The sequence below is a fragment of the Rattus norvegicus genome, chromosome 6 (assembly GCF_036323735.1).
Source record: "Rattus norvegicus strain BN/NHsdMcwi chromosome 6, GRCr8, whole genome shotgun sequence".
NCBI classification, from domain to species: Eukaryota; Metazoa; Chordata; class Mammalia; order Rodentia; family Muridae; genus Rattus; species Rattus norvegicus.
The window spans coordinates 129,115,575-129,184,052 of record NC_086024.1 but is presented as its reverse complement, the minus strand read 5'-3'; the positions used below and the strand labels follow the sequence as shown (position 1 = coordinate 129,184,052).

The following is a 68,478-nucleotide window of genomic DNA, read 5'->3' as shown; positions in this document are numbered from 1 at the left end:
GTGGGCTGGCTCAGTTGGTAAAGGTTTGCAAAATCCTGCAGAAGGAGAGAATGACCGGCAGAAGGACAGAGTGACTCTTGCTGTCCTCTGACCTCTGAACATGCACACTGTGGCACATGCACAATATAATTAGTTAATTAAACAATGTAAAAAGTCAAAAAGAAAGGGGAAGAGGGAGGGAGGGAGGAAGCCCAGAAAGAGCGCATAGAGGAGCAGTAACCCTACTCTGCACCTGTTCCCAGGCTCCATTGCAGGAGTGGGATTTCTCTGTCTGAGCTGTGGACTTGGTGGAGGAAGTCACAGGAGGCCTCTTGAGAGTGCAGTCTCCTCTGGAAACATTGTATCCTGCTGTCTTAGTTGGGGTTTCTATTCCTGCATAAATATCATGACCAAGAAGCAAGTTGGGGAGGAAAGGGTTTATTCAGCTCACACTTCCACATTGCTGTTCATCACCAAAAGAAGTCAGGACTGGAACTCAAGCAGGTCAGGAAGCAGGAGCTGATACAGAGGCCATGGAGGGATGTTTCTTACTGGCTTTCTTGAGTTCTAGTCCTAACTGACTTTGGTGATGAACAGCAATGTAGAAGTGTAAGCTGAATAAACCCTTTCCTCCCCGACTTGCTTCTTGTTCGTGTTTGTGCAGAAATAGAAACCCTGACTAAGACAAATTGGTACCAGCATAGTGGGGTATTCCTGTGACAACCTGACTGTGTTTTTGGGAGGACTGTGGAAGGACTTTGGAACTTCGAGCTAGAAAAGTTACTGGAATGTTCGGAGCTTCTAAGATAATGTTGAGAATAGTGTAGAAGATGGAGGCCTGGCTTGAGACATTTCAGAGGGAAGATTAAAGACTCTTGTCAGGGCTGTTGCTATTTTGATTGTGAAGATTCTGTGGTTTTGCTTAGCTGGGGCTGAAGAATCAGCTGTGATTAACAAGACACCAGAACTGCTAAAGTGAACCTTTGTGTTACTGGGACTATTGATGCTGGTCAGCTGGAGCTAAGAAATTAGTGCTGATTAAGAAGAGACCAGCGTCATTGAGGTGAAATCTTCTGGGAAGTGTTTTCTGAGAGCACAAAGAGGCTGTGTTCCAGAGAAAGTCAAGGTTGTACCTCGTGCTGTGGCTGAATTGGTAATGTGTAAGAGTCACCCAGGTGGTACAGGTTTTGAAGGCATGAAGGGGTGATGAAGAGCAGCTGAGGCTGGGCCCTGTGAGAGGCCATGGAAGGCCATTGGTGAAGGTGCAGCCTCAGTTTTAATTGATGGCTCAGGACTAAAGAACTCATACAAAGGAGTTGAGGCTTGGCACCATGAAGAGAGCCTGTGAGAGGCTGTTGGTGAAGCCTAGTTGCAGTGGAAGACAGCAGGGTTTTGGAGATGCCAGTACCATGAGATGACCACCAAGAACAGCAGCAGCAGCAGTGGAGAACAGGCAGCTGGAGCCTAGAAGACAAGGCGTGTGTTACAAAGGGCAGAGCTGGAGAAGTGACCCAAGCCCTTGGAGAAGCCTAGAAGATGGTTGGTGGATCCCAAACATTGAAGAGTTAAGAGTTTGATTTTGCTTTTGATTGTGACTGTGCCCTGATATTTTTCCCTCTTGAAGGAAGAAAGTATTTTAGTGGAGTCCATAGTTAAGAGACTTTGAATTTTAAAACATCTTTGAATTATAAAAGATATTAGATATTTTAAAGGGATTGAACTTTTAATAAGTAAAGACTGTGGGACTCTCAAGGTTATTTAGACCTTGGGGATGAATTAGAAAGTAAGGGTTGAAGCTTACTAGTGATGTGTTTGTGTGTCAAGTTGACAAGGGGTCAATTGTACTGGCTAGTTTTGTGTGTCAACTTGACACAAGTTGGAGTTATCACAGAAAAGGAGCCTCCATTGTGGAAATGCCCTCATGAGACCCAGCTGTAAGGCATTTTATTAACTAGTGGTCAAGGTGGGAGGACCCAGACATTGTGGGTGGTGCTGTCCCTTGGCTAGTGGTCTTGGGTTCTATAAGAAAGCAAGGTGAGCAAGCCAGGGGGAGCAAGCCAGTAAGTAACATCCCTCCATGGCCTCTGCCTCAGCTCCTGCTTCCTGACCTGCTTGAGTTCCAGTCCTGACTTCCTTGGGTGATGAACAGCAATGTGGAAGTGTAAGCTGAATAAACCCTTCCCTTCCCAGCTTGCTTCTTGGTCATGATGTTTGTGCAGGAATAGAGACCCTGACTATGACACCAGCCTAGGCCATCTCTGCCATCACTGGTTTGTCCCCATAGCATAGTATGGCCCCTATCTGTTGTACAGGCAGATTGGCTAGGTATGAATGAAGAATCTAGAAGTCCACCCCTACTCCTGAGGCCCCTGTGCCCTTGATCCTAATATTCAGGCCACCCTTGAAGAATGTGCAATTTCCAGACTTGCCTAGAGGACAGCCAGGCATCCTTAAGGAGGGTGGAGGGGTGACATGATTTCCATTGAGCTTTTGTCAACTGCTAAGGGCTAAAGACGGCAAGAGCTGAAGAATGGACCCCTATGCACTCCATAGATTCACTCAGAGTCCCTCCTGCTGCTTAGAGTGCAGTAGAAATCAGGAGTGGTGACTCAGGCCTATAATCCCAGCACTTGGAAGACAGAGGCAGGAGAATCAGAAGTTTAAGGACAAACTCAGCTACTTAACACCCCCTCCCCGTCTCTAAAAAGAATGCATTAATTAAGATAAATCAAACACATTTAAAAAAAAAAAGAATATGCCAGGCACCTTTGGGCTGGAAAATGAGCCCCTCTGTTTGCTCTGGTCCAGAAAGTGGGAGTGAATAGCCCACAGTCATCTGAGCAACTGGATACTCACTGGTCAGTCAGCCTAGCTCAACTATGAGAGATCCTGCCTCAAAGAATAAAGTGGAGAAGGGAAGAGAGAGACCCCCAATATCAAGCTCAAGCCTCTACACACACCTATACACACAAGTGCACATACAAGTGCACGCACGCACACACACACAAAGAGAGAGACAGACAGACAGACAGACAGACAGACAGACAGACAGACAGAGACAGAGAGAGAAAATGAAGGCTCACATAGCACCCCGTGTGCTCTGTGAGTGGACCAACGCCCTGACTGAGCCCTGAGTCTAATGCTGACAATGTCTCCCTGGTCCTGACTCCTAGGGCCTTACTCTTCTGAGCAGAAACAGGAAGTGCAAACTTCTAGTCTTGGCTGAGGAGGAGAGAATGGCCGTGACTTTAGCCAATTAAATTCTGTATTCAGCCACACATGTCAGGACCAGGAATGAGTGTCTGTTTAGGAAAGCACCCTCCCCCCCCCCCATATTTGTTTGCCATGCTGCTCTGAAGCCATTCACTGTACAGGTTCTCGGGCCTGACTGCTGGGGTCGCCAGAGAGATCGGGGAGAAACTGAGTTATCTGACAGTGCCTTCCAGTATTGTTTGTTTTGATTTTTTTTTCTTCTCATGCTGAGATTTTTCTTCTGATACAGAGATTCAGTACTCCTCCACTGAGCCCTACCTATTCTGGCCACAAATATTTAAAAAATTGTTTTTGGGAGTGTATTAGTCTCTTAGTACATGATAATAAAAAAAAAAATACAGAGGAAACTATTTTCCCCCAGTGAGGGCACCCAAAATGAGGACTTCAGCAGGACCATGCTCCCTCTGCAGCAGACGGTTGTCTGCCACTCCCAGAGACTTCTTTCTTCAGAAGACAGTGACCCTGTCAGAACTGGCCCCCAGCCCCTTCCCTCCCCGCTAGTCTTCCTGCTGGCTGATTATATATATGTGTGCTTCTGGCTCCTGTGGCATTGACAGGCTCATGGCCCTTCCCATCTATGTTTCCATCTCCACAAACCTACTTCTCCTCTTCTGACTCTCCATGTGTGTATGTGCATGTGTGTGCATGAGTGTGCATGTGTGTGCCCTGTGTGCATATGTGTGCATGAGCATGCATGCGTGCAGATATGTGACAGATACAAGAGCTATGCTGGACTTCTGACATCAGCTCTGGTACAGGGGTACATGGACAGAGGGCACAGGGACACAAGGACCAGCTGAGGCCCAGGTCTTATGTTTGGGAGTCCACAACTAGCCCCCTTTCTTTTTCCCAGCCTCATCTGAATCCCTGAACACACAGGCCTGGATTTTCCGTCTAGAATATTCTGTCTTCACAACAATCTCTTACTTCTTCAAACTGCCGTTTGAACCAGTTACCCAAGGAGACAAACCTTGTTGGTTGTTTTTTTTTTTTTTTATGTCTTCAAAAATTAAATTCATAAATGGTGCTTGGCAAGCTATTTATTACTCAACTTTAACAGCCTGTTTATGACCTGGAGCCTGCATCTGTTAACACGACCCCCTCATCCTTTTTCCTCATTAACTATCAATTTGGAAGCCAGCTTTGGCATTAACCATGCCTAGACCTAAATGGCTGCAGACAGTTGATTTTATGGCCAAGCCTTGTCTTGGAAATGGGGGACCTGTCATCAGAGAAGAGGGCTTCAAAGGGAGTGACTTGTGCGTGCAAGCAGGCGACGTGGGGCTGCAGGAAAGGTGAGGCAGACGGAGCTTAAGAGCCTTCGATGCAGGGGAATGCCACATCTAAGGTAGATCATGCTTCTCTTAGCTGCAAAGGAACGACAGAAGCTTATTTTGATGTTAACATCAGAACATCAGAGAAGGATCTGGGACCATGGCTCACACTTGGCAGGGTGCTTGCCCAGCAGGTATGAAGCTGTAGGTTTGATTCCTGGCATCGCATGACCCCTGGCATGATGACCTGTGATACCAGCACTCAGAGTGGGAGCAGGAGGATTGGAACTTTAAAGTCATTCTTAGCTACACAGGAGCTTCAATACCAGCCTTAGATGCATGAGGCCTTTTCTCAAAAATTCAACAACAAATACCCAAAGCAAAACTCGGGGCGTCAGAGATGGATAATCAAGAGCTTATGATCTGGAAAACAAAACTGTCCTGAGAAGCAAGGCCAAGAAAATACCTCCTTAGAGAGCAGCCACCAGAGACACTGATCAGACTGACAGTCTGATCTTCTGGGGTCCTGGTATCTCTGTCCCCATTCACTGTGCGTCAGACTCTTGCTAGGGTCAAGGGATGCAGATAAGACAGAGGGATGAGTCCTGTTCCTGAGGTGCTCCCAGACACATAGACAGAGGTATACTTGAAGATCGAGATAACTGTAAGCTACGTGAGCTCAGGGCTGAGAGGGCAGACAGGGAATGTTGGCCTGAGCATAGGATACTGGGGCATCAGGCCAGCAAACAGAAGTGTGCTGTGTGAACAGTCCACTGTGGCACTGCCAGCACAATCCTCAGGGGATGGTGTTGGAGGGCTGGAGGCTTTAGCCTCTACCTGCTTTTTGCCTCTTTGGTCTCCTGCCATCTTCTTCCCCAGAGCTCCAGCCTCACCATCTGGAGGAGCATAAAGAGTGCCCCGAAAATGCATGTCCCCCGGAAGCTTAGAATGTCAGAATGTGACCTCATTGGGAATAAGTCTTCATAGGTATTATTATCAAAACAGAATCTGACTGGATTACGGTGGCCTCATAAGACAGGAAGAAATGAAGGGACCCACACTGACAGGAACCAAGGAAGTCAAGCCTTCTGGTCACTGCCAGAAGCACAGAGGGAGAGGACTCTCCCAAGAGCTTTGGGGAGAGTGAGTGTTCCATGATGCATGGTTTCAGAGACTCCACCTCAGCAACAGGAAGAGAATGCATCTCTGATGCTTTTGTAAAAATGTATTTATTTATTTTATGTATATGAGTATCTGTCTTCAGACATAACAGAAGAGAGAGCATCAGATCGATCCCATTACAGATGGTTGTGAGCCGCCATGTGGTTGCTGGGAATTGAACTCAGGACCCCGAGAAGAGCAGTCAGTGCTCTTAACCACTGAGCCATCGCTGATGCTTTAACCCATCTAGTTCATGGTGCTTCATCAGGGTAACCCTGGGAGGGAAGATGACATCATTCAATGCTAACACACATCCTGCCCTGGTTCCCTGTTCCTCACTGTTTGTTTCTTTGTTTTGGTTTTGTTTGTTTTTTACCCGATTTATTGTCAAAAGTCCCAGCCAAGAGATTCTGTTTGAGAGGGTAAACTTGGTCCAAGCTGCTAAAACCATCCATTTGAGTAACCCCACCCCACTTGGGCTGTAGCTCAGTTGGTACTGTGCTTGCTTAGCAAGCATGAGGTCACGAGTTTGAGCCTCACCATCCCATCAGTGGGACACTGTGACACACACCTGTAATCCCAGCACTCAGGAGGCAGAGGCAAGAGGATCAGAGGTTTAAGGTCATCCTTGGTACACAGAGTTTAAAGCCAACCTCAGCCATATGAGATGCTGCCTCTATAGGTTGATGTCATTATGCAGGTGAAGGCAGGTATTGATAGACTATTGATAGAAGATAGAATGAGGCCTGTCATTGAATGAGAAGGAAGGATAGGCAGGAGAAAAGTTTTAGAGAGGCTGAAGAGGCCGGAATGAGGAGAAGGAGCAAAGAGAACATGGTGGCAGATGTTAAGATTTCTCTCTGCAAATATTACAGGTTATATTACATATTCTTAAGGGATGGATGTGTACAGGATTTTGTGTTGTCGAGATGGGCAAATTATATCTTATCAATTGGATCAGAGGATATTGTGTGTGTGATGTGTTCTCTCAATTGTGTTCAAGAGAGTGTAGGGTGGTAGGATGCACCGAAGTAGGATGTGTATGCCTGGTGTGGTAGAAACCAGCCAAGAGAGCTGTGAGTAAGGGCAGGGAGGCCTGACAGGATGCTGTGTTAGAATGGCTCTCGGACAGTGGGTCAGAAAGTGGATGGGGGCAGTGTGGAGCTGCTGAGATGAATTAGTGCTAGTTCCAATGGCAGACCAGAGTCAAAACTATCGAGAGAGTGCAACCACCAGGGTATGCACCAGAACCAGTTCCGTGGCTTTTTTATTTGTACTGCAACATGCCTCAAAAAACAAACAAAATAACAAACAAACACATAAACAAACGACAACAACAACAGAAAACCTAGCGAACAGAACCCCACTCACTTCAGCCAAGGAAATTTTACACTGATTGGCTGGTTGGTTGTATGTGCCTTTGTGTGTGTGTGTGTGTGTGTGTGTGTGTGTGTGTGTGTGTGTGTGTGTGTGTGCGCGCGCGCGCGTGCACGCACCACAGTATACATATGAAGATCAGAGGACAATCTGGGGGAGTTTGTTTTTTTCTTTGCACTCAAGTCATGCCCCATCTTCCTGACCCTCCGTCACCCACAAGATTCTTAAAAGAAGCTCCCACAAAGGTAAGAGGCAGCAGCTGAGAGGTGGACTCTCAGTGTCTTGTCTGCACTGACTGCCTCTGTGATCTGAAGGACACCTCTGTCTTGGGGTCTCCTCACACAATGTCCAAGGTCTCATTGCTACAATGTCCATTGCCAAATTGCTGCTCTGGTAAGTCTGGTCTGCCCTTGTGCTTCACCATGAACTCAAGCCTTGCCTTGCCCTGCCCGCAAAGTGACACCAAGACACTCATGTCAATCCGTCTACTTTGACCTGCTTTTGAGTCAAGGATGACTTCAAACTTCTGACTCTCCACCCTTTACCTCTCCAGTGGCGGGATTATAGGTCTATACTACCATGCCCCCTTTATGTGTTGAGGATTGAACTCAGGGCTTCACGCACGCTTGGCAGGCACTCAGCCAACTGAGCGACATCCCATCTACCTCTTAATTTTGAGACGGGTTCACGTTACAAGTTGCACTTAAATTCACTTGGTGGCCCAGGCAGGCCTCATGGATGCAATCCTCCTGCCTCAGTCTCTGGAGGAGCAAAGATTATAAGCTTACACTAAATTCTGCAAGATGGACCTTGAAATCCTGTCCGGGTCCCATGGATGGAAAGATTACGTTGGATAATGTAGGCAGTTGTCTCAGGACAGGCCCTGCCACATGATTAAGCGGTGGTTAAATCATAGCATGTTTCATTCTTAGGTTGGTCCGTTCCGTTGATATTGACATTCCCCTTATGAGCGTAAACTGGGACTCCAAAGGGGTCCCCTCCCCTGTGCTGCAGCTATGGCGGCTGCATGCCTTGTGAAGCATCCATCTGCGTCCATGTCCATTCACCATCAGTTGCCAGCTAGATGCAGCATGTGTAAAGGAGAGAACTGGGGAGAGGAGACCCAGCAGAAAAGGCTAGCTAGGGAGAGGAAGAAATTCAAGCCTCAGCAGGGATCCCACAGAAGGAGGGGGCAGTGGAGAGCTGAGGCAGGGGAATGCAGCTGGATCCAGCCATGCTGACCTGCTCCTGTGGCCGTCATTGACTGTAGACTGATAGCTACAGTAGGGTCCGATCAGGTGCTTATCTCAACAAGGGCCCGAGTTGTGGATGCAGAATAAGTAATACTGTGCAGGAACCCAGCCCACCACTGATAAAAGTCTGCCTTTGTGTGGAAACCCTTCACGTTAATCCTATCAATTTATTTAGATGCTAATAACAAACCAGGCAGGAAAATTTTGTAATGCATTGTTGTCTACTTACTTGTGTGTGTGCCTACACCCATATGACCATAGGAAGGTCAGCGGACAGGTGTGTGTGTGTGTATGACAGGTAGCGGGGTGCTGTCCTCTCCTTTCACTGTGTGGATCCTGAGAGTTCCAACTCTCTGGGTCCTTAGGCCTGCAGGCAAGGGCATTTATCCACTGAGCCATCTCCCGGGCCCTCGAATGAGAATTTTAATATTCTATTTACAAAACAATTTTGCTTATCTTAAGCGTCCATCCATAATTGCTCTGGTTCTGTTCTGTCTCTTCAGTCTGAAGTACTGATGGTTCCCTCCCTCTCTTCGCCTTTCCCTCCCTCCCCCAATCCTTCCTTCCCCCTCTCCCTTTCTCTGTTCCTGCTGGGGGTTGAGCCTACTGGTTCTTGTACATCCTGGGTAAGTGCTCTACCACAGAGCTGCACCCCCAGAAAAACGAGAGTTCTTAATTTTGTTGGTCGTTTGGTATTTTGAGATTCTAGCCCAAGCTGGCCTGAATTTGTGATCCTCCTGCCTCAGCCTCCAGTGTGCTAGGAAGACAGGCCTGGCCCAGCACCACACCTGGCTAGTTCTTAATCTTATCAAGGTTGTGTTTATGAGCCTTATCTTCCCCTGGGCTGGCCTTATTTAGAAAATAGTGGAGGCTATACAAATCCTCTCTAAAACACTAAAGCTGAACCTTTCGTTTACAATTTCCCTATCTGGGGCTTAGATTCGATAACAATGTGGAGGAGGACCCAAGTTCACTTCCTCTGTAGATAACCAGAAGCCCAAGTAACAGCTCCAGACCAGCCCCTCCCTCCTCCAGTAGCCTGGAGGTGTAGGGTTGCCCCTTGTCTCTGGGCTTGTTCTCAAGCTTGAGATTCTGCATCCCTGTCAGCTGCCTATGCCAAGAGCCACCACAGCATAGTACAATCCAGACAGCTCTACAGCAGACTCTGGAGCCTTCTGGGCACACGGCCCTGCTTCATGCCTCTCCGGGAAGGTCCTGGCTATTCTTGGGCCTTTGTTCCTTTACGTAAATTTTAAGGTCAGCTTGTCCAGCCTTCTTGAAAATTTCCGTTAGGTTTTGATTGAAATTGCCTCATGTCTGCAGCTCAATTTAGAGATACATATGCGAGGTTACCAGCATTGAATAGTTTCTCTCTAACATATAATTTTCTTCACAAAAGTCTTCCGTGTTTAAAAACAATTATCCCCAGGTGCCTTTTATCTTCTTTTGCTGTTATAAATGGTGTCACCTTGGAAATTACATTTCCACCCGCTCGTTACTGATGCATGAAAATATGATTCCTTTTATTATTGGTGTTTTTATCTAAAATATACTTTAGTGAACGCTCATTAATTGTAACAATTTATAGACTCTTGGTTTCTTTCCTATATGTATGTATATATTTTAAACGTTTATTTCTTTTAAAAAACCTCTCTGTTTCTCTGTGTGTGTGTGTGTCTGTCTGTCTGTCTGTGTGTGTCTGTGTGTCTATGTGTGGGTCTGTGGATGTGAGAGCAGGTGCCTGAGGAATTCAGAAGAGGGGTATCAACACCTCCTAGAGCTGGAGTATCAAGACCTCCTAGAGCTGGAGTTACAGGAAGTTCTGTTAACTGCCAAGCCATCTGCTAACCCCTTGTTCTTGTTTTTGGTTCTGGACAGGGTCTTCTGTAGCTCTGGCTGGTCTCGAACTCCCTATCTCATGTCGCTGACCTTGAACTTGTGAAACTCCTGCCTCCATCTCCCAAGCGAGAGTTGCTTACAGAAAAAGATGCTACTGTACGGAAGCAGGAGTTCGGCTTTTAGTTGTAAGAGACACGAATGGAAAGACCTAGATTTGTCAGAGGAAGTGAGTAAGGTTCCCTCCCCAGGTTTTTCACAGCAGAGGTTCTCCTCTGCCAACTCCACTGTCCAGCAGTTGGGGGTTGGGGCGTTGTCTGGGAAGTCCAGGCTGAGAGCCACACCCAGTTCTTCACTTGCTTGCCCTATGGGGCAGCCTTCCAGGGATCTGGTCTCTGGAAGACAGCTGGGCCAGACATTGCTGCTGTAATTGTAGCACTTAGGCTGAGGCAGGGGGATGAAGAGTTCCCGGTAGACGGAGCTACAGGGTGAGATCCAGGCCAGTCTGGGCTACAAAGGGAGAATAATCTCAAAGGAAGAGGTGGGGAAAGTAAGGGGTGCAGAGACTGGAAGAGAGGGGAAGAGAGGGGAAGGTGAAAGAATAAAGACACTACTCATCCCCAACTCCCACCCAGCTAAGACCTAGAGCAAGTTCGGGGCAAGGTACAAGGATTCTTCTCCTCCCAACAAGCTTAGCATCCTTCATTGAAGGCAGGCAGCCTATCCCTGCTGAAGGGCCCCTTTGCCTTCTTATGGAGGGGGACCCTTTGGCCTTTTTCAGGAGACTTGATATAAATAAGGTACACTCCAGCCTCTCTGTCTGGGGCTCTGCCTTCTGTCTCTAGCCTTACCTTATACCTCTCAGGCCCAGCTGAAGTCCCAGTGTGACAGTCCCCAGGTGCTCCAGAACCCTTTCTGGCCTGTCAGCTATGCACAAGCCTTTCTCACATGTACCGCCTGTCTCTTCATTTCATTCAGTTGAGTATCTAATTAATTAATTAATTGTGCTGGGGGTGAAATCCAGAGCAGGCAAGCTCTCTACCACTGAAACCCTATTCCCTTTGTACTCCTCCAGGCTTCAGAGGCTGTTCAACACCAGTACCCCTCAGAAGGATGCTCTGTCTTCAACCTTCCTGGCCCCTTGGTCTAGTGCACACTTTTTGGCCTCTGCCTTGCCCTGGGCTCTGTCCTGCTGGGCCCTTTCCCATCTTTGCTTTTCCTCTTATATGCCCTTCCTATTCTCCACACCTCCAGTTTCCTAACCTGGCTCACTGGGTTGTCCTTCCTTCCTTCCAGGCTCTCCCAAGCTCTCCCATACCCTCCCAAGGTTCCAGACAGGGCCATCCACACAGCAAATTCCTTCAGTGAGAAGGGAGTGGATGGGGTAACCATGGCCCTTGGCACTCCAGGAGTGGTCCACCTTTGAGCTAGGACCCATCACGGTACCGAATGTTGCCTTTCCTGCACCTTTGGCCCTCATCTCTCATGAACATGAGCACTGTCTGGACTTGTCCTAGCGTACGCTGATCATGGCACAGCCATCCTAGCTGTGGAAGGCTCACTACTTGCCAAGGGCTCCCCGTGGAGTGTAGCCAGCCTTCTTCCCCCAGTGGGTGAATGACCAGTGAATAAACAGACCCCATAAAGCACTTTATACAGCTTACTACCTTTTTTTTTTTTTTTTTTTTTTTTTGGAGCTGGGGACCGAATCCAGGGCCTTCCGCTTGCTAGGCAAGCGCTCTACCACTGAGCTAAATCCCCAACCCCAGCTTACTACCTTTAATCATCCTTCCAAACACCCCTAAGAGATAAATTCCACGGCAGGGCAGAGCCCGCCTTGCTGCTCAAGAAGCAGGAATGCGTTAGCTGTCCGGCGATTTACCTCAAGTGATCAGAAGTAGGAATTGGTGGGCCTGAGATTCAAAGCCATACTGTTGGGATTCATTATCCAGTGTCCCTCTGTCCTTTGTGGCAGTCACTAGCAGAGGGGTGGGGTGGGGGCGACTGAGGGCTTGAAATGCAGCTAGTCTGACTTCAGATGGGCTCTCAAGGGTAAACATGACCCAGATGTTCGAGAATGGCTCTGCCTTAAAGCACGGGGGAAGCTGGGCACATTTGTAGTCTCAGTACTCAAGAGGCTGAGGCAGGAGTTTGAGGTCAGCCTGGGCTACATAGTAAGATCTGGTCTCAAACCAAACAAGACAAAGCCAAATACAAAAACACATAAAGCTACCCACTACCAACAACAAAAACAAAGAAAGAAAACTAACAGTTTTCACTATTAATATCTTGGCAGTATTTTTAATTTTGGTATTATTATTATTATTATTATTATTATTATTATTATTATTATTTGGTCAATCTAGTGTTTTGTTTTACTTTGAGATAGACCCACTCTATGAAGTGTTCCTAGGGCTGCGAGAATGACATCAGGGTTTCATGTAGTCCAGGTTGGCCTTTATTTAATTCCTGAATCTCCTGCCGCCACATTCCAGGTGCTACCACACTCAGCCTGGTTGGCTTAACCGGTAGGAATTGCTGTCCGAGAGCTCCAGATTCTACAAGTCTAAAATATTGGTGCTTCAAATTCACCTCCTTTCTTTACACTGGTTTGTTTGTTTGTTTGTTTGTTTGTTGAGACAGGGTCTTGCTCCATAGCCCATATTTGCCTGGAACTTCCTATGTAGTGGAGGTTAGACTCAATCTTGTGAACCTTCCGTCTTTGCCTTCCAGGTGCTGCGATTGGAGGCCTGATGCTCACAGCAAGCTCAGGGTTGGCTCCTCCCGAGACCCGAGTGTCTGTTGTAAGCTCCTTTCCAGCTTCTGCCAGCCACAGGTTTGTTGATCATGGCTTCTTCCAGATACCCAATGCTCTGCCCTGTTCTAGCACCCCTCACCCCCTGCCCCTGTCCTTCCTTCTTCCTTTTCCTCCTGCTTTTTCTTTACTTTTTTTTATTTGGATTAATTTTTATAAGTATGAGTGTTTTGCCTGCAAAATGCATCTGTCTCCCAGGCATGCAGAGCTCTCAGAGGTAGGAAGAAGGTGTCGGATCCTCTGGAATTGGAGTTACGATGTTGGTGTTGGGTCCTCTGCAAGAACAGCAAGTGTTCTTAAGCACTAAGTCAGCTCTCCGGCACCACCCCTCCCCTTTCTTTATATTTATCAACTGTAAGCGTAGCATAGCGTCTGCATATGTTCAGTCATAGAGCAGCACCATTGGTGTAATGATACTAGGAGCTGTGGACCCTAAGGATCAGCCCAGGCGGACAGGCAGAGCCCAGGAGTAGATGCTCTACCTACGCTCGCCTACTAGCTATGAGGTTTAGGAAAATTCCCTTGAGATTCCCCATTGATTCACAGAGGGGTGCGAGTCTGGGGTCTCCTAGGCCCCCCACAGAGGGTCCTTACATCCTACTATGGTAGCTCAGCGGGGTGGGCTACAGGACTCCCTCTTTCCGGAGTGTCGTTTTGCTGTGTTCACTCAGCTGGTGCAGCCAGCATCCACGTGCCTGCCGTGCATGGCACTGAGTCCTTTCCTGTAACTGAGAGCCAGACCTCATGGGGGCAGAAGCATGGAGATACCTCTCTGCTGTCCCACCCCAGGCCGTCCACTCAGTTTAGCTATAGGATTGCTTGATCTTGTATGACCCATGTTCTGGGAAAAGAGAAACCTGACGTCAGTGGACCCCAGCAGTTCGCCCTGAAGCCAAGTATCCAAAGTTTGATTTTGCCCTGTGTGACCCTGGGCCATTCCCTAAGCCTCACTGTCATAGGATACCCTGGAAAACTCTAGTAGTGATTTGACTAGCTGTCCTAAGGATTTCATGGGGCCAACACAGAGACCATGCCATAAATAGTATCTATTTTTGCTAGCTAGCACTTACTGGCTTTTTTCTCTTTTTGGCACAAGAACAACATAGAAATCTACTAGGGGCGTCAGGGAAAACTTGTGATATACTTTATGTTTGAAACATATTTGGGGGTCTGGGGTGTGGCTCAGTTAATATGACACTCGCTTAGGGTACTTAAACCCCTAGGTTTGAACTCTCATACCCTTAAACTGGACATGGTGGGACAAGTGTAGAATTCAAGGCCAGCCTAGACTACTTAGTAAGATCCCCAACTCAACTACATACTACACACACACACACACACACACACACACACACACACACACACATGCTAAAATATATAGGAGTTGGAGAGATAGCTAAGTGGTTAAGAGCACTTGTTTTTCTAGAGGACCTAGGTTTGATCCCCAACACCTTCATGAGATCTCACAACCATCTGTAACTCCTCTTCCAGGAGATTCAATGCCTTCTCTGACCTTCGTTGGCTTTCAAGCATGCATGTGGTACACACACACACACACACACACACACACACACACACACACACATGCATGCGCATGCACGCAAAACACTCACTCATAAAATGAAATTAATAAGTCTTCAAAATTTTAAGAACGAGAAATCAGTAATGATGACTTTTCTGTCCTGTTCACTGCACCCAGCGCCCAAACATTACCTTTTATTTTTATTTTGTTTTGTTTTGCTTGGTTTTGAGACAAGGACTTGGGTTTGTAGCCCTGGCTGACCTCAAGCTTCTCGTGAAGCTAAGACAGACCTTGAACTCCTAAACTGCCCCGCTGGTTCCCTGTGGCAGAGATCACCTGCGTTAGTCTCTCCTTCCTTGCTGTTAGAAAAGGTCTTATTGCACAGCTGACCTTGGACTCAGGATCCTCCCTCTCAGTCTATCCAGTGCTGGGACTCCAAGTATGAATTTGTGTACCCCCCTAACAATAGCTTTTCACTGTTGAAACTTTCTTGAGGGGATACCCCATAAAGACCAGGACTCTCTCACATGATCCACTATTTCCCCAAAATGCACCACAATGCCTGACACCCAGGAGGGAGAAACAGTGCTCTCTGAATGCACTATGAATGCCAACTCAAATGGTCAAAACAGTTAGAATTTCAGGTTTTAAGACAATAATGCGGGCAGAGGCTCTAGCTCTGCGGAAGGGCACTTGCCCGTGTGTGAGGTCATAGGTTAATCCCTAGTTCTTTCAATAAAACAAGAAGACAAGTCAAAGAAACAAGAGCAACAGCAGCAACAAAACCCACTAGGGTGCCAGGTAAGGCCAGCACTATGGAGGCTGAGAGGTTAGAGCTGAGGAGAGGGTTCATCAGGTAAGGGCAGTTGTCATGCAAGCCTGGTGACCTAAGTTCGAATCCCAGAACCCAAGTAAAGATGGGAGGAGAGAATTGACTCCATAGAGCTGGCTCCTCATCAGCACACATGTGCTCCCTCAATAATAATAATAATAATAATAATAATAATAATAATAATAATAATAATCATAGAGTCCCATGCCGGTCCAGCTGTATTACAAACAAACCAGCAATGCAAAACACAAAGCAACAGAAAGAAATGCTTTGGTTATTATTTTAACTCCACATACTCGAGTGTCTGCCGGGCATCTTGCTCCTCTGCTTGGCTGACACCCAATAAAGCAGCAGGCGTTGTCAGGCGGTACCTGAGGACAGGATAAGCAGTGCAGGTCCACCTCTGCTCAGGGACATCCCGTGTTTCTCACCTGAACCCAGAGTGCCAGGAAACGAAGACTGGAATCTCCCGCTGCAAAGATAAGAAATCGCCACTTGCCTCCTCCGGCCAGGTTTGCAACCCGATCCAGTCTTAAGCCTTTAAACCCCTAATGTGTCCAGTGGGGGAGCCCCCTCCTCCGCACAGTCCAGCTGCTGTCTGGGAACCCAGGGGAGTGAGCCATTAGCAAGTGGGACTCATTTCCAAGGACCTGTTTGCCAGTGATGAGGTGTGAGCTGAGGAAATGAAGGCCAGGCAGGTGAGCCCCTCCGCCCCGACCCAGTTATTTGTTTGACCTGGTTCCTATTTCCCTCTCACCCTGCCTGAGTTGAGAAAGGAAGGCATTTCCACTCTGGGGGTGTGTTTTAAGCCTGGATGCATATTTAATCTCATGTCACAAGCAGAACGCAAGTGTTTTTGAATAAAGAGAAAATTGAGCGGTGAAGAGACTGAGTCCCCTTTAAAGACTAGCCCTAGTCCTAGGCCATGCCGGCAAACAGTGACCGCTACCGTGACTCCAGTACACCCTGAGTCCTTCAGATCTTTCCTTTCTAGTTATTCCATGTGTCCCTCGAATAAGACACAGAGTGCATGCCAAGGGCTGCTCATGGCGTTTCCAAATGCCAGCTTATTGCAGTTGACCCGTGTGTCATAGGGATTCAAACATACACACACACAAGCACACACACAAACCGGTATGTACTCAGAATCACACTGCTAGACTAGAGTTGCCCCGCAGCCACACACAGGTCTTAGAGAGCTTTCTGGATTACTACAGGCAACCATTTCAGCTAGAACACTTAGCTAAACACACAGAGTTTTGAGTTCCATTCCCTGCACAGTGACTCAACTGAACGATAAATAAACAAATAAGTTTAGCTTGTTTCTTTTCTCTACTTTTTTCCTTTGAGACAGAGTCTCCTTATATAACCTAGACTTGACCAACTAGATAGCCTCCTGCCTCAACCTTCTAAGTTTTGGGGTTACAGGTATGCACACCACACCTAGTATATCCATTAAAATGTGTTAAAGTGTGTGTGTGTGTGTGTGTGTGTGTGTGTGTGTGTGTGTGTGTGTGTGTGTGTTAAATCCTGGTCCTTCCTGCTCTAATATGAGAATAACACAGGCTGCACCAAAACAGGCTTAAGGCAGAGTTGTCAGTGGGGGATGGGAAGCCCGAAGGAGAGGCATGCAATTAGCACTGGGGTAGGGCAGCATAAGGATTGACCTCTGCCTTGGGTGGGGGCCCAGATTTTTTCCAGAGGACTCCACCCACTTTCCTTGGCTCCTCAGCTTTAAGACACTGCAAGCTCCCTAGGTCTAGACCAGAACCCGGTTAGGATGCTTTTGGAAGGGCACAATCCCTAGGGCTTGTCAGAGGCTGAGCAAGGAATGCCAGAGCCATGGCTTCCAACTCTAGGACCCAGTAATCACTGAGATTCTGGGTTTTGAGTTCCCTAGTCCATGTGTTGTTCCCACCCCCCACCACCACACCCCACCCCTCACCCACCCACTCTCCATTAGGCAATCTTTTTCAAACTCCACCCTCACCCCCCAGCAGTGCCCCTCCCCCAGCCCATCAAAGGCAGGAGAGATCCCCTGGGGAATCCCCCTTTTCCTTAGAAATTGGAGATGGGGTCCCAGCCTTAGCCAAGCAGCTAGTCCAGGGAGCTTGGGGAAGAAGTTCGAGCTGGATGAGAGAGTAAAGTCTATATCCTGGCATTTGGGAGGCTGAAGCAGGAGGATGGCTGTGAGTCCAAGGTCCATCTGGACTACAGAGTGAGTTCCCTGAGCCTCAAAAACAAACAATAAAAGATCCCCCAAAGGTAGTCCATACCTTTCCTCCCAGCATTTGGGAGGCAGGGGCAGGAAGACCGCTGTGTGTTTCAAACCAGCCAGTGCTACACAGTGAGAGCCTGCTTGAAAATCAACAAAACAAAGCAGCCTGGTATGGTAGGATACACGCCTCTAATCCTAACACTGGGGACTGGTGCAGGAGACTCACGAGTTCCAGTACAGCTGTGAATACATAGTCCGTTTGAGGTCAGACTGGAGTACACGAGACCTTGACTCAATAAACCAGACCAAACCAAACCAGATAAAGCCTGTCTGCAGGAGACCTGGGGGCCTTCGTGGTGAAAATCTGTAATTGCTATACATTTTATTCTTGTGAAAACTACTGCAGCTAAAAGGGGAGAGTCCTGTTAGAGGGACGCGTGTCTTGCTGGCATGAATTCCATCTCTAGACTCCATGTGATTTAGCACACACTCAGTGAAGGCAGAGACCAGCAGGTCCTTGGTGCTCTCTGGCTGTTCAGCCTATCCTACAAGGCATGCTCCAGGCAATGAGAGACTCTGTCTCACAAAACAATGTGGGTACTGGAGGGTGTCCCCTGGACTCCATGTGTGTGCGCGCACACACACACACACACGCACAAAACTACTGAAGTCAGACAAACTGAGAAGGGTGATATGTGCCAAGGCTCTATCTAGGTCAGACTGAACTCCATGGTAAGGCCCTATTTTAACTAATGAACCGCAAACCTGCAGCCATTTGAGGTATTTGCCACACATAGGCGCCTGGCACAGTTGACCTGCTATGGCCCCAGCAGTGGGTCACACATCCCAGAAGGAAGAATGTGATTCAGTGTGGGTCAAATAGCACTCTGGCTCATGCAGCTGGACAGCATCTGAGGTGGAAGTCAGCCCAGGTGCTAAGTCTAGACAGCCAGCCACATACCACCCCAAAGGACACAACTCAGGTGATTAGCCCAGGCTGCCCCACAGTGCAGATCAGGACCTCTGGCACAGCTCCATGCTACTCTCTTCCTCACTAGACAAACTACCAGGTGTACCCCTGGGAACAGTCTTTCTGCTGGAACACACCATCCTGTCTCCATGACCTGCTCTGTCCATGTGGATACATAGGTTGTGGTCACCATGGTCTCAGAGGGAGCCCTACACAGATGCAGGAGCTGTCCCTCCAAAGAGGTGTCTCTACTGAGGTCTTGAAGAACTTCCCTTTCCTAACTACACCAGGCCACGGCCTCCTAGATGTAACCCCACAACTGTTTGGTAGCCAGTAGATGGGCTCCTGGACACCAGAACAGCACAGACCGTTCTGCTCCCTAGTCTACCCCACCAGTCCTGAAGACACCCAATGACTTTGGAGGAGTGGCAGGCTATCTGAGCTTTGAAGAGATTTGAAGTTTGCTTTCCTGGCCTCTCCCGTGTCCTAGATGGGAGGGGGCCGGGGGAAGCCTCTGGTGGTGACTGCTCAGCAGGGCTCGGGGATTCTGGACATTTCCTTCTTTGGGCTCTCCCCAGGACTGTGGAACCCTGCGTGGATGTACCAGCCCTCAGTCTGCAGGTGACAGGTGGCTGCTTGTGTAGGCAGGTGTGGCAGAGCCCTCCCTGCAGGATGACCCACTTCTGTACTCTCTAATTCACAGTGAATTCTGGGTCTCCCCCTTTTATCTACTTCAGAAGAATACTCACTGTGCCTTGTTAACACTTTCCTGCTAATAATCTGTAACCTGGAGGTGTGTGTGTGTGTGTGTGTGTGTGTGTGTGTGTGTGTGTGTGTGTGTGTGTGTTTGTAGTCTAGACGCCACGGGGAAAAGCAAGGACATGGAGATATATTTTCATTTTGGTTTGTTTTTTCGAGACAGGGTTTCTCTGTGTAGGTCTGGCTGTCCTGGAACTTGCTCTGTAGACCAGATCAAGCTGGCCTCGAACTGAGAGATCTGCCTGCCTTTGTCTCCCCAAGTACTGACCACCACCACCAGGTAAACGCATCTCTTTCTTAGGCCAAGAGTAATTTAGCACACTCCCGGCTATGGCCAGCTGGTCTGTACATAAAACAGAATCAGAATAGAGTCTCATTGTGTATCCCCTGGCTGGCCTGGAACTCACTCTGTAAACCAGTCTGATTTCAAAACTCACAGAGACACTCCTGCTTCTGCCTCCTGAGTGCTGGGATTAAAGGTGGTGCATGCCACCATGCCCAGCTTCCTAGGCCTTCTTCCTGTGGTCTATCCTAGAGCACAGAAAAGTCTTGAGCTGTTGAGAGGTGGATGACAAGGTCCATAGGGTGCTCCTCAGAGAAGGAGGCGGAGCTGGGCAGAACAGAGCCATATATATGTGTGTGTGTGTACACACACACACACACACACACACAAACACACACACATGACATGAGGCTGAGAAACACAGGTGTGGTCATGTGGTCACAGTCTTGTGACCTGGAGAGAGAGAGAGAGAGAGAGAGAGAGAGAGAGAGAGAGAGAGAGAGAAAGAAAGAAATAAAAGGCCACTGGACAGCAGTGCCAAGTTGTAGGACGGCCATTTGGTTGTTTTACAGCCATGAGTGTGGGGTAGGGGCAGAGCTGGAGAGATGGCTCAGTGGTTAAGAGCACTTGTTGCTCTTGCAGAGAACCCAGGTTCTGTTCCCAGCACTCATGTGGAATGGTTCACAGTTGTCTGTAAGTCTACAGTCAGGGGACCTGATGCCGCCTTCTGGCCTCTGGACACTAAGAATGCATATGGTGCATATATATATATATATATATATATGTATATGTATATATGTATATATATGTGTATATATATATATGTATGTATATGCAAAATACTTGAAAAAATTAAACTAGGGGCTGGAGAGATGCCTCAGTGGTTAAGAGCATTGGCTGCTGCTCTTGCAGGGCACCTGGGTTCAATTCCCAGCACCCACATGGCGGCTCACAACATGGCGGCTCCTATTCCAGGGTATCGGACACACTCATCCAGACATGCCCTCATCCAGACATGTGTTCAGACAAAACACCATTGCACAGGAAATAAAAATAAACAAGAAAAATTAAACTGAAAAGCAACAACAACTTTGTATGCTTTGATGGCAAGAGATGGGCTTCGGGAACCAAAGAGAACCCAGTTCAATTCTGGATCTCAGTTGGTCAACTGCTGGTGGGGAGACAACCCCTGCGTGGTCACGATGGCTTTTCCTGCAGCGGGGCCCACCTCCTAGGAGCGTGGAGACCATTGGCTGAATGGATGATCCTTTTGAAGGTCTCCAGCCCTTTCGGGTCAGATCATCAGGACTCAAAGCCAAGTCCACGCATTCCATTCTGTAGAACTGGATGGGTCGTGTGTAGTGAGTTAGACATGGTCTCCAGCTTAACCACAACGCTAGCTGCTGCTGCTCGGTGCTTCAGCATGCAGATTCTGGGACCCACTCAGAGCCTGAACCACTAAAAGGGCAATTTGTTATGAGGGTGGGAGATTGAGCCAGCCCCGGCAGAGATGGGAGGAGCGAGATTTCACAGTGACTCCAGCTTCGTAAGCGAGAAATCTTCAATAAAGAATTTCCCTGAAATACGAAGTGGTACCCATTCGCCACACATATTCAATATCCATCTTTTATGGGAAGTGCCAAGCCGGGGACTTTGAACAGCGACTGGTTTCTGCCGCCTCTCTACTGGAAGGAAGCACTTGAACAGCGAACCAGTGATTTTTTTTACAAATTATTTCAAGCCAAACATTCGCTTGATCGCTCTAGTTTAACTTGGAAAGCTGTTTTCTGGGGGTTTTGGAAAGAAAGAAAAGAAAGAAAAAATAAAAAAAATAAAAAAAATAAAAAAAAGAAAGAATGGCCAGGGCTTAAATCAGAATGTGGGATAGAGTGATCAGAAACGTATGTTCTCTCTGAGTCGACTGGGGATGCTTGCAGGCACAAGTACGTCCAGAATTCTAAAGTTTCAGAGAGAGCACCGCCATTGGTTGGACATGACTGTGTCTTGACGTCACCACTACACTTGCAAATATTATATGGACCTACCAGGCAGAGCTGAAGATAACCGCACCTACAGATCTCCTCAGAGGAGGCTTTGTTTAAAAGACAGTTCCTCTAGCGCCTTATAGACAGTGCGGTCCTTTCAGTTGAATTGCTCCACACTTGGCTGCTGCCCTGTGATGAGTCCTCCCCTCTCCCCCAATACACAGGCTTCACTGGATGAACAGGTTTCTTTCTCTCCTGATTTATAAGTTACTCACAACCTCATGAGCTGGGAGACAGACTTCAAATTGGTGACTTTAAATTCATGAACCTCTGGCCCACCAAAAAGAATTTTATACAAAGTGAATCTAAATTCATGGCAGAAGTCAGGGACCAAACAAGATCCTCCTGGAGATGGGCAAATATCACCCCCCACCCAAGAAAACTCAGACACACCAGAAGAGGGCATCAGATCTCATTGCAGATGGTTGTGAGCCACCATGTGGTTGCTGGGATTTGAACTCAGGACCTCTGGAAGAGTAGTCTGTGCTTTTAACCACTGAGCCATCTCTCCAGCCCAAAAACAAACTCTTAAAAAGGAGATTTCACCAGAGAACTCATGCACAGACCGGCTTAGGAAAGCCCACTGTGGAGCTGTAAGAAGTAAGGTGTGTGTGTGTGTGTGTGTGTGTGTGTGTGTGTGTGGGTGGGTGGGTGGGTGTGTGTGTGTGTGCGTGCACGCACATGCACACAATCTTGTGTGTTACTCTAAAATTATTGATTCTAAGAATCAAACAAATGAAAGATGAGGTTCTCTGAGATTTGCTTTTGTTTTTTTGTTTCTTGCCTCTTTCTCATCAGACATAGGTGAGGGAAAGTGTCCAGAAGTGTCCAGACAGTCTGGGAAAGAGTGCAGCCTCTTTTGTGGTTGGCGGAGCTAAGATGAGGAAGGCTAGGAATGTGGTGCTAAGAGGGAGACTGGAACAGGAGCCCTCTGACAGCTTCTGCTCTCCTGTCCCACCCCTGCCCGGATCTGCTTCTGAAGGCTTGGTTCCTTTAGGAAGGAGACAGGCAGCCAGGGGTCCAACAATGCCCTGCGAAATGCACCTCGAAGGAGGTCTAGAATCTGTGGCAGATACTGCCCCAGGGCGATGCTGGAATCTCCTTCCTGATGAGACCTCGATTTTTGTTTTTCTCAGTTTGATATTGAAAGAGTATCAATGATTGGTGTAAACTCAATCACCAGATGTGACAATCTGGCCAGAGCTGGAGTTCAGTGGGCAAAGTGCAGCCCTGGCACTGGAGAAGCCCTGGGGTGGATGAAGCAGCCCAGCTGCTGAAACCTGAGGCGGGATGGCAGGCAGCACACACATCAAATCCCAGCACTTGGGAGGTGGAAGCCAGAGGAGTAGATGCTACTTAGCAAGTTTAGGCCTGCCTTGGCTAGGCGGGGCCTTATCTCAAATGAGATAGCAAGATAATGTCAAAGCAAGTGGCCATTTCAGAAAGTCTCGTTCTGAAAATCTGAACACAGCAAAGCCTTCACTATCCTCAAGGCTCCCAAACACACAAAACTTACTGTTCTCAGGCTCATTTTAAAATATTCTTTTCTTCAAAAAAATAAAAAAAAAAGAAAAAGAAAAAGAAAAAAAGTCAATCCCACAAAGTATCTACAAAGTATCTTTCAAAAGTATTAGATGTCTTCACCCAAGATACATACTTTCCCCAGAAAACTGATTCCAAACAAAGGTTAAGGGAGGCGAACTCTATCCAAGTCCAGCCACTGAAAACTATTCCATTGACAGATCAATAGTTTTTCTTACGAACATTTCAATGACAGCAAAAAAGAAACAATGTTTTTTTTAAGCCTTCATTCATTTAAATATAGATGGAAAGGTTAAACAGAATGGTGTGTAGCAAGGCTTAGAAAACACAACAGAACAAAAACAGCCTTGAACTTCTTTTTATGTCTTAAAATGTGTCTTTTGCTTTCCCGGTTGCTGGATTGGAATGCAACACAGAACAACGGTAAAGGAACCACCCCCTGTCTTCCCCAGCCAAGCAGTTTTTCTTAATTAGATTCGTGCCAGCAAGGTCTTTCCAGGGGGAGTTGGGGTGGGGGGGACGGGTGTCTCAGCTTCCTTGGGTAACCCACAACACACAAAGAAGCTGCTCTTCCTTGTCTCTGAACTGTGTTTCCCCCGTTCTTCCAAAATTCTACCAAAGGGCAGTGTCACCCAGAGAAACGCAAGCTTGAGGAAAAGCAGAGTCCACCCAGGAAGTAAGTCAGCCTTACTTCCCATTCAGGCTGCCCAGGCTGTTCTGTCTTTCCCTTCCTAGATATAGAGGAATCCATTCCAAATTGAGGGAGAGATACATTAGTAGCGAATGGGTTTATTCAGACTTGTGGCTTCAAGAAGCCCCAGCAGCCACAGAAGGAGCTCTGCATTGTACCCCCGGGGGACTTGGAAGCCTCCTCCGCTAACAGCCTCCACCCAAGAAAACCTCAGATTTGTCATCTGCATCCTGAGATTTAGTGCGCCTAGGATGATTCTCTCCCCAGACTGATTTCTGCATTTTAATAGGTTCTGTGACACTGTTGCCATTTAGCTGGTAAGGTCCTGAAATGATACCTAGATTTTTTAACACCTATTTGTATGTTGGACTGACTGGCTCTGTCCTAAGACAAGCATTTAATAACACAGCAGTCATTCCTGAGCCCTGCTTAAGTGTCCCCTCCGGTGGGATGGCTTAAAGAAGACTGACAGAAATGTTCTTTAATAACTATGGTTTGCCCATGCCTTTCAGATAGTAAGTGGCCCGTTCTCACCTCATCTGCAGCTTTTAATCGCAAATGGACATTGCTTTTGAAATATCTTTTTTCCCCCTTTTCTTTCATATAGTTTTTTTTCCCTCCCCAACGCTGCCAGTTGAAAGTCGAAATCCAGCAAGAACGTAATGGTAGGTGCCAGCTTTCTGAATTACAGGGTGACTGCCGGAGCTGATCCTAAAAAGCAAGTGTCTTTTTTATACCGCATAAAAGGCTGAAATGTTTACATATCAAAAGGCTATAGGCCAATTTCTGTCAAAATTACACATGAAGTTAAGCAGTACAAGCAATTTATTTAAACACTAGTCATTGTAGAAGAATTCAAAACCATATGCTCTTTTAGCAGTTTTTCACAAACGCATCTGACCCATGACTTGGCTAGACACACAAGCTTCATAATTTACTCGAAATTTCAAATCCCCTTGACGTTTAAATAAAAGATCTTCATTAATGAGGTTTACATGAATGAAAACGTTAGAAGCTGATATGGGTTAGCTAGGGGCTTCGGGAAGCTCTGAGCTGGCTGCTCTCTTCTTTCAAATGACTGACTTCGCTAATCATTTCAAGAGAAAGTTCCTTTAAGAACAAATTATCCTCATTTGCATTCTGTGATTTACAAAAGCCTTGGTGCAAGTCACTTTGAAACAAGCTCTGGGTAAATAACTCTGCCGAAAGCCCAAGCCCGCGCTCTGCAACCTGGATAGCCCAAGCTATTTTCTCTTTCCGAGGCCCTGGGAAAGGGGGACACCCTTTCTCTCCCAGGATTCTGGGGCGCTTTCCTAACATTTTGATTAACCAGCCACTTTTATTTCGAACGTGCAAAATTTCTAACAACCCCCCGCCCCAGCTAGTTATTGTCCTAGGATTGGAAGACGAAGACTCCACGTTTTGCTGGTTGTGCCCTGCATTAGGGTAGTTCTGAGCCCTCTGCTCAAGGCGGCACAGTTCCAAACTCCAGAGGAAGGTCACTTGGAGCTCCTGCAGATATTCTCCAAGGAGTAGCAGAGACAGGAGACTGTTTTTGAGACACTGACAAAAAAAAAAAAAAAAAAAAAAAAAAAAAAAAAAAAAAAAAAGCCAAAATGCAAACAGCAAAACCAATTTGCTTGGTGAAACCCGTAGGAGGTCTTGGTGCCCTCTGGCTTCCGTGGGAATTCCCCCATCTTCCCTAATTCCTGTCTTCCTTACAGTATTCCACATACCTTTGAAAAGGGTACATCAGTGTTTTGTGCACATAGCTCAGAAACTCCTACCTAAACCACGTATCTAAAAACTCTACCTAAGATGTCCAATTAGAAATTGCTCCATGTACAGGCAAGAAATTGAGTGTTTAGAAAATAAACCCTGAAGAGTTGGGGCCTCCAACCGGTTCCCCGTCCACCCCTCCCCAAGAAAGAAAAAAAAAAGAGCTATGAGATTGGGGTGTAGGGATAGTGGGGAGACAGCCCTCTGAGAGATAGCCAGATGAACACTACTAACTTGGGCTCTATGTTTTGAATTAGAAAAGCAATCTAATTTACACTCTGAATCAACTCAGAGATGATGGTGGTACAAGAGCGGTTGGTCTTCGAAAGCCGCCAACCAACAAATACACCTTCTGTATGTGTGGAATCCACTGATCCATTCTTTAATATCTTAAAAATGAGGGCTATTACTGGGACGAGTGAGTCCCCCAACAAACACATTTTCATAGACTTCTGCGTGGTGATTGCTTTGTGTGAAATCGTGTTTGTGTGATAATAGAGAAAATCAACGGCGTGTTTACTTATTTCTCACCGAAGCCTCTCCGGCGGCCTCCGGACTCGCCGGTCCTCCCATGCTGAGCTGGGCGTGCGGGGGCGACAAACAATCGCTTAGCAACTGGAGGGGGACAATTTGCGTGCCTCGCATTTGTTATTTCAATTGCGCCTGGCCACTCAGGACAAGATTGTTCCTAGTGCGTTGGGGACACTTGGAGGGTTTCCTCAGAGAAAGCACAGCAAGGGATCTGGGCCCCTGACTTCCTTCACTGAGCCAGCCTCCCGGCGGACAATGTGGAACAACCTTGGGCTGAGGGGACAATTGTACCAGGAAGGCCCCGCCACGGGTGAGCTCTCCCGGAGTGTAGCGGTTATGTGGCTCGGGTTCCCTTCTGGGAAAGTCTTGTTTTCGAGGAAAAGAGCTCCAAGACCGAGTGACTTTTCTTTATCTTGAACCCAGCTGAAGAGACCCTGCTTTTGCCTTAGGGCAGGAGTGGGCCCAGCCCGCTCCTTTGTCCCAATGAAAAGAAAAGAAACTAACTCATTAAATACTAAGGTTTTAAGGGATTCAATTAATCTCGGATTTGGTTAGATTATTTAAAATCCCGAGGCCTCCAAAGGAGGGATAGTTTGCCAGGTGGCAATGTTCGGTCTTGAACCCTGGCACCCTTGGCTACAGGTGAGGAGTTTTTTCCTTCTAGGGTTCCTGACACAGCTAGGGGGCTTTGGGAAATCGAGCCGTGTAGTGAAATCCCTGGCTTGTTAAAACCGATCACTAAGCATCAAGAGACACGAAGGAGTGGGCGTGGGTTTGTTTTAATCTTTTCAACCCCCCCTACTCTTTCAGATCTGTGGCTGAGTACCTATCTGAGTCCCCTTCAGAAGTTGCAGGGGTCTGGGAATCTATCCCAGGGGCCCTTTGGCTCTCCTGTTTCTGCCTGGCACCCCAGTAAAGGTCCTAAGAGACCTGCCCCTGCATGCGCCTTACCCACTCACAACCACCACCAACACAAACGAACACAGCGAAGTCACCACTGAAACTGCAGCCTCTAGTTCTTGCCCATCAATTTATCTCCTTTTAGAACTGTGGAGCAGCCGGTATGTCCGGAACCCGGTGAAAGTCTTTGTACTGGAAAAAAAAAGGTACTTCTCTAGGTAGGCTCAGCCTTTCTGACGGATGGTTCACACTCCTGAGAGACTTGTTTCTCTTAAAACAAAACCAAAAACCTGTTACCTCCCAAACTGAAACTGGTCTCTATTCAGTCCTTACTACCACCCCCAGTTTGCAAAGTAAGCAATCCAAGTGTCCTAGGCCATTCGTGGGTGGGCTGGAGGGCGCGGAGGTCCAGGAGTGGAGGCCTAGGAGAAGCGCGCTTTCCTAAGCTCCGGGTGGCTGCTCCCACGCACTGCCACACGGCCGGAGTTCTGTGTCCAGGAGGGACCACCAAACTTACCGCAACGGTTCTCTAACCCAGGAAGAGCAATAACAAGAGGGGTGTCTCCTCCTGTGCCGGGAGGACTTAGCATTTATTGTACGACTTTAAGACGGCGTTGAAGCTATCTTAGCTTATCAGTGAGAGACGAATCTCCACAAATGCCTTGGACCTCCAGGGAGTCCTCTACCCAGGTCTCGCCTGAAGCAGCTGGAGCGATGGCCGGGACGATGGACTGCTCTGCAATTCCGGGGCTGGCACCAGGGACGCGCGACTTCTGGCCTCTGCTTTCGTTCTGCGCAGAGAATCGTTTACCTTCCCGGAGGTCGCCCAGCCGCCTGCGCGTAGATCTAGGTTGGCTGCGCCTCCCACGGTTCGACCGTGCCTCACGGAGAATCCCGCAAATCATCAGGGCCGCCCGCAGTGGCCCGACTCTGGTCCAGGCCGCTGGGGTCCCACAGAGGCCAGAGTGGGCCTGGAAAGATAGCTAGAGGCCTTTTGGGGAGCTCGCTGATTGAGAGAGGAACGCCACTCAATATGTTGAGAAAGGAGACAGGCAGTCCCGGTAGACCCCACGAGAATTAAAACCCAAAAACAATTTTGGGGAACGCACCCCTTCTCCCAGAATACTAATCAGAAAGGCACAGAACCTACCGGCACCCACGCGGGAAGCCTCTGGAAGCATCGCTTCAGAGTGCTCCTCTCCGTGGCGAATTTTAAACAGTGGCTGAATTTGCTCCTCACTGATGTGTTAGCTAGGGAAAGTCAGGGTGGTTTCAGACCCAGAGTGACCGCTTTAAGGAAAAAAAAAAAAGAGAGACAACTTTTACGAAGCCGGCCGTGTTTCTTCTTTCACCGTTTTAGCTCTGAGAAAAATTGGCTTTCGCAAAAACAAAAGATTTTGGGAAAGAGACGGGGTGGGGGGTGAAATTAGGCAGCGAGTTCACGGGGGAGGGGTGAGGGTTGGCTGTGGGGGGAATTTTCAGTCTCAGTTGAGGGAGGACACAGCCACCCTCATTTCTTAAAAGCAAACAGATTCCGAAAGGGAGTAAAAAGTTCTAAAGTAAAATTAGCCACAATGAATTTGAGCTACAACCATAGGAAATCGCACCCCATAATAGAGAGAAAAGGGTCGGGGCGGAGAGGTCGGCGGCGGAGTTGTTAACGGCGGCAGGACAATAGTATTAATAAGATTAACCTGGGCAATTAGGCCGCCCGCCCAGCAAGGCCGGGGCCGCGCGGGGGCTGCCGAATGGAAAAGATTAGGTTAATTTCATTAATTCTCAATCCACAATCTTTTTCAGGCCCTGAGGCCCCCCTCCTCTTGGCATCTCCCCCCCTCCCCTGCAAGCGCCCCCCGCACTCCCTCCCCCCATTCCACACCACCCAAAGGAAAAGAAAAGGACCAAATCTGGTTCTGTTTGTCATCTGCATATTACCAGGAACTAAATCCAGGATGACGTCGACTCAGTATAAAACCAACAAGAGGTTGAGCCGGTCGGAGCTGCGTCCTACCGGCGGGTTGAGTTCAGCTAGGCGGCGGCGAGGGGAGGAGAGGGCGGGAGGAGGGAGCTCGGACGCAGGGGGCGGGGAGGGGCGCGAGTTGCGCGCTCGCCCGCGCTCTCTTTCGGTTTGCTCGCCCGCGGGAGCACAGAGTGGGACAACCCCCAACCCCCACCCCAAACAACACCACTTGGAGACTTCTTCTTCGGCGCGTCCCCGCCGCCCCCCGGTCCCGGCGCGGGGCTCGGGGATGCCCGCCAGCATGTTCAGCATCGACAACATCCTGGCCGCCCGGCCGCGCTGCAAAGACGCGGTGCTCCCGGTGGCGCCCAGCGCCGCGGCTCCGGTGGTCTTTCCGGCTCTGCACGGGGACTCGCTCTACGGCGCTGGCGGCGGCACCTCCTCGGACTACGGCGCCTTCTACCCGCGTCCTGTGGCCCCTGGAGGCGCGGGCCTCCCGGCCGCGGTCGGCGGCTCCCGCCTGGGCTACAACAGCTACTTCTACGGGCAGCTGCACGTGCAGGCGGCGCCCGTGGGCCCGGCCTGCTGCGGGGCTGTGCCGCCGCTGGGCGCCCAGCAGTGTTCCTGCGTCCCGACGCCCCCAGGTAGGGTCGCGAACGCGCGCGAGCCAGCCTTCGCCATCGCGGCAGTCGGTGGCTGCTAGGGCGTGGACGCGCGGTGTGTCTGCTTTATTAACCTGGCACCAACTTTCTCCCTTTGCAAGCCTTCCCTTTTCTCCCATCTATCTATTTATTTATTATCTTTTACTTTTTATTTATTTATGTTTTTGGTCACCTGGTATGGGAGTTTGCACACGTCTGCTGAAAACTTGAGGCTAGAGTTAAAGAAATCGAATCACCTGAAGTGTCCTGGCGACTCCAGACGCGCGCGGGAATTAAGTGAGGGCGCGGGGAGATTAAGTCTAAAGTGCCTGAATTGGCTTTTGGATGTGTGCAGGAGGACACTTTTCCACGACCAGGCATCCCTGGTCTCAGTCTTTGTGTTCCCCCAAAGACCTAGCGCCCCGTGTAGACTTTTTTATTTTTAAGTTAGCGAGGGCAGCAAGCAAGTTGTCCTATGGTGCCCAAGGGAGGATGGATGACTGTCGTCCCTCCCTCTGTCGCAGGCTACGAGGGCCCCGGTTCTGTACTGGTGTCTCCAGTGCCGCACCAGATGCTGCCCTATATGAACGTGGGCACGCTGTCGCGCACTGAGCTGCAGCTGCTCAACCAGCTGCACTGTCGACGGAAGCGGCGGCACCGCACCATCTTCACCGACGAGCAGCTCGAAGCCCTGGAGAACCTCTTCCAGGAGACAAAGTACCCAGACGTGGGCACTCGGGAGCAACTGGCCCGGAAGGTGCACCTCCGGGAGGAGAAGGTGGAGGTAGGCAAGGGCCACAGCGGGGGTTGGCCGGGGTGGGGGTATCTAGTGGTCCTTCCCTGCACTCAGTTTTTTGCCCAGTCCTCCTTGGGGCTGTGGCCACTCTAAGAGCATCCGAGAGGTGGTGGCCTGGAGGCTACCCGAAGGCACTTTAGGCCCAAGAAATGGAGTGGAATTGAGGAAGCGTGGAGGGTGTTTCTCATTTTGTTGGCCCTGAGCGCAGCGATGGCTTGCGATTTCTCCCTGCCTGGCTGAGATTTCACAGTCATGCTGTCCCCTGGCTGCGTAGGGTTATCCGGTGCCCTGGCATCGGTGGGCAGCAGTCTTTTGGTCACTACTCTTTGGTTGCCCCCTCGCGCAACAGGTCTGGTTTAAGAACCGCCGAGCCAAATGGAGACGACAGAAGAGATCCTCCTCAGAGGAGTCGGAAAACGCTGAGAAGTGGAACAAGACGTCCTCGAAAGCCTCACCAGAGAAGAGGGAAGAGGAAGGTAAAAGCGATTTGGACTCGGACAGCTGACGGCCGCGGGCCGGCCGGGGCGCTTGCCTGACGCAAGGACTTGCACAGACAGTCGATGCTACTTGCACACGCCCTGCCTTGCGGGAGGGGGTCGAAGAAGCAACGAGGAGCTAGCTGTAAATAATGTAAAGGTCCGGGACTGCCAGGGACAGGCGCGTGGGGACCGCAGCCCCGCGTCCCGGGCTGCCTGCGTGAGCCGCGTTCCCCACCGTAGTATTTATAGTTAAGTTAACGGTGACAGTACAATAAAGTGATGGCGATGCAGACCAGCCATGTTGTGTTTCCTACCCTAGTGCCATCAGTGGAGGCCTAGAAAAGTAATCTGTCTAGTTGCAACACCGAAGGCAACTAAACGCGGCGAAGTAGGGGTGGGGAGGTAGGAATTGGTAGCACTGGGTATCGCGGGTCTTTGGAAGGGGTGGAGAGTGTGGGCCGGGTTTTCTACAGCTTCACCTTTTCTTTCGATCATTCCTTCCTTCCTTGAAGCTTCCTCACTTCCTCAGAGTCCCTTCCCAGTTACTCACTCAGGACCTCCGCTCTCGAACCCACCCTAGACCTAAGGCCAAGGACGAATTGAATTCCTGTGGGGGGAAAAAAAGGCAGCTGGAATGATAGCTTTCCTGGTTGTTGGCGCTTTCTTTCTGGCTGTCACCTCCCCAGGGAGCTGTCCCCTTTTTCCCTTTGAGCCTAGAGCGTTTGTTTCCACTACACAGACCTGGTGCTTGCACCCTACCGGAGTGCCACTGAGAGCTGTGTGGTAGAGTACCTGCTGGGGACTTAACTTTTCGGACCATATTAGTTCCTTTCGGTTTTCCTCCTATGCTTGGTAAAAGTTGGGAAGGGCAGAGTGGGTCTTTCTTTCTTAGAGCCTTGCAGAACTCCCTGCCAGACGAGCCCCTTGGAAATGGTTCACTCTTTCAGTGGGGGTTCTCTGCCCTGACACTAGACACCATCCACCCCTGAAGGAAGGAGTACACCCTATCTATCTACTACTGGTCATAAATTTACTTTTTTCTCTGGAGCAGAGAGGTCACTCTGGCTGCCATCTGTGACAAGTTTTTAATATGTTAAACTTTTAATTAGTTCTACCTTAAGTGTGTTTATCTAGGAGGAAGCCAGAGCCTGAGCCCGCTCCTTGGCTCTGGAACTGGGGGTGGCGAGGGGGGTGGGGGGCTGCTCTCCCCTGTGCCATTTTGAATATTAGGAGCAAGGTCTATTCAGGGCTAGACACTATGGCTAGGAACAGTGCAGGAAGAAAACACGGTGATTTATGGGGAGTACTTTCTTCTCTCTCTCACAGTTTGTAGGATTATAAAGCCAATGTGACTAAGCCCAGGATTGACATAAAATATGTAATAACACCTAATATAGCTCTTTTTCTTTAATCTGGGATCTCAGGCTGGCTTTGGACGCCAAATCCCCCTGCCTTCACCTCCTCTGCTGGGCTCACAGGCCGCTACCAGCTTCAGGTGCTGCTTTTAAAATAAATATCCTCACTTAAATGCTTTCTGCAGAAAAAGAAAGGGTTCGGAGGACAGATCTGCCTACGGGGGAAGATCTCTGTCATTCATACCTAGACTTTCCCTCAGTTTGAACTGTCTCTGATGTTGATCTGCATTGCTGTAAAGTAGGCACAGACACATGGCATCTGCTTTCCAAGACTGTGAATGTTTCCAGGTGCTAATTCAGAGTGGCACCTAATACATTATGTGGCCACTTAATAATAATAATAATAATAATAATAATAATAATAATAATAATAATAATAAATAACATGACTCTTATGTCAGGACTAATACTTCAGAACTTGCTTCCCTTGTCTTATCCTCCAAGAACTCTGTGAGATGGGGCATACTGTCAACGTTTTACAAGGGAAGAGGTTTCTGAAAGGTTAAATATTTTGACATCACGCAGCCCATAAGAAACCAAGGGCACAGGGGTGGTTTTGCTCGAGTGAATCTTGTCTGTAGTTGGAGACATTTCCGATAACCACAGTTTCTTTGAAAAGCATCCCAAGAAGCTGGCCAGTTCTAGATGCTGTCTCAGAATGGCTTTTTAAATATACCTTCTTTTTAGATGCCGGACTTCCAGGGTGAGAGGGTACGGAGTGCTGAGCAACCCCACTTGGTAACAGTTGTGTTACTGGATGGGGGTGCTGTTGGATAGAGAGAAGCCTGAGGGGGCATCTATGTAGCATTCTACCCAGAGATCTGCTCTCTCTTTTATAGTACACCTCCATTACTTGCATACGACCTGCACTCCAGTTTGCTATACAAGGGAATTTTCATTTTTTCTGGTCTGGGAAGAGATTATGTGGCTAGAGCTAGGGAGAGGGGAAATCAGGGGACTCTCCCAAGAACACCTGGTGAGAAGTTGCCAGTAAGTTGGAGGTGTGTGAATTGCTTGGTTTAGGGCCAACCCAAGGTGGTGAGAGACCCCACACCCCCCTTCCCTAGTCTCCATGCCTGGAGTTGCCTGTGAAGTGTTGTAGCATTCGCCCAGCTCACAGGAAGTAAGTGTGATGAACGTCTCATCGTCTCATCGGGAGAAAAGAGGGAAAAGTCAGCAAGGTTGGCCTAATTATAGTCCGGCCTCCCTTCTGCATGCCCCAGGCAGCTGTGGGACTCAAACCTCTGTTGCAGCTGGCTGTCAGTGTCAGGCAGGGCCAGATGGGGTCACAGGGCAGAGAGAGAAAGAGAGAGAGAGAGAGAGAGAGAGAGAGAGAGAGAGAGAGAGAGAGAGAACATGAACTGGGGCCTGCGAATTTTCTTTAGTGGAACTTTGAACTGCAGTGTTGGAAAGTCAAGTTGTGCATGGGTGGGTAAGATGTGGGCCCAGTGACTTGCCTGAGAGCTTTCTGTCTAACACCCCTGCGTCCTGCCCATTTTAAACCTGGGCAAATGGAAGAACAGAGCTAAAGTCAGGGGCTATTGTGGGGACCACAGTTGGTCGGCAAAGCTCCTGGTCCTTGAGTTTCGATGAACTAAGATGCCTTGTTTGTTTGGCTCCTGATGGAACCTAAGCAAGAGCTCAGCAGTGACTGGGAGTGAATGGAGCTACTTCAGGGGGATATCGGAGTTTGCGTACTGCGCCAGGCGGTCCAGTAAAGAACAAGAATAAGCATTTCCCTAATGGCGGCCTAGCATTTTCTATGATTGATGGATTGATTCATTGATTGATTGGACTGGGTTTTACTTTGTATCCCTGGCTATGTTGGAGCTCGTCCTGTAGACTAGGCCGTCCCGCTGCGGTTAAAGATGTGTGTGGCCAGACCTGATGAATTTGGAGGCTTGGGACCATGGAACAGTAAGTGGTAGAGCAGGCCCTGGCTCCTGAGCCATGCTCGAGTGTGTTTGTGTACACACACACACACACACACACACACACACACACACACACACGCGCTCACGCACGCACGCACGCACACACGCACACACGCTCACGCACGCACGCACACACGCACACACACACACACACACACACACACACAATCTCAGCAACCTCCCACATCTTCCCTCGAGATGAGGGATGAGAGGTATATGTGTATATGAAGCGGGTAAGATTGGGGGCGTCTACAAATTTCTATCTTTTTTTCCTGGAGAATGTGTAGTCATTCCTTGTAGCTGCCTGGACAGAGGCGGAGGGCTGGTGGGGTGCAGTTTGAAAACTACTCCTGATTAAGCAGTCAGTATTTGGGGAGAGTGTATTTTAATTACAGTTCTTTGATCAGCCTGTGTTTTATTGACATTTGAACTTTGAACCCGGAGGCTTTGTTTTGTGTTTCCGGGGACAGAATGGCCTTTAAGTGTGACAGTTCCACCTTAGCCTGTTGAGAACTAGGGCTAGATGTGTGAACCACCATGCCCCGCTGGTATGGCATTTTAATATATATGTATGTTTATGTATGTGTCTGCATGTGTGTGTATATATGTATGAGATAGAAACAGATTCTTGTTTTACTTCATTACATGGTAGCTGCTGGGGGCCAGGCGGTCTAAGTGACAGAGAGGTCATTTTCCAGAGAGTTGTTGTGACTGGACTTTAAAGCCACCCTGGTTCAAGCTCCCATCAGAATGGGTCCTCATCCTCACCCAGGCAGGTTAAGCTGTGTCTGACAGCCTTCTTCCCCACCTGCAGAATGGGTTTGAGGAGAGGGGAAGACTGGAGGGAGAGGAAGGGCCCCAGCTGAGCGTCTGACACATTCGTTCATTACCCGTGGCTTTGAAAACACTGTCTGACCAGCTGATCAGTGCTCCACTTAAGCAGATTAAGGAACGCCCCTTGTTCTTAATTGTTGTTGGTGCAGGAGCCTAGGCATGACCATAGGACACAGCCTGTACTGTGATGGTGTGGATTTAGAAGCCTCTGCTAGATCGCAAAAGCTCTCATTCTTCCCGGAGCTCCAGGACTTAGTGTAGAGGAATATTTGCCTTGGGTTTGGATTTGATTTCCAAATTTTGTGAGATGACCTTGAAGTTTTTCGGAAAGTAAAACCGAAAACACCCCCAGTGGCTAATGCAGAGACCCCTGAACATTCTGGAATGGACATCTGGGTTGCCTGGTAGTACGGCCGTCTCCCTTGCTGAACAGACATCAGGCTTTTCCCTGATGCCTGTCCCTAGAGTCATGTGACCAAGCGGAAGACCTCTGCTTATCATGAGTTGGTTGTAAATCTGGGGAAAATAAAAGATGTGTCTTTGTGGTCTGAGTGTCCCATAGAACCAGTGTGGTGAATTATGACTTAGAACAGCATCTGAAAGTGGGCTGGTAAGTTTTAGATTCCCGAAGCCAGCCTCCATCTGGTCCCATGTGTGCAGCCCTGGGAAGCATTGGGAGTCCCTCACCCACTCTCCCCATTCTCCGATGATAGTCCTTCCCCTTGGAACTTAACTTCTCTAATTTGAGGTCCACTGAGTCTGTTGACCGCATCTAGCCGTCTGTTTTAATGGCGTCTACTGCGTTTGTTCCAGCAACCCCCTTCTGCTCTGGAGACACCAGAAGCTGATATGTAGAAGCTCTGATTAGTGGGATAATTTTAGCCTCAATGCAGAGGTTTTTTTTTTTTTTTTTTTTTTTGGTTCTTTTTTTTTGGAGCTGGGGACAGAACCCAGGGCCTTGCGCTTCCTAGGCAAGCGCTCTACCACTGAGCTAAATCCCCAACCCCTTGATGCAGAGTTTTAAGGCATCCATGTCACTTCCTCGCTGATTGCCAGCGGTGTAATACAGGGCAGTGCTCTGGTCTTCCTGCCAACCTACCAGGCTGACTCAACCAAAGGCCGTCTGCAGGATGCATGTTCCTAAGTGTAGAACTGGTGTGTGGGAACTTGATTTAATTTTTCTCTTTTGGAGGGCTAGAATGGATACACACACACACACACACACACACACACACACACACACACACACACACACCAAGTTGTCTAGTTTTAAGCAGTTTAAGCAGTTGTGACTACAGGTACAGGGTCACAGTCCATCTTCAACACAGTGGCTACAGGCCCCTGTCAGCTGGGTGACAATTGACACCTTGAGAGACTTGAGAGAGAATTCTGTCCCCAGCCTGAGGTGCCATGGGCTCCGGAGGCGTATGCCACAAGTGGAAGGGTTGCCTCATACAACCTGGGGGCAGCATGGGTCTGAATCTCACAATGCTCCTTTAATCTTGTCCCACCCGAATCACTGACGTCACCTCATAAGGCCAAGAGAGGGATGTTTCCTTCCACATGGGGTAGGAAGAAGCCTCCTTTGAAATCCCTCTTTAAGTGCTAACTATGGGACCAGAAAAAGAAAACCACACGTCTTGAACAGGGAGGTCCAATGTGTCTGTTGGGCACATCCCCCTCTGCCAGGAAGGCTCACTGGAATCCCAGCTGGTCTTTTCATCTGCAAACATCTCCAAGGCCAGATGGCTGGGATGTTAGGGGACATGCATGCTCAACATTGTTTTGTGTTGGGGGAATAAATATTTAAATCTGAAACCAAGTGAATCACTTTCTACTGAAGTGAGCAGGGCTGCAGATTACTTGAGTGTCAATTTACACGGAACATGTGAAGAGCTCCCCGCCTTCCTGCCACCCCCATCCTCTCCTCTCCCTACCCCCACCCCTTCCACCAGTGGTGCCAGGTATTGGCTGAATACATGCAGTAATAGTGAAGGCTGAAACGGGTCCCCATCTCTTCCTTCCTTCTCAATAGAAGACTTTCCCTGGCGTTTGTCTCATTTCTTCCATGGAATAAGGTACAAGGGTGAATGGAGAAAAACTTCTTGAAATTTCATTGAAAATTCTGGAATGATCTCAGATCTTATTATATTGCCCAGGCTAGCCTAAGATTGTTTTCCCACCTTAGTTTCTCAAGCACTGGAATTAAAGATCTGCTCTAACGCACTCAGCCTACTTAAGTAGACACAAACAAACAAACAAACAACAAACAAAATATAAGACAGGCATCATGTGGTTCACACCTGTAATCCTAGCAGGAGTGAAGCTGAGCAGGGACAATCACATACGAATTGGGGGCCAGCCTGGGCTATGTTGTGCATTTTTTTTTTCAAGCCAACTTGGGCTACAGAGCAAGACCTTATGTAGGAAAAATAAACTTCAAAAAATTTAAAATATGGGAAATGTTTTCTGCAGTGCTCAGGGATGCTGCAAAAGTAGGTTACCTTAGTTTGAAGGATTGACAGTGGGACTTTTAGGATAATTTCCCTGTGTGTGCTCATGTCCAATACCTTCTGCTCTCTGAGTTTGGTGGACATGGCCCCACCTTGTTTTGTGTCCTAGCTGCTTTGACAGCATCACTGTCTCTGATGGAGCCTCCAGAGCTGTACCTTCACATCTGCACATGCTCTTCAGTTTGGCTTCCGATGCGGAGTACCGAACCCAGACCGTTGTGCGTGCTAGAAAGAGCTTTGACTCTGAGCTGCATCTCCACGTAGTCCCAAGGCAGATGCTTATTGTCACCACCGTGCATAAAGGAAGGTGTCTTCAGTCAAGGAAGGCCAGCCATCGGAAGGACTCACATCCCAGCATGCTCCTGTACTATGGGGTGTTTCCCTTAGCAAGGGCCAGCCAGGAGACCTGGCTGGAGCGTCTGCTTGGCATGGAAAGAGCTGTGTGACCTTCGAGCCTCAGCCTCCTGGGGAGAATTATAACCGTTTTTGCGCTTCCGATGGGGTTGTTAAACTCTAAGGTTATAATTTCCGGCAACACATGCAAATTACCTGGGGCCTTGTGAACGCAGATCACTAACCATGGTAAATGTATCAGCATGTTAAAGATAGCCTGAGCACAGACTCAGACACTGTATGAGATCAGCCTCCTACCTTCTACAAATATTAAAGTGCCTACTGTGTGTCAGAAGTTGTTCCAGATGCTGGCGTGTTGCCTTTCTAGACAACCCTCCCTCCCCAGCCCCTCTCTTTTGTACCTTTTTCTCTTACTGAACTAGAAGCTCCCTGGGATGGTCAGTGAGCTCCTGAGATCTTTCTGTCTATAACCTTCCGCTCTGAAGTTAACAGGTTTGTACTGTTATGTCTAGCTCTTACCTGGGTTTAGGACTCAGGCTCCCTTTTGCCCAGCAAGCATTTACTCACAGAACCATCTCCCCAGCCCCTTGGTAGCTCCTTCTGGTTTAATGAAACCAGTCCCATTAGGGTGCGGTAGCACACAGCTGTAACTCTAGTGCATAGAAGACTGAGGCAGGAGGATCATGAGCTCAAAGATGCATAGAGTTGAAGGCAGGCCTGAGCTACATCGTGGGACCCTGTTTCAAAACACCAAGGTCTGTGGATATAGCTCACTGGTAGAGCATTTGCCCATAGCGTGTGTAAGGCCCCGGGTTCATCACCAACATTGCAAATAAAAAATAGAAAATTAGCTATGTATGGTTTACATGCCTTTAATCCCAATACTTGGGAGGTGGAGGCAGAGGCAGAGGCAGGCGTTCTGAGTTCAAGGCCAGCGTGGTCCACAGAGCAAGTTCCAGGACAACCAGGACTACACAGAGAAACCCTGTCTCAAAAAAACAAACAACAAATATAATAATAATAATAATAATAGTAATAATAATAATAATAAATATTTTTTAAAGGAAATATCTTTATCTTCTTAAAGGTTCTACCTCCAAGTATAACCACATAAGCATTCTAGGTTTTACCCCTGGAGTCTTGGGGAATGCGTTCCTTTCTCAGTAGTCTGGGCCTTGTCAATGGGGCTGACAACTTTGCAGACTTAACCCACCCGATGCTGGGTTTCTCGTGTGCTTTTTCCAGTTTTATAAATCAATAATGCTACCACAGTTTCTGTGACCCATAGACAGTTCACCGGAGTCTTTGTAGGCCTCTTCTGAACATTGCTATGCAGGTCTGCTGTCACACCATCACAGAGCAAGCCTGTATGTGTCATTAATCTCAGTCCTCTTTGTCCTTGGCTGGTGAGCAGTGTCAAGGGTTTGTTCCTTTACTGTTTTTTTTTTTTTTTGTTGTTTTTGTTTTTTTTGTTTTGAGGTGAGAGCCTGTTGCTCAGGCTGGCCTTGGGCTTGCTCTAGTTGAACTAGTTGAGGATGACCTTGAACCCCTGATCCTCCTGCTTCTACCTCCTGAATTCTGGGGTTATAGGCAGGTTATCAGAACACTTAATTTGTGCCGTGCTGGAGATTAAACCCAGGGATTCCTACGTACTAGACAAACTACTAGCTGAGCTACATCCCAGCCCTGTTGGTTCTGTAATTGATGCAGAGCTCAAAGGTAGAGAACAGAGATGTTGTGAAACCCTTTGAGAGCAGTTGTTTCCCTCCTACATCATTTCTTACTCTATCGGTAAAAAAAGAAACCTTGGATATCCACCGTGGGTCCTGCTGTCTTTCTTTTTCTTTTGAATGGAAGTTAAGACCTCTGTGTCTACCCAGAAGGTCACCAGCCTGCCCAGATAACCTGGTCTTTTCGGAAGTCCTGAGGGGGCATCTCTGTCACACTCAGGTTTCCCACTGACCACAGTCTCAACCAGTGCTTAAGGGGAAGGCCTTTCTATTCTACACTGGCAATGTTCTCCAGGCCCTGCGGAGCTGAAGGCTTCCAAGTAGAGGGGTCATTTGGATCGTGACCAGTATCCACTAGGGATGGGAGTGACCACCAGGCAACTGACCACACAGAATGAATTTTTTTTTTTTAAAAGCAAGGGCTGATTGGCTACAAGGATGCTGGGTTCCTCCCAATGCCTTCTTCATCTCTGAGCCAGAAAGATAGCGAGGACTCAGAAAGAACACCAGCTTCCGGAGCAAAAATCAAGAGATCTGGTGGCTGTCCCTTCATTGTCATCTTCTCTAGAAGCACATCTATTGCCAGGATGATTGCTCTCAGGCTGGCTTGCTTTTTTTTTTTTTTTTTTTTTTTTTTTTTGGTTTGGGTCCTCCGTGGATACCGACGATTTTCAATCATTTCGAACCTATTCAGATAAATCGTTGAAGCCGTCTCTATTTTCTAGGTCCTGAGGGGTTGGTTTGCATTTGGTCTGAATTACTCTGCTGTCGACAGACGGCAGTAAAAGTGTTTTTGCAGGCAGGACAGGACAGAGTGGTGGGGGAGAGCTGGGTATCTAGAGACAGAGTGGGCAACTTGGCCGTGTTTCCCGAAGCCCCTCCAGCGCAGTGACACAGGCAAGCCATTTAATCTCTAAGAGACATGCTTGCTTCGAGTCTAACACAGAGTTAATAACTCAAGCCCCTTTGTTCTCTCTAGGGCAGATTACAGAGAGATCTTGGAAGCCCAAACCAACTTTCCCCCCATTATTTTCCCTGGAGAGGGAAGGATGAGCGGAGTCCTCAGATGAATTGGATGTGATACGGCAGAGTAAGATGTTGGTAGCAGTCCATTTTTTTTTTTTTTTTTTTGCTTGTGGAATATTTGCAGGGAGGAATCCTTTTTATAGGCTCAGGATAGAACATCTGAGGGGCCAGAGCTATGTGAAAATAGTCTGGTTCTTGAAGGAAACAAAACAAACAAATAAAAGCAAACCGCAGCCCCGAAGGCCTCGGCTTGCTGGAGCCCTCTCCCTGTTCCGTGCCGGCGAGAAAGGGGACATTAGGTAAAGCAGGAGTATTCCAAGGAGGCATGGCAAGGGGCTTGGTACCGCACAGGGCACATCCCTATCAGACTGTGATGGCGACTTGCCGCTATGAGATGGGGAAGCTCAGCGTGCACAGACTGCTGCTGGTCTTCCCAGAGCTCTGGGAGAAGTGGAAGGTTGCTGAGGGGGTATTTGAAGGCCTATCTAGGATGTAGTCCTTCAACTCAAGGCCTGAGGGTGAGAAGAGGCTGGAATCCAGGCCAGCAGAGCCATGCTGGCGGGAAGAGCCCTGAACACTGGCTAGCTGTGGTATGTACATGTTAGGGTGACAGGACAAGTGGCCCAGAATGGCGCCTACTTTGGCTCCCAAGAGTATAGGAGCCCTGCAGAATGGAAGACTCTGGGCCCCAGGGTGCACATAGGCAGCCAAGAGTGAGCCTGAGACCCAGGTCCTCAGAAGAATTTGCTCCTGGGACTGTGCGAACGGCACTCCCCTGGGAACATCATTACTTTTCATCAACACTGGGGCAAAGGTCCTGCATGAGTGTGGTCACCTCATGCTTGACCATTGTTTTTTGCCTCAGCACAGCCCTTCCCTGCCTCCATTCCAGATCATTCTGAGGACCCCTAGGGTTTTCACCTTCTCATTCCACCTTGAATTTTCTTCCTGCAGTGACTCCCAGCACGGGAGGCCACAGCCACAGCAGCGATTTGGATGACGGTGACAAGAACCAGGACTGGTGTGGGGCTGAGTGAGGACATGCAGGACACGTGCATCTCCACAGTTAGCACAGTTAGTTCTTTCCTGGCCTCAGTTTCCATATCTGTATACTGGGTCTGCTCCTTGGTACAGCCGAGAATACTGTGGGATACATTATGCTTATGCAGCCTGGCTCAGTGGCAGGCCCCCAGTGGCATTGGTAATGCTGTCCCAGGTAGTCCTGGTTCCAATTCTCTTGGAGGAATGGAATAGGTCTGAAGTCAAGTTCATAAAGATTTTAAAGAACATAGCCCAGAAGTCATTTCCAAAGGGGGACCCATGAGGAGTATCTAGGTAGAGTTTAAAGAAGCTGGGGTGGGAGTAGGTATAAAAGAAGTCATGAGTGGAGACAATATACCCACCCCACCCCAGCCTATTGGTAGGGCTTTAATAGGACGGAGTCCACTAACAGGAGCCTACCCATGGCTTTTTTTCCTCCCACACATTTGTTCTGAGTGTCCTCTCTAAGACAAAGATATCACTGGATCAGACCAACAGCAATGAGGTCTGCATTTACAGCTTCATTGTATCCAATACTGGACATTAGAGCCATGTTGTTCACTGAGGAGGGCTCCTGAGTGAAAGCAGCAAGGGGCCAAGGAGCCATTTCCACACCCAGGTAGGTCTTTAACTCCATCCCACATCAGAGCACAGGTGTACATTCAGTTTCATGCTGATTTGCGTCCTGGCTTTGGACTGGAGCTAGTTGCCTATGCCCTGTAAAAATTCAGTCCATATAGAAACTTACTGGAGCACTGAGAACCCTCCTCTCTTTTCCAGTGCCTGTCTTTATAGGTAGCCTCCAACTCCAGGAGCCCGGCCTCAGCTTCTCCTCTCTCTGAGTGTGTGCGCATGTGCATATGTGTGTTTTCAGGAAACAATCCATCAGGAATACTGCATGGACATGGATGTCTGGGCAGCATCCCATCCATCAACCTGGCTACCGAGTGAGTGCTTTTGGATTTTTTGGACAGATGAACCTCTTTTTTCCTTGATCATTTCTTCATTGCTGGTTAGGAAGCCACATCCGATGTGTGTGTGTGTGTGTGTGTGTGTGTGTGTGTGTGTGTTTCAGACAAGACCTTGCTGTGTAACACACTTACAGTAATCCTCCTGCTTCAGCCTCCCAACCAGCTTTATCTCTGACTTTTAAGTGTTAAACTTAATGGTCCAAGAGAAGCTCCTGCAGGGCTCCAAACTGCCATATCCCTCCTCATCAAGTTCCTGAGAAGCCATGGATGGGATCCTGAAGGGGGCATTGTTGGCTAGGCTTGGTGCTCAGCCACGGGTCAGTCATTGATTTGAGCCAGGCTGAGGGCAGAAGGACTGGGAAGACAGTGCTATCAGTGTTACTTTGTATCTCCTTCATAGATCACTGGTAAATCCCGAGATCCACACCCCCAACCCCTCTCCATGAGCTCAAGTCTTTCTTGGGTCTCTGAGACAGATGGTCTTTTTTTTTTTTTTTTTTTTTTTTTTTTTAACTATACGACTTTGAGTAAACTAGTCCAGGTGAGTCCTTGGTTCCTGCTACTCGGTATGAACATTTTCTCCAAGGTGTCACTGGTCTCTGGACTTTATTAATGGTCATTGGTTTTTTTCCTGTGGTGAACTCCTCATGTTTGTGGAATAAGATTCTGCATTGTATCTTGGTAGCTTCTAGATTCACTCTGCTTAGAAGGCTCTGTCATTTCTAGGGCCATGGTAGATACTTGATTCCTGTACAGTTTTTTCCCTAGTATTTTTAGAGCCTATTAGCTGAGTAATGGGGTGCTTATGTGTCATACTGGCCTATGCGAGGGTGCAGTAGGAGGGTTGCTGTAAGTTTGAGCCCTGTTCCAAATAAACAAAAAGAGTTGTTCTGTTTGGATCTTATTTCAGTATCTAAGGTGACATGAAAGGATAATTTTGGGATTCGAGAGAGGGCTAAGAGGTTAGAAGCACTTGCTGCTCTTGTAGATGATCCAAGTTTGATTACCTGCACCCACATTAGGAAGGTCACAACCCTGTGACTCTGACTCCAGAGGATTCAACACACACACACACACACACACACACACACACACACACACACACACACACGCTGTTTATGCTGTATGTATGCATGTATGTATGTATGTGTGTATGTATGTGTGTATGTGTATATGTATGTATGTGTGTATGTATGTGTGTATGTATGCATGTATGTATGTCAGTCCATATGTGTGTATGTATGTATGTATGTATGTATGTATGTATATGTGTGTATTGTATGTATGTGTGTATGTATGTATGTCAGTCCATATGTGTGTATGTATGTATGTGTGTATGTGTGTATGTATGTATGTATGTATGTATGTATGTATGTCAGTCCGTATGTGTGTATGTCTGTCTGTCGGTATGTATGTATGTATGTATGTATGTATGTATGTATGTATGTAAGTATGGGTTGGTGAGATGGTTCAGCAGTTGGAGTTTCTTATGGTGGTTTGAATGATAACAGCCCCCATGGGAAAATAGATTTGAATGCCAGGGGGTGGCAGTATTTGAAAGGATTAGAAGTGTGACCTTGTTAGAGAAAATGTGTCATTAGGCTTTGAGGTTTCAGAAGTCCAAGCCAGGCCCAGTGCCTCTCTCTTTCTGCTGTCTGCCTATCAGATGTACAAATCTCAGTTTCTTTCCAGCACCATGTCTGCCTGCACACCACCATGTTTCCCGACAGGATGATAATGGACTAAATCACCGAACTGTAAGCCAGCCCTAACTAAACACTTTCCTTTATAAGAGTTTCTGTGGCCATGACATCCCTTAACAGCAATACATCACACACACGCACACACACACACACACACACACACACACACACACACACACACACACACATACACACGGGGGTGGTGGTGGTGGTGGTGGTGCAGAGAACACAGACACATTCACAGACACAGAGAGACGGAGACAGACCGAGGTACAGCTCAGCAGTTTTTTGCCTCTGGCCTCTGCTCCATTCCACACCCTTTTATATTTCTCTTTCCATAGACCAATCTTCCCTGTACCCCAGCTATAGGGTAAGCTAGTGACTCCCCAGGCATAGGGCGAGCCTGTGATTCCCTAACTTCCTCATGGGTACATTCTGCTTCTCCATGGTCCAGTTTCCCATTCCACAGAAGACCCCTGGGCAACCCTGCTTGAGCTGGACGTCTCCAAGACATGATGAGCAGGGGTCAAGAGGAGCCCAACCATTCCCACAGGTCCTCTGTCTCCACTCAAGCGAGGAAGTCTGGGTTTCCTACTGTGAGGCTCAGAGATGAGGTTTGTGTCTACAGTGGACTCTGGGGATATCAGTTTTCCCAGAATTCAGTGCTTCACACTGGATGAAGAGTATCTATGTTGTTTCCATGTGGGGAGGGTGGGAGAAGTCCAAGCTGTATTTGATGTGAAGGTATTTTTCAATCCTGTAAATTTCCAATTGTCTAATTGCTGCTTCCCTCACCCCTTCTGTTTTCCTCTACCCTCTACTTCTTAAAATGCAATATGCTCTATCCTTATTAGGAAAAAAAAGTTTGTTCATTCCAGGAAAAAAAAAAAAAAAGGAACAAAATAAGCCTGAGCCCGAATCTTCAGTCCTGCTGTGGCATCCTGTGGCATGCAGCTCTGACTCTAATCCCCTCCCATCCGATTTATTTTTTCTGGTTATTTTGAATCAGGGACTTGTTAAATATTGCAACATAGCCTTAAATTCAGGATTCCCCTGCCTCAGCCTTTTGAGATCATAGGGATGTGCTGGCACAGCTGAATTTGTTCTTTTCCTCCCTCCCCCCTCCCTACCTCTCCCTCCCTTCCTTTCTTTTCATAGGGTCCTCTATGTGGCCTTGAAGGCTGGCTCTGATTCTGTGTCTACACTGCCCAAGTGCTGAGGTTATAGCCATAGACAAGTATGCCTATGTTTTGTGCTGGAGATCAAACTAAAGACTTCATGAATGTTAGACAAGTGTTCTACTGACTATACTATAGCCCCAGGTTTTCCTCTCTTTGCTCTGTGTATGCTTGTTGCTATGTGTGCAAGTGCACATATATGTTCAGGTGCACATGTATGTTCAGGTGCACGCGTATGTGCAGGGACACATGTGTTCAAGTGCACATGCATGTTCAGGTGCACATGTGTGTGCAGGTACATATGTGTGTTCAAGTGTATGTGCATGTTCAGGTACACATGTGTGTGCAGGTACATATGTGTGTTCAAGTGAACATGTATGTTCAGGTGCACATGTGTGTGCAGAGGCACACATGCACATCATGTAGAGGCCAGAGGACATCCTTGGCAGTGACACAAGGTTTCTCATCCCACTATAGCTTGCCAAGTAGGCAAAGCCAGCTAGCCAGCTGGCCCCAGGGATCTGCCAATCTCCATCTACCCAGCACTGAGATGACAGGCTTTTGAGTGGGCTCTGGGGAATTGAACTCATGACCTCTTGCTTGCCAAACAAGCACTTTACAGATTGAGCTGAATCACAGCCTCTTGTTTTGTTCTTAGACCTGGTCTTGCTAGGCATCCCCACAGGCCTGGAACTTGCTGTGTAGATTAGCTAGCCTTGAATCTTCCTACCTCTAATATCAGAGTGCTGGGATCCAAGTATGGGCCACCACACTAGTTCTCCTTCACTTAAAAATGATATTTACTTATGTGTATGTGTCTGTGTGAGTGTACGCCATGCATGTGCAGATGCCAGTGGAGGCCCAGAAGAGGGCGTCTGATCCCCTGTAGCTGGAGTTATAGGTGGTTGCTGACTGCCCAATGTGAGCTTTAGGAACCAAACTGCCCTCTGGGCAAGCAGTACATTCTCTTAATGGCTAAGCCATTGCTCTAACACACCATATTTCAAAGACAGCCATCCCTTGTTTTGAAGCATGGTTTCCTCCAAATTGGAGTTACAGGGAGTAAAGTGAGGTGGCCACTCCACCGTTCATGGCACCCACCATGTTTGTTTCAATTGTTGGGATAGTTAGTGGGAAGCCCAGCAGGACACTGGGCATGGTGTCTTGGTGGTCTATATAGTTTGGCCACCACAGACTCATGTGTTTGAACATTTGGCCTTTAAGAGTGGCACTATTAGGAGGCATGGCCTTGTTGGAATAGGTGTGGCCCTGTTGGAAGAAGTGTGTCACTGAGTGTAGGTGAGCTTTGAGGCTATATATGCTCAAGCTATGCCCAGTGTCACACATAGTGTCCCCATGGCTGCCTTCAGATCCTAGATGTAGACCTCTGTTTCCAGCATCATGTAGGCCTGTGTGCTTCCCACCATGATGATAATGAATTAAACCTCTGTAAGCCAGCCCTGGTTAAGTGTTTTCCTTTACAAGAGTTGCTGTGGTCATGGTGTCTCTTCCCAGCAATGGAACCTCTATTTAGACAGTATCCCACGGCCTGTTCTTCCCCTGCCTCTGAACTTTGAAGAGTTCAGGTATCTGCAGGCCAAAACAATACCTGCAGAACAGCCAGGCACTGTCCCCGGATGTGCCCAAGTTCACAATACATTTGTAGAAAAGTGTAGATGCCACTGGCTGGCTGTCTCTGACTGTCTCAAAAAAACAAAACAGAAAACAAAACAAAACAAAACAAAAACCCTCAAACCCAATCAACCAAGCACAAGTTCCTACTCTGATTCTTCTGACACCACCATGTCCTTCTCTCTTTTTTCCTGTCATGGCTTCTGGTTTTTTTGTTTTTGTTTTTGTTTTTTTTTTTTCTTTACAGTCAGGTGTATTACATCGCAACCATTTTCCTTCAGCAGGTGGAGACCACCTAAGCAATGGAAAGAGAAGGCTGCCTATCCCTATGTGCCCCTGTGGCTGTCCAGTGGATGTTCTTCAGACACCCTTATTGGTATGGAGCGCTCTAGGGGAGGCCTTAAGAGCTCATCTCTCATGAGATTTTGTAAAGCATTTGTAAAGCATTTTCCAATTTCCATGGTGAATTTATGTCAATGATGGCTTTCCACTTTCCCTATGAACCAGTGTCCTTAGGAAAAGCCCTAAGACAGAGGCCAAAGCAGGGCACAGAGAATGAATGTTCATATTGACTCTCTGGACAACTGCCAAATTGTTTTCAATTCAGCAGTTTAGCAAACATCTTGAGAGACTACTGTGTGTGGTGGCTACTAACCAGGATCAACAAGTGGGCCTATTTCAATGCTGCCCAGAGATGGGTAGCATAACACTGAGGCTCGCTGGATCCCTGCTCACACTGGAGGTCTGTTCTTAATGTTTCCCTGGGATTTGAGTTATGTCCCTTCAGCATCAGGAGTCTCCAATGCAGAGCACTTTACAAATCTGCCCTTCCACCCTGCTCTGTTCTGCCTTCTACAAAACCGAAGGGTTGGAGGAGTGCCTTAGTCAGGGTTTCTATTCCTGCACAAACATCATGACCAAGAAGCAAGCTGGGGAGGAAAGGGTTTATTCAGCTTACACTTCCACAGTGCTGATCATCACCAAAGGAAGTCAGGACTGAAACTCATACAGGACAGGAAGCAGAAGCTGATGCAGAAGCCATGGAGGGATGTTACTGGCTTGCTCAACCTGCTTTCTTATAGAACCCAGGACTACCACCAGCCCAGGGATGGCACCACCCACAATGGGCCCTCCAACCCTTGATCACTAATTGAGAAAATGCCTTACAGCTGGATCTCATGGAGGAATTTCCTCAAGGGAGGCTCCTTTCTCTGTGATAATTCCAGCTTGTGTCAAGTTGACACACAAAACTAGCCAGTACAAGGAGTGAACACTGCCAGGGTTGTTCAATGATGTGGGATAATACTAATTGTTATTCTAGACGGAAAAATACACAAGAGCACTGATCTGAACCTGGTGTTGTAAGCCTGTAGTTTTAGCACTTGGGAAGTAGAGGCAGAAAGATCCTGAGTTTGAGGTTTCTCTGGGCTACATAGGGAGACCTCTGCCTGAAAAAAGGCAACATATAAATAACCTTAATAACTATAGAATAATAATAACAACTTAATAACACTTAATAACTATATATGCAAAATATTCTAAATAAATTGTGAGCGCACTGAATCCAAAAGCCTTTGAAATAAATTGTACACTTGACTCTCTGTATCTGTGGAGCCTGCTATCACAGATAAAAATATTTGGGAAAAAAATGAGCTTACAACCACAGCATCCTGGAGCTGAGGCAGGATGATTACAACTTCGAGGCTACAACTCCATGTCCTATATTTGGGGGCTTTCGACGGCATCTTTTGGGTTTAGGCAGTCCTCCCCTCCAGCTCTGCTGCCTGCAGCATACATAGCCTCTCTATTGGGCCGGTTGTTTGCCATGCCTTGAACTTTCCTTGACAGACACCCCATGGGCTCCCTCACTATGGACCTGGATGAGGGCTGTGAGCAGTAGCTGGGCTGTAACCTGAATGCTCTTCCTTTCTCCTCACCAAACAAATTAGTCTATCACTAATAGTGTTAGACTATCCTTCAGTTTGTAGGACACAGGCAACACACAGCCAGGTTATTTGCCCTAATATCTATCACACTAATGGCCTCCAGCCCAGTTCCCAGTACAGTCTTTGCTCTCCTCTGAAGCTTCCGGACCAGGCTCTGCTGTCTACTTTTCTCTTAGCATTCTTGTCTTCAAATTTCCCACCAGATTGCCCTGTTAGGTTCTGCTTATAACATTCCACAGATTTCCAGGCCCAACTCTCCCATATTCTTTCCCCAGCCCAGTTCCAAAGGCCTTTGAACTGCATGCTCAGATATATCACAGCAACAGTTCGCTTCCCTCTACACCAATTTTCAAGTCTTAGCCACTTGCTTTATCGTTGCAACAAAATACTTGTCAAAAGCAACCGGTGGAAGGAGAACTTCTTTGGGCTCATGGTTTGGGAGAGTTCAGTCTCTCAGGGGGTCATGGGGAGACTTCTTGACTGTACGAGCTGCAGACCACTGGTTACATTGTATCTGCAGGAATGAACGCTGCCGCTCTGCTCTGCTTCTTCTTTCTGCTCAGTTTGAAACTCCAGCTCATGGAATGGTGCCACCCACAGCTAGGGTGGATCTGCTCTCAACTAGTTCAAGCCCGAAAATCCCCCATAACATCTTCCGAAATTTACTTCTAGAGTGATTCTAGTCCTCCTATCGAACCGACAATCCGGGATAACCATCACATTTGTCCTGTGAATGCTGCCTGCTGTGTCCAGTGCTTATAGGTGTTTCCTGGTTGCACCAGGAGGTCACTCACCCCATTTAGTCCTGTGCAAGTACACCACACAGTGCTCTGAAGACGAGGAGCTTGCCCAAAGATGTGTTTCTCAGAGAGCACTCCCTTAACGAGCGGCACTGGGATGCATGTGTGGAGATCATGTAAATTACACAAACACATTTGCAGCTCTGCTTCAAGCTAATGAAGCTGCCCCAGGCAATGGCATCATAGGACTTCCCGTCTGTGTGAATAATGAAGTGTTGGCGGCTGCCTGGATAGCTAGCTGAACAAGAACAAAATATGAGTCCGTGCTCTATCCACCCTTTGGCGAGGAGGGGGAGGTGGGGAGACCTGTTTATGAGTGTTCTCGTGAGAGTGTGCACTGTACTCATCAGCCCCCCACCCTCACCCCCATGCCTTGCTGGTGAAGGTTAACCCGTCCTGGCTATTTCATCCGACTCCAGGGGCTGTGGGAGCTCAGACTAACTCTGTAAGCTCTGTGTTCTGGAGTTTTCCTTGACGACACATTTCTCAGGGTTGAGCCTTTGTCCTTTGAGGCTGTTTCATGGTGTGGTCCTAGGCTTTATGGAATGTTTAAGAGTCCCCAAGTCTCTTACCCAGTAGTCATACTGAGCACATCCCAAGACTCAGAGAACTTTTGGGGCCCTGTAAAAGTTGTTGAATTAAAATTTAAAATCAGAAGGGAAAAAATGAAATTCTAATAAAAGATGTGTAACCACGCATGATGGTGAACATCTATAATTCTAGTACGCTGGAAGTTGAGGCTAGCTTGGGCTACATTGTATGTTCCAGGTTAATATGTGCCTCAGAGTGAGACCTTGTTTAAAAAAGAGAGAAAGAGAATCCATTCAGCCCAATGATATTAATCTCCACATCAACTCAATTGTAAAGTATAATTTTATTTCATCTTTTATGGAAGAAAGGTCTCACTAAAGCAAAAGTTTGTAGGGCCCACGAGAGTCCTATAGCCACTTTGTCTGTGTTTCCTAGATGCTTTCTCCTCCCTCTGCTGTGACAAGCAAAGTGGCTCCAGTTGCAGACAGGTGTCCCCTGGGGAAGGGTGTGTGGAAGATTTACCAGTTGAGAATTAGTGCCTTAATTAATTAATTAATTTGAAAAGCCATTATTTTGGAATGGCAAGATGGGTCTGAGTTGAGGCACTTGTCACCGTGACTGATGGCCTGAGCTTGACCCCAGATTATCACAAGTCGAAAGGAGAAAGACTCCTGGAAGTTGACCTCTGACCTCCACATGGATGTCATGCCATACACGACACCCATCTCCAAAATAAACAAATAAATGAGATTTTTAAAAAAGAGAGAGACATGTTTTTATTTTTATTTCATTTTTTTACAAAGCCCAAGTGACTTGCCAACCGTTTTAAACATTATTTTTATTATTTTATCTGTCTATATATTTTTGACTGCATGTATGTCTGTGTACCCACATGTGTGCCTGGTTGCTGTGGAAACCAGAAGAGGATGTCAGATACCCTGGAAGTGGAGTTAGAGATCTTCATGAGCCGCCATGTGGGTGCTGGGAATTGAACCTGAGTCCCCTGAGAAAGCAGCCCCTGCTCTTGACTGCTGAGCCATCTCTCCGGTCATGACTGGTCACTGCAGCCTCCCAAATGCTGTGATTATAGGCACGTGCCAACATGCTTGTCTCCAAATCATTGCTTTATGTTAATGAGAAAGATGGTCATCACTCACTCAAAACCGTCCACAGGCCCCCTCCTCAATACTGGTCTTGGAACCTGTGGAGGACCAGAAGAGAACTGGGTGTTATTGTCCTTGTCTCTGGAGGTTTTGGAGATTGAAAAGGGAACAGGTGACATGGATATCTTGGGATATCTGGAGAGCCATCAGCTCCTGGCAAGTGACTTGGCAACTAGGTAGGATTCTTGGAGTGGATACTTCTGAGCTGGGTTTTGTAGGTGAGTAGGAGTTCCTTTCAGGCCAACAAGTAGGAGACAGTCCTTGGTCAGCACACAGAGTGTAAAGGGTCCCACAGACCCTGCCTTCGTAGTTGCAAAGTTTTGAGGGAGGGACAGAGGCCTCCTTTGTAATAAGTAAAATAGGTCGGTATTCAGTTGCCAGAATCACGGAAATACTCATTACCCCTTGAATGTTCCAAAAGATTCATGTCTTCTGTCGGCACCAACAATAACATACGACGTGAAATGCCACCGGCCCTGGCACCACGTCCAGCCCCGTGACGTCCAATTAGAAATGAGCGCTGATTTCAGATTTATCAGATTCCAGTTTTGACTTTTGTCCAGGAGGGAACAGGGATCCAGTGTTGTTCCAGGCTTGTATTTCACCTTCTCGAGGAAGGAAAGGAAAGACACACGTCGTTTTGACAGGATGCAGAGCCGGGCTCCGAGAGAGGCGCCCTATTTCATAACAGGGCTGCTGTCTTGAACAACCCCGCCCTGTGGGTGCTGGTTAGTCTCTGGGCCCCGTCATGCCCGAGATGTGAAATAGAATGCAGTCATGGGCCGCCGGCGAGCCCAAGACGAAGGGGCATCTGCCAGCTGCCGGGCTAAATGGGCTTGGCTCCGGTGCTTGTCCTTTTAAACTAGAGCGGGGAGCTGGGAGGGACTGGGGTTAGGAAACCTTAGAATTAGCCACAGTTGCCTCTGCCCGAGGAGGAGAACTTCTTCCTGGGAAGTGGGGGCAGTGGAGCAGCAGAGTCACCAGAACTCTTCTCCCTTCTTTGAGCCGCTCACCTTTCCAGGAGTGGGAGATTTTTCCTCCCCCAGGAGAGAGGGCATGCTGGGATGGAACCCAGGACCTTGGGTATGTGAGGCAAGAACTCTACCACTGAGCTAAATACCCTCGCTCCTTGTTTTCACCTTGTCTGCCTTTGTTTTTGGGAAAGAGTATGGCTGCTTAACTCAGACTGTCTCTGAACTCATGCTGTAACCCAGGCTGGTCTTGAACTTGTGATACCTTTTGCCTCAGCCTTCTGAGTGCTGGCATGACAAGTGTGTACCAACCCAGGAACAAACCTCAGGAAGTATTAATAACAAAAATAGTCCCCCACACTTATACACACAGACACCCATGGACGCATACAAACACAGACACAGGCACAGACACACACACACACACACAGCACATGCACAGACACACACAGATGCATACATACACACATGGATACAAGACACACAAACACACAGACATATAAAACCAGGTACACACAGGTACACACACACACACACACACACACACACACACACACACACACACACCCCCTCCAGGAGATGGGCTGTAGAGAGACATGGACTTGGGATGACTCTGTCCCTCACTTCCTGAGGGACCTTGGGACTGGTTCAGGGCTGGGTTCCTTCTTGTTAGCAGATGGACGGCTGTGAACACAGGCAGGTTGTGCATGTTCCAGTCCCATTTCTGCGACTCAAGCCTACAGACTTGGGAAGATGGCTGGCTAGTCCTGGGGTGGGGGAGAGGCGCAGTAGAACTGGGTGGTATCCACGAGTCTTCCCTGTTTTCACCCCTATGGCCAATGCCAACCTTGGGCTTGGTGCGGCACAGGGCAGCTACTGTCATGCATTAATTATGACTACTTTGCATACCAGGGAGCCCATCTCTGAGGAATGCAGCACCCAGCTGGTCCTTAGAGGTGTTCTGCAAGGAGGAAGCAGTGATCTCCTCTACTCACTTCTTCAAGGTTATGGGATCCTGGTTGGAGGGGTCTGGACCTGGGGCAGCCATTTGGCAGTGGCAGGAATCTAGCCCTCAGGAAGGAGTGTGACCCCAGCAGCTGTGTGGCCTGCCCAGGATCACACTGATGGCAGCAGGTTCAGGAGCATACACAGGGTCACCTGATCCTGTCCCAGACAGATAAATACTGGAAGGCATTTCCTTTGAGTCAGAGAATGACCCCCACTCCTCTTAATTAAGGGGGATTTGGATAGACACCATTTCTGTTCTTCTTGAGACTGTCATTCAAAAGAGGGACTTTCTGAGGGTGTACCCTCATCAGGAGGCAGAGCCCAGCTGTGAGCTCATCTTTAAAGAAGCCTTTGCAAAGGATTTTTAGGTATCTCCCCAAGCCCCGGAACCTGCCCACACACCTGGGAAGTTCAGGTTACCGCATCTGCAGGCCTTTTATAAACCCCATCCAAAAACAATGCTGGCTTATAACTCAGTAAAAAGGACTTCGGTGAGCGAGCAGAGCAGGACGGGGACGGGGAGGCAAGCCAGGAGGATTGCCTCTGGAGGGGCTGGGGCTATCTTCCCGCAGGGCCTGGAAACTGACCATTCCCGTTTGGGGAGAAAAGCCTGCTAATCCTTAGTAGAATTCACCCTCGTGATGGATGGAGGGCTAAAGGGGTCTACACCTTCCTTCTTATTTGACAGACAGGGAAACCAAGTCTGGGAGATGGGAAAGGTGAGTGAAGATGCTGTGCTCAGTAAACACAAGCCTTTGTTACTTTGGGCTGCCCGTGGGCAGCCTTTGCCAGCAGGGGGCGCTCCTTCCCCTCAGGCGCAGGTGCTGGTGGGCGTGGCTCATCTTGTTCCCTTTCAGGGAGGAAAGGTTTCCTACAGAGGTTGGTACAGTGAGCCAAAGAGTAAGGGGTAAGTAAGAGTTGGGGCTTCTACAGCTGGTATCCGAAGTCAGTTCTTCTGTATGTCTCCGCCTGGTGATTGTGGTCAACAAAAAAAAATTTTTTTTTTCCCTTTGGACCCAGTGATCGCACTCAGGAGAACAGATCTTGGAGTGTTATATGAGAAAATCAAAGACTGATGAAGAAACCTCAGACTCTCTTGTATAAAGGAGTGAAAAGTGACAAGCACTCCTTGCTGATGGCGGGGAAATTCAACACAGGTCTCTTCCCACCCCAGGAAAACAGGCTGCATCTACTGAAAACTGGGTAGGCCTATCTTAGGGGTCCTGCATGGCAGTCTAGGCTCATAGATATGTAAAAGTGCAGGCACATACATCATGGGTTGCGAAAGCTTGTGCTGGGTTTTAGACCTTTTTTATTAAATCCTTACACATACCTGTGTGCATCCCTCACATGCCTGGGTAAAGTCTGAGGCTCACATCAGCAAGTGTACGGTGTATATCCGCGTGGGGTAAGCACTGGGCCAATGTCTGCGGCTGCCCAGTTCACCTCGCAGTATGTGTGTGGGGTGTTGACTGTACATTCTGCAGCTGGCACCATCTCTAATCAGAGCGAGAGGCATTCTATTTGGTGGGGTGGGGATGGGGGTCCAGCTCAGTGTGTAAAGCGTGAAGACACTGATGTGAAAGTGTCTCCTGTAACCCCCAGCTCTGAGGAGGAAGAAGCAGGGGGATCCTGGAGGCTGGTTAGATATTGGGCAAGCTTCAGGTTTAGTGAGAGACTCAAAAAGTAAGGTGGAGAACGACCAAGGAGGATACTCTGTGCTAACCTCTGGCTTGTATACACACACACACACACACACACACACACAAACACTACACACCCTCGTCATCTGTGTACACACACACATATGAAATAAAAGTTAAAATATAAGAGGAAAAACACCAAATGAGAGACAGGGATGGTGACCAGCACTGAGTCCTGGGGTGGATACTGAATAAATTCTGTTCACCGGGCTTCAGGAGCCGTTCTCACCTCCTGGCTGCCCTGAGACTTATACATTTGTCCTCTTCCAAAAGGCTGTGGTGTCAACACAGCACTATCAGGCCAAATTAAAGTGGAGCTGGGAGGCAGAGGAAGCCTTGTCAACAGACATACACTCAAAGAAAGGAACACAGACCGTGTCATGTATGTGAAGGTCTTGTCACAGCGTGCTGAGCTAGAATCAGCAAGGCTGTTCTAGGTTGGCCTAGGAATTTGATTTGGATCTCAGGGTTCGGACTGAGCCATCTTTCCATAGCACTGAGGGGAAGTCCGTAGAGGGGGAGCTGGGAGAGGGCAGGTTGCAGCCAGGCGCTCCCCCAGTGTTTGTGCCCCTTACTTCAAGGCAAAGATGTTCAAAAGGACCTTTCCCAGCACTGGCTCCTCCACAGTCACAAGAGGCAAATGTCAAACAGATGTCCTGGGAGGAAAAGAGGAATGAGAAGCACATTATAGAGCTGACAACCCCAGACCAGGGGCAAGTACGGATCCCGCGGGCATGTGTCCGTCTGTCCACACGGATTGCTTTTCACCAGGCACTTACAAACTGCCTCCCAGGTCTCCATGCAGTCGTGAGGGGATGGGGAGAGGGAGGGGCTTTGCTTGGATAAAGTGGTAGGTGATAGCTCAGTAGTACTCATAGCTCCCCAGGTCCAGGCAGCCACCCATCGTCCAGCCACCGCTCTACTGTCTTGCACTGTCATGACCACTGAATCCCTTTCTCCTAACTCCCTAGCATCCCACTCTCTGGGGCCTCTCTTTCTAACAGTACCATCCACATCAGCCCAGGATTTAAGGCCAAGCACAATGCCTCCCCTACCCTCTACCCCCTACTCCCAACCTTCTCTCCAAGCTGAGTTAGTTACACTCTGGCCCCTCTTTGATTCCTTTCTGTCTTTGGAATGGTGCACCCTCTCCCTAGATTACTCATCAGCTCCAAAATCTCCCCTACAACCTTTCAGACTCAAGAGATTGGCCATGAAGTCCTCCCCCACAACCAGGCATGCACAATGTCCCTCATTGCTTTGTCCTGACTCCTCAGTTCTAAACCCTTTGGAGGCAGACAGCCATCATGCCATCTGTGGCGTGGAGGGGCAGACTCAGAGGTGAGGGTCCCCGTGGATGTATATTTCATCCCAAAGCAGTATCATGGAAGTCTTCCTGGAGGAGGTGGCCCACAAGGAGCTGGCTGAGCAGGATCTGCATGGGTGAAGAGAGTGTTGGTGTTCTTGCTGTGTGCCACCCACCCTCACAGATAACTTTACACATGGCCACCTCATTTCACATGCACGAGTCTGGCACTGTTTCACTCCCACTCACAGAGGAAGGATCTGAGGCCCAGAGAGCCTGCCCTGGGCCCCGTCCCAAGTCATGGGTGTCTTGCATTTAGCTTTAGTGTTTGAGATGGAGCTCAGGGCCGAGCCATGCTAGCAAGTTTCCTACCACTGAGCCGTGCCCAGCCCCTCCTGCATTCTCTGAATACACTAACAACACGGGCACCCTATTTCCAGTCCTTACATCCCTTGGTATTTTTACCCAGCCTGAAGGTACATTATCAGTCAGGCCCTACTTTTAAGATCTTTTACCAATTTCTACAGAAGAGGACAGTGCTTGCCTGGGATCCTGCAGCTAGAGAGCAGAAAGTCCACGGCCGGTCTCCAACGTTCCAAGGTGCTGAATTGTGCTCACCCATCCACCTGCTCCTGGGAACCGGAGGGCATAGCCCTCCCTACCCTGACTCCATGGATTTGGTGCTTTGGTAGGATGGAGGAGGCCCTCCTGCCCCATTCTTTCTTTTTCCTGGTTGCCTGCCCATACATTCCTCTGCCTGCTGCCAAGAAGGGGTGGCTGAGTGTTCACAGCCAGTGGAGCAGGTGTTTCTGTACTGCGCGTGCAGGCTCCCCCTCCTCTCCTCCCCCCAACCCTCACTCCTGTTTGTGAACACACGAGGAGTGCCCATGGGCAGTGACACTAAGGACACCCAGACTGTGGCCTTGGGGGCCATTGGAGACTTGTACTTGGTTTTAGAGCTGGCAAATGGCTTGGTGTTTGGATCTAACACAAGACACATCACATTCTAGGGCAGTTGGTAAGAAAGGCAAGATTTTCCGGGTCAGTGTCCTAGCTGAAGCCCCGCCTCTCTCTTGTGATTGGGCTATGAGGGTGCAGCTGCAGAGGGAGATTGGAAGACACTGAACAGGGCATTCTGGTATGTGTACCAGCCCAGTGACTCCTGGCTGTGAACTTGGGCTATGCTCTGTAACTTCTCTGGGCTGTGGTGTACTGATGTACAAAGGTGGCTCTCAGCCCAAAGCCTCCTTGGAGGGTCAAACAAAACATCGTGCGTTTTGGTGCATCCAAGACCACATCATTCACAGAGCACATTTGCTTCTCTTAGAGGTTGGATGTCTGAGGCTGATAGATTTGATTTTGATGCTGGTGAATGGTGACAGAGCTAAAGGACAGTCTTAGCGGGGAGCTGGGGGGACAGACAAGAACTCCTTACATTAGAAACAACTTCTAAGATAACTGTGGTGACAACTGCTCAGTCCATTTAGGACTCCCATGAGTCCTTGATCTAGTGACGCACAGGCACACATGTGCACACTCACACGCACTCACGCACGCACGCACGCACGCATGGTGTATAAAGCACCAGAGGTGAGGTCACCCTCAAGGAAAGACTACATGTGGGGAGGGGTCCAGAGTCTTCCACGAAAAAGCTAGTCCAGCAGTCCACTGTACGTTCTGTGAGGCTGGAAGAACAGGGACCCTCTAGCCCTGAGCAAAAGTTGCCTGGCAGCCAGAGAGCACTTAGCACCAGGACCACCTGTGGACAGAAGGGCACAATAACTAAGGCCTGCCTGTGCTCCTCTTGTAGTCTATAAAGTGTGACTTAGACCTTTGTACACACGGGGAAAACAAGGATTGGTTGGGTCACCTGCGTGTCCCACACAGGACAAGAGAAGATATTGCAAGATATTTGGGGAGTCAAGAACATTCCGTTTCCTTAGTCACTGGGCAACCTGGATTGTCCTGAAGAGGTGTGAGAGAAAGGGAAGCAAGGAAGAGGGAGATAGCACTTCCTGATCCTGGGATGGGGTCAGGGGCATTTGGATTCTACACAGGAGTGGGCAGGGGGAGGAACTTAATCCTCACAGTCTAAATTGGTGCCTTTGTCATTGTTAACAGTGCTTTTAGCTATTTAAGCAACCTCACTTGGCAGATGCATTTAGAGGTGTAGGGGCCTCTGTAGCAATGGGGAGTAGAAACAGGAAGGACATTTATTCTGGAAACACTAAGAGAAGGTCTCTTTAGGTTCATGTCTTCCACCTGTCCTTCCTCTGGTTTGCAAATATCCATCCATTGCAAGACAGGCCAGAGCAGGAGCTTTAGCGTGGGCTCCCGAAATCCTTGAACATTCTAAGGCTCGAACACTTATGTACCACGTGACACTAGACAGCTAATGGGACCTCTCTGAACTACTCCCTAGGTAACAAGAGGCAGCCAATGGGACCCTCCTGAACTGTTTCTTCATCAGTGAAGCACGGATCATGCCTCCACCATGAAGGCTTTAGAGTGAAGATTTTCACTAGGTCCCTACGTGGTGCAGTGACATTACTAGCATTGCTCTATGCTGTCCACAAGCAAGCAGGTCTCAGTCACGACCACCACCTGAGCAGCAGCAGGCAGAAACCTTAAGGAGAACTCTGGGACTTCTAACCAGGCAGATGTCTGAGACCTTCCATCTCAAGACATGTGTCAGCCTTGGAAAGCAGCAAGCCTCACTGGAGATTAAATGCTTCTGTCTGTTCAGCTTCTGGAATCTGACAGGTTAATTGAGGGAGAAACTGAGGCTCAGGGAGGCAGGAGGTCACTGAGTTGACAGTTTGGAATTTGACATATTCTCAAATACCTCACATAAAAGGCAAATCACATCAAGGGCATTGTTATCTCTTTATTGTAGGGCTCTGGCTCAAGGGGTGGCTTTGCAAGCAGGCAGGGCAGGGTATTGTGTGATCTGTGAAAGTGGCCTTTCACTCCCCTTTCTCCTCTCTGCTCCTTGTCACCAACCCTATAGGACTTGCCTAGGGCCCCTTCTCTGCCCAGAACACCAAGCCTAGGGGCAGGTGACTCTCTTTACAGTTCCTGATGCTCTCCACAAGAGGGAAGCTGCCCTTCTCTCTTGCCTTTAAGTGTTGGCCCTTTTAGAAACCTCTGGTTCCCTTTGCTAATGAGGTCTCTGAATTTGAATTTGCACTCAGGCCATCCTGTAGAGCACCTCCTTTTCTCCTGCCTTCTCCCTGCATGCATGGAGACACTTCCACTAGTGTTGACCTTGACTTAAGTATACTAGGTCTGAGGTCAAAGAAGGAATAGAATCCTTATGGAGACCCACCTGGCTACTCTCTGCCAAGGTACCCAGTGCAGAGCAGGCAGGAAAAACAACATGCTGATAGTGGCAATGCTGAAAGTCTTCATGGATTCATCTTTATATCAGTCCAGTGAGGCCAGGATTTTTTTTTTTTAACAGACAAGGAATCCTTCTTAGAGTGGTCAAGTAACTAGGTTAAGGACACACAGAACATGACTTGTAAGTCTAGGATTTGAACCCTCTTTTTTCTTTTTTTCTATTATTTTACTTTTGAGACAAGATTGTTATGTAATCCTGTCTCATCAGACCTTCTTGTCTCAGATGGCCAAGGGCTGGGACGTAGGCATACACCACCATAGTCAGCTTGGATCCCTTTTGTATGTGTGTGTGCATGTGTGCGTGCGTGCGTGTGTGTGTGTGTGTGTGTGTGTGTGTGTGTGTGTGTGTGTGTGTGTGTATGCTTGCTCCTTCAATATCAAGGGAATATTTCTTTATCTCTGATATAAATTGCTAATTCTTTCCTCATTTGCTGGTTGACTTGACATCACTTTCCTAGTTCAGTTTGTAAGTGTATTTGTGAAGGGATCATGAGATCACTGAAGGTTTGCTTTGTCAGCATGAAGATCTGCACAGATGCCAGGTGTGGGGGTGCATATTTGTAATCCCAGCACTGGGGAGGCAGAGACTCCTTGACCAGTCAGGCTACCTACTTATGGGTTCCAGGCCAGTGAGAGACCCTGCTTCAAAAAGCAAAAACAATAGAGTAAACAGCGCATACAGAATGACAGCTGAGCCAGATATGGGGACACATACCTTTAATCCCAGTGCCAGGGAGGCAGAAAAGGGCATAACTCTGTGAATTCAAGGCTAGCAACTTCCCGGGCAGCCAGGGATACACGTACAGTGAGACCATTTAAAAAAGCCAAACAGCAGTGGAAGTTGTTCTCTGAGCTACACACACACACACCCACACACACACACACACACACACACACACACACACACACACACCCCACACACACAAATGCACATGCACACACAATTTATGGGAAATTAGTAATCCTTTATGTTGTTTGAGTAATGTATCTGTGGAGAGAGGACTTTGTCATTTTGAAGTTATATGTAAGCATGCTGTGGATTTTTTTTTCTTTTTTTTTGGTGCTGGGGACCAAACCCAGGGCCAGGCGCTTGCTAGGCAAGCACTCTACCACTGAGCTAAATCCCCAACCCCATGGATTTTTTTAAAAAATATGAGTATACTACTGCTCTCTTCAGACATCAGAAGAGGATATCAGATCCCATTACAGCTGGTTGTGAGCTAACATGTGTGCTGGGATTTGAACTCAGGACCTCTGAAGAGCAGTCAGTGCTCTTAACCTCTGAGCCATCTCTCCAGATATGGATTCATCTGGAACTTATTTTGCTATTTAGAATGAGATGTGATCACTCCTTCTTCTTTGTCTTGTTTTGGGGACAGGATCACAGGTAACCCACACTGCCCTTAAACTTACTACATTGCAAAAGACGACCATAAACTCAAGTTCTAGGTCCCCAGAACCTAGAAAGCTGGCTCAAGCTTGGGACAGATGCAGGAGGATGCTGGGGATGGGCAAGGTGACCAGTTTTCAGAAATTACCAGTCTGGTGCTCAGTCAGAGCTACAGAAAGGGGACTATGCTATTGGGTCTTAAGCCAGCTGCTCATGTGAGGGTGAGGATTTTCAAGGTGTGGAGGGCAGAGTGCAGAGAAATGTGTGAAGGTCTCATGTCTAGACTTGGCCTGGAGCTCACTACACAGCCAAGGTTGGCCTTGAACTTGAGCTCCGTGTCTGGGGTCACAGGTGTGCTGTCCGACTCCCCCAGTGCTCCTGACATCCCCTGAGGAGGCTTATGTCTCAAAGCTCTTTTAGTGTCTTCCTGAGACCCTAAGCATAAACACGTCTAAGAAACTCAAGCTGCACATTTCATTCCAGTATCTCACAAGGGACTCTAGTGACTCTGGAAAATGTCCTTGGTCAGGGGGGCTGGGCAGGAAGGTGCAGGAGGAAGATGGGAGTCTGGCTTCTTTTGGATGCATCTTTATTTGTGGAGGGGAGCAGCAGGAGCAGCAGGGGTGGAGGGTGGGGAGTGGGGGGTGGAGGTGGGGGTGCGCCCACCCTTCTCATGTTGTCTGATCCTGCTTTCCTCTTCTCATCCGTCTTTCCTGGCTTAAGAATGAGGTCAGGGACACTCGGGGAGCTCAGGTGATTTAGAATACTCAAGACTCGGAGGCACATGGGAGCTGGTCTTTGAAAAGTTTCTGATCCTTCTCCAGAGCCTGCTCCTACCTTGTCTTTTCCTGAAATCTTGCTCACAGGCCTGGTTTGTTTCTAGGCTGCTGCTGGCTGATCCAGCACAGCTCGCCGGCGGCTCTGGACGCTGCTCTGTCGCCGCCTCGTGGCCAAATGTGGGAAAGCAGCTCTTTAAGTCTTTTTTTTCAAGTCAAGCCTCAGAGCACCTTAGGCTTTCGCTGTCTTCTTGAGAGGCTTCTTTGGGTGCTGTTTCTATCCTTGGTCTATTTCCTTCCTCCCACCAAGGCTCTTTCATGAACAGAACCCACAGTTGAGTCCTAGCTTCATTGCTTACCTTTAAGCCTCTGTTTTTCCATCAATAAAATGGGAGAGAAAATCCGGCAATGGTCTTATAGAGCCTTCAAGCATTATGACTAAGGACAGGACTGTAGTGATGTTGTCATTTTAAATGCTTACTGCTCGACACTAAACAAGGCTACCACAAAGCTGAGAGTTCATCGAATATATAATAAATGTAATAGACATTCTGTCATTTTGTCTGTCTATCTGTCTGTCTGCCTGCCTGCCTGCCTGCCTGCCTGCCTGCCTGCCTGCCTGCCTGCCTGCCTGCCTACCTACCTACCTACCTATGTGCATATGTGTGTGTGCTCTGGCAGAAGCCAGAGCAGGATGTCTTCTCCTATCACTCTGTGCCTTAGTGTCTCAAAACAGTGCCTCTTGCTGGATGGAAGCCCACCATTTTGGTAATGTGAGTCCTCAGACACCTGTCTCCATCCCCCAATACTGATATTATGGGTAGGTACAGTCTAGCTTTTTATGGGGCTGCTGGGTGTTTGAACTCAGTCCCTCACATTGGCAGAGCCAATGTTCTTACTGAGACACCTAACTGGCCCCCTAATGTATTGATATTAGTTTCTCCCTTTGCCAATTATATAAAGTGCAGTCAAAGTATGTTGCACACACTGCGGTTACTACTGTAAAGATTTTTAGATGCAGGGACTCCATCCACAGGCAAGGTTTCCACAGGAACTCAGCCCACAACGCCTTCAATCTATGAAAACACAGATGTCTGCTGACGGTGGGACAGGTGTGCCCACAGCGACGCGATCTCTGGGAAAATTCTAGAATGCGATGAAGAAGCTGCCACCTAAACAGGGGTGCGAATAAAGAGCAGAGCTGTGGGATCTCACACTGCTGAGTTGGAGGATGAAGCAAGGCGGATATGAGATCCCAGGACAAGTGACCTTTCCCTGTGGTGACAGGGAAGCCAGCAGTCAGTGCGGCAGGGAGGGTGAGGTCACCATGGAGGTCTGTGGCACTCACTCTGTGGCTCTGTCTAGCGGGTGGCTATGCCTTCATGCAAAGGCTCAGAAAGGTGATGTGTACTTAGGTCTATGGCTTTCCCGTAGCTTTAAGTATCCTTCAGTGAATCATAAAGGACGTAGCCCCAGAGTGGATGAACCGGTGGGAGTGGGTTATGGGCAATCTCCACATTTTAAAATGAATTTACTATGCTTCAGTATGTACAGCCTGGGGAGATGGCCTGGTTGGCAAGTTGCTTTCCATGTAAGCACAAGGACACTAGTTCAAGTCCCAGGCCGCTCTGCTCTTTATTCACCAAACATTGAGAACACGTGTTTTTTTTTTTTTTTTTTTTTTTTTTTTTTTTTTTTTTTTTGGTTCTTTTTTTCGGAGCTGGGGAGAGAACACGTGTTTTGAAATGCCATTCGTATGACGACAAATTCAGTCCAGGCCGTGATCTTCCCAGCCATCGTGGATCACAGACACTGGCTTGCTGTGCTTAAGAGAGATGTGGCTTTGCCCATTGGCTGCCCAGGCTGAGTGCTTCCCACCCACTCGAGGGCACTCCCTGAAGGCGCGTTGTTACCCCCTCCCCCCAACAACCCCCAAATGCTCCAGCAAGCAGGCTCTGAACGTCAAAGGACAACTTAATGTCATGTGTAGTTTTAGGCCTCCAATGCTTGCTGCTAAGGACAGGGTGTGAGAGAACGTCAAAATTACGAAGCCCTTAGGGATTTTTGGGCATAGAATCTGGAGAGGGCTGGTACAGCCACACGGCAGCTTCCACTATTGGCAAGGGCAGGATGGCTGGATCTATAAACACCCCCTACCCCTGTCTCGGTAATGATGGGTGGGTACTCCTTGGCTTGCTTTTACTCTAAGAACATTTGGAACTTCCTCAGTCCGGAGGAGGAAGGCTCTGCATCTTAAAATTGTTTTCTGTCATAGGTGTCTTCTGGCCAGAGGTCTCAGACCAGAGGTTCCTACAGGCAGAATATATGGGAAGGTTCGAGGGGTGTCACCTAGGCTAACTGGATCAGGTTGAAGTGGGGTCAGATTTGGGTCTGTGCCAAGTATTCTAGCACGGTGCCCCAACCCTCACCAGTGTCGAAATTTATAAGCAGAATGAATGACTCGAACTGGGTCTGGTTGGGGTAGGGTGATCTGGTGATTGTGTGGGACAGGCCCATAGTGACCATCTTTCCAACACCCCAGTCTGGGGCTCTTTCCTGTCATCTATTTCCTGTCTTGTCAACTGTTGTATTTCCAAGACCTACTAATATGAGATTGATTGCTCCTTCCCTCGACAGCCCTGTTCCCCAGGCCCCTGCCTCTGAGCACCTATAATTAAACTGTCCTACCTCAAGGTCTGGAGGCTTCAGTGTTTGTGAACATGCTGCTTCCTGCTAAGGTTGGAGCTGGCGATGGCCGAAACACCAGGCGGGGGTCAAGGTGTCCCATAGAGGTCCTGACTGTGGCTACCGACGGAATGCCAGAATGCTTGCACCGTATTCTTTCTCAGAGCTCCAAGCTCCGTGAAGCTGTGAGCATACATGCGTGGGTACGTGCATGTGGTCAGATCTCTGAGCCCAAGTGTACGTATCAGGATCAGGAGTCTGGCTGGGTGTGAGGTCACACTTGATGTCCACTGGGCCATGGAGAGACTGTGGGTACATCATTGCTGGATCACCCGGAAGGCATATGATATACCAGGTGCTTCTGCAAGCCAGGCACCGGGTTACAAAACTGATAATAAACGTTGGAAGAAAGACATAATTAGAGACATTAGAAAATTTAGAGAGGTGTTGCTTTATTTTCTACACACAAATATTTTCTCATATTTCAAAAAGTCCTTTTCCTGTCTATTTATCTATCTATCCATCCATCCATTCATCTATCTCTCCATCCATCCATCCATCCATCCATCCATCCATCCAATCCATCCATCCATCCATCCATCTTTGATGCAGGGTCTTACTATATAGCTCTGATTGATCTGAAGCTCACTATTGTAGACCAGGCTGGTTTTGAACTCACAGAGGTCCCTCTGTGTTTGCCTTGAGTGCTGGGGTCAAAGGCATGTGGCACAACATTCACTACCTTTGCCTAATTTTGAATTCTTTGTGGAGAGCAGGAGATTCATATGGGGTTCACGTTCAGGGCCTCTTAAGAGTTGTGTGGGGGAGCCAGAGAAGTGGCCCAGTGGTTAGGAGCTTGTCCCCAAACCCAGATCAAGTGCTTCACAACCACCTGTAATTCCTACTGCAGGGGATTCAGCACTGTTTTCAGGATTCCTCCAGCATTCACACTCATGTGCATGTGACAGCAAGCTTTTGTGCACAAGGGGCTCAGGTGTGTGCCCAGCCTGGGGCGGGCTCCTCCCCAGAGTCTACAGCTGCTCACCCGATGTGCTCACAGGGAAGCAGGCAGGTGTGAGGCTCGCCAGGGCCATCACATCCATGGATTCACAGAGGGGCTGGTTGGGATGTTTCGGGATGCGTGAGCCTGTTTGTGGTCACATCTCTTTTGCCTGACAGAGGAGTCTCCTCTAACCGCCTCCATCCCTGCAAGGCAAGTGTGAAAAGAACAAAAAGATGCAGAATGAGCTCCAATGTTCTCCACCTTTGCCGCGTGGTCCTTCACCCTTCGTGGCTGAGGCTACGTCATCTTCCCTTGTGTCCAGCCTTCAATGCATTGTTCCAAAGAGGGATGCCAGCCAAGCTATAGTAAAGGAACACATTAAAAAGCTGTGGTAGGGACTGCAGATGTGGTTCAGCTGGCACAGCGCGCTGGCCTCGCACGCACAGAGCATCCCCAGCCGCTCGGAGATGGAGGTGAAGGGTCATGAGCTACACAGCAAATTCAAGACCAGTTTGGGCTATAAGAGACTGGATTCTATAGGAATGTGGACTTTTACTATTCCAGAGACTACCATTGCAGCCTGTTCAGGTCCAGAAGGTGTGAGACGCCCAGTCACCTGGAGAGGGTGAACGCAGGCTAGTGAGCTAAGAAAGACATGGTTCTTTCTGACAGGCTGGCTCTGTCTTATCGTTTACCTTCAAATATACTTCCTGCCCCTGGCACCTCCCCTCTCCCAGCCTCTTTGATTACCTTCCACCACCCTCCTTTAAATATCTCTGAGCAAGGAAGAGGGCATACACTCCAAGAGACTCCCTGTGGCACACAGAGAGAACCGTAACACCCCCAGGGCCAGCCCATCACCCTGGCCAGGAGAAGCACGTGCTGAGCCAGCAGACATCACTGCTAGGGGCTGGTTCTGTCCTGCTCCTGTCTGTGTTGGGTCTAGTGTACCAGACCACATCTAATATCCTGGATCCTGGTACCACCTGAGCCCTGGGCCAGAGCGTGGGCAGAGGCAAGACCCCAGTAGCTCTGATTCTGGGGAGCCCACACACCAGGCACTTCCCTGGTTTATATTAAGCCATACTGTGAAAATGAGCTTTCTGCTGTGGCCAACCTCAGGGAACTTTTCTACCAATGGCCAAAAGGATGGACCTCGTGGCAACCGTGCAACTCTGTCCTAGGGGGCGGCATGCCGAGGACGGGGCATGGACACACTCGCCAACCCTTATCTGCAATATCCAGTGCTTGCTTCGCTCATCCCTGGCTCACACAGCACACACCTGTTCTTCACCTGGCCAGCGCCACCTTTCTACTTTGGTAAAACCTGTCTTCCCTCGGGCCCGTCCCCACTTTTCAAACACGCAGGACGTTCCCTCTGCCAGAGCTCGCCAGCATGGTTTGCCCTCCTCCCTGCGCCACGCCTGGAGCTGAGCTTTCGGCAGACCCCTGACCTAATTATGAGCACGAGCAAGCTTGAGAATGGGATCTTGGTTTACCGTTTTGGGGAAGGAGGCCATCTTTCTTCAGCTGGAGCAGTGCTCTCCAGAACCCATGCAGTCAGTTGGCTTCTTCAGGCCAATCCTGGAACCACCTGAGGCCCATGGTGCAGAGCCTGAGTGGAAGAAAGAGAAACGGCCGCAGACAGTGCCGCCTCTGATTGCGTCACTTCTGCGTCGAGATCAGGCCTTGCCGGAAGCCTGGGCGATCTTTCCATAGTTTATTGTGAGTCAATAAACTCTTATCAGCGATTGAAGGTATCTGAACTGCATTTTCCATCACTTGCAGCCTGAACCCGTAACTGGTATATCTCCTTTCTCTCCGTTAGGAGCCAGTGCGGACTCTCGCTCTGCGTCGAGGGGGTCCAGTGGGATTGCAGGGGTGTGTGAACGCGCATATGTGCGTGCATGAGTGTACGTGTGTGTACGTGCGCGAGTGTGTGTGTGTGTGTGTGTGTGTGTGTGTGTGTAGGTGTGAAGGTGCACATGCACAGAGGCCAGAGATCAACATTAGGGCTTATTCTCAATTATTCTTTACCTTAGTTTTTGAGACAGGGTCTCCAGAGCCTCGCTCACACTGAACCTGGGGCTCACTAATACAGCAAAGTTGGTCCAGTGAGCTTCAGGAATCCCTCTGTCTCAATCTCTCTAGAACTAGGATTATAGATGTACAACATGACATTCAGCTTCCCATGTGGGTATTGGGGATCTGATCTCCGAGGAGCCTTATGCTTGCAATGCAAACTACTTTATCAATGAGCCATCTCCCCTGCTGAAATCACTATTATCTTCAGTATCTCGTCCTCCCTGTCCCCCCCCCCCTCCTCCTCCTCCTCCTCCTCCCCTCTCCTCCCCTCCCTTCCTCCTCCTCATAGCCCCAGCCTCTGAGCTTCCAGAATGCCTTCATTTCCAGGGCAGCGTAAGGGTAGACTTTCCTGGGAACCCAAGTCTTTAGGTTTTTGCCTCCATCCAAAGCTACGCTCTGCCACCAAGTTGGGAGGCTCAGCTCCTCCAGCCTGTGAACTCTGCAACATTCTGTAGCGGAAAC

General features: G+C 48.5%; 1 protein-coding gene and 1 long non-coding RNA gene across 3 annotated transcripts; one reads left to right on the top strand and one right to left on the bottom strand.

The window, feature by feature from the left end:
- Positions 1-27,596: 27,596 nt before the first annotated feature.
- On the bottom strand, positions 27,597-29,115 carry LOC134479468 (uncharacterized). Of its 2 annotated transcripts, XR_010052818.1 has the most exons (3): positions 28,976-29,115; positions 28,191-28,330; positions 27,597-28,046 (listed from the first exon to the last, which is right to left on the bottom strand). It is a non-coding gene; the product is annotated as an uncharacterized LOC134479468 (long non-coding RNA). The 2 variants fall into 2 exon arrangements; XR_010052819.1 differs by lacking the exon at positions 28,976-29,115 and having other exon boundaries at positions 28,191-28,860.
- Positions 29,116-29,177: 62 nt separating this feature from the next.
- Gsc (goosecoid homeobox) lies at positions 29,178-31,217 on the top strand. The gene is made up of 3 exons (NM_001191873.1): positions 29,178-29,644; positions 30,166-30,425; positions 30,787-31,217. Exons 1-3 carry the CDS (start codon positions 29,290-29,292, stop codon positions 30,940-30,942), a joined length of 771 nt encoding a protein of 256 aa, NP_001178802.1. The 5' UTR covers positions 29,178-29,289; the 3' UTR covers positions 30,943-31,217.
- The last annotated feature ends 37,261 nt before the right edge of the window (positions 31,218-68,478 follow it).

What these genes read in the sequence shown, in the direction of transcription:
- Gsc (NM_001191873.1), top strand. Translation starts at nt 29,290, where the DNA reads ATGCCCGCCAGCATGTTCAGCATCGACAACATCCTGGCCGCCCGGCCG. An exon ending in CTGCGTCCCGACGCCCCCAG is followed by an intron (nt 29,645 to 30,165) that starts GTAGGGTCGCGA and finishes CCTCTGTCGCAG; the next exon opens with GCTACGAGGGCCCCGGTTCT. An exon ending in TCCGGGAGGAGAAGGTGGAG is followed by an intron (nt 30,426 to 30,786) that starts GTAGGCAAGGGC and finishes CTCGCGCAACAG; the next exon opens with GTCTGGTTTAAGAACCGCCG.